General features: G+C 44.3%; 1 protein-coding gene across 1 annotated transcript; it reads right to left on the bottom strand.

Annotated features, from left to right (window-relative positions):
* Nucleotides 1-4,052: 4,052 nt before the first annotated feature.
* On the bottom strand, nt 4,053-60,554 carry Cep152 (centrosomal protein 152). Its single transcript, XM_051144537.1, has 27 exons — nt 60,384-60,554; nt 59,445-59,548; nt 59,164-59,236; nt 58,812-59,051; nt 57,481-57,646; nt 52,658-52,801; nt 51,332-51,471; nt 49,455-49,655; nt 44,169-44,316; nt 42,346-42,437; nt 41,034-41,197; nt 35,070-35,268; nt 29,613-29,735; nt 28,966-29,075; nt 28,137-28,265; nt 27,819-27,945; nt 25,817-25,960; nt 23,364-23,645; nt 21,110-21,241; nt 18,949-19,599; nt 16,152-16,287; nt 11,820-11,984; nt 10,469-10,565; nt 9,702-9,805; nt 7,577-7,733; nt 7,181-7,293; nt 4,053-5,376 (listed from the first exon to the last, which is right to left on the bottom strand). The coding sequence occupies exons 1-27, from the start codon at nt 60,468-60,470 to the stop codon at nt 4,367-4,369; spliced, it is 5,238 nt and encodes a 1,745-aa protein (XP_051000494.1). The 5' UTR covers nt 60,471-60,554; the 3' UTR covers nt 4,053-4,366.
* Between the last annotated feature and the right edge of the window lie 394 nt (nt 60,555-60,948).

The following is a 60,948-nucleotide window of genomic DNA, read 5'->3' on the forward strand; positions in this document are numbered from 1 at the left end:
TCTCTGTAGGAGCCAGTGCAGGTCCTGCCTGGGGCAGGCTGTCTTGGGGCAGGGGAAAAACAGGCCATCCGATCTTGACCTAAGCCAGGGGTGAGAAGCTAATGACTCCAAGTTTTTCAGCTTACAGATTTCTGGTTGTTTGGCCACAGATTTTTTTCCCCCAGCTACAGTAACGTTCTGTGGGACTAAGGACAAAAGCCTCTCCAGTTCTGGCAGTCTTCACTGCACATGGTGACCATATCCAAAGCACATCAAACTCCTGTGTTTGTTTCTGAAGTCTTTACAGACTTCTTTTAAAAGGACAAAGCTTTAGCGCTTCACTAAAGAGAGCCACAGGGTAGGCTTGGTATTTTCTGAGATGATTTTTTTTCTTCTTCCAGTACTAAGTGTGTACTCGGGAACAGATAAATAAATGTAAATAATCCCTGCAGGAAAGGTCGTGTGAAAGTCAACTTGGTCGATGCTTACTCAGGAGGTGGCTGGAAGGAGACTGGCTTGGAGCAGGTGACACTCTTATCTCTAGGTGGAGATGCTGCCACCTGTTCCTGGCAATGGGCCAAGTACATACCAATCCAAGGAAAGAATCCTCTTTTCTCAGAATTTGGCATTTGGCCAACCTCTGGACATTCTGGGAACACAAGTTTGCTTGGCCCGAAGTTGATACACTCACATGTCTTTTTTACCCAGTGCTAAGAACATGCATGAAAGTGGTCAATGGGGGAAGAATTCACATCTGGAATCTTGAGGAAACTAATGCCAGCTTTGCTTTATTCACTCAGAGCTAAGATGTATCTGAGTGTCATCAGGCCCTCAAGATCTGTTGAGCTTTCAACCCCACGAAACATGCTATCGTGGTAAGGTAGCCGCATGTCACAGGAAGGCTCCAGTTTTCCCACCAAGGAGGGTGTGTGTCATCTCATGTAGTCAGGGGACACTCAGCAGAATTTGCCCCTCCTCACTGGTTTCATCTTGAGGTGAAGTGTAGTGCAATAGACACAGAACGTACAGCTGGACACAGCAGCCTGCAGCGTGCACTGTTCACGAGGCATGCCTGTCATGTGCCAGGCCTTTTCAGTGTGGAAGGGGATGGGCTTTTAAGTTTTCTAGAGCTTTTCAGCTATTCCCAGGCTGCATGAGGGATGTGAACCATCCTAAACCAATTAGGCATGAGGAACTGAGACCACTGTGATTAGCTCACAGGAAGGGACAGACACACTCCTTCTTGCTCTAATAGACAATGCTTAGTTTGGCAGAGGACCAACGGCATTACCACACAGCTTCATTTCTCTTGTATGCAATCCACGTGCTCCAATAAGTGATGTGATACAGAGTTCAAATATGTTCCATCCCAAATTATATCCAGAGATTTTGAAATTATATTACCAGAAAGTATCTAAATTCCTTTTAATTCTTAAGATGAAACAAAACAAACTGAAGTTTAAAATCACAAAGATGTTTACTGTTTAACAGGCTTTCCTGCTGGCTGGTCAATTTCTAGTCACAACATAGACCACACATAATCTCCTAGTCCATAAATTTAAACACTATGACACATATAGCCATGTAACTTCTATCAAACTGAGGTCATCAAGCTTGGTGACATAGCACCTTTACTTGCTGAGCCACCTAATTGGCTCTTAGTCCATCAACCTTAAATACTGACTAACATCTCCCCACAACCCCAACACCCTACAAAGAATGGTTCAACTGATCTCATACAGGAAGCCGGCTGAACTCACTGTCTTTCTTGAGAACATGGGGAAGAAGAGGAAAAGATAAAGGGCCAATGAGACATGAAGCCAAACACAAACAACACAGCAAAACAACTGGGTAAAACACCAACTCCAAAGTTGCTGCGAAGCCATTAGTGTTCAACAACTTCATGAAATGTGACTAGGAAAAGGTGACCTAAGATAGTAGGAAAATCGGAAAACCGAACACAGCTTACTCACAATTAACAAATAGTGGTAAACAAGACAATAAAGATTAAAAAAAAAAAAAACAAAACCTCATGGCACAACATGGTATCATATAGACAAGGAAGAAAAAAGTATAAAACACACACACACAAAAAAAAAAAAAACTGCATATATTTCCCCAAATCGCCTTAAAAAATTTAAATATCAAATTTTATTATCTGGTAGGATACGTGCACTACTTTGATAGTGGCACAAATGCTATAGGAGCAACCAAGAGCTTCTGCGTTGGACAACCAGCTACTTTTGAGATGTGACAGTATGTACAAGTTCTGCACAAGCTCAAGCCAGCTAAAACAATCCCAGTATTGGGGTGAAGCAGGAAGTCCTACCCCTCATCAAGGAGCCACTGACATCTGCAACCGCTGGGCAAGGGAAGAGGTAGTCTGGGGTGTGACCCCTGGTGGGTTGACAATGCTCTAGGGGGGTGGGGCAACAGGAGATACACACTGACTCAAACAGAAAGGAAGAAAGGAGGGAAGGAGGGAAAGAGGCAGGGAGGAAGAGGAGGAGGGAGGAAGAAGGGTCTGGATAAAGCAGGCTCCAGGGATGTGCTTCCGGAGACTCCCATTACATTAAAAGGTAAAACAACAGGGTGAAGGGAATGAAGCAGAAGAGAGACACGTAGCCGGCAATAATCATGAAAGAGCCCAAGTGGCTACAGTCATTACAGTGAAAATCAAGATAAATATTAAATTCAAAGCGTATCTTATAAAGGTGGAGGATCAATACAGTAGAAAGATACAACAGATATAAACGGACTCCTAACAACGTATCTCCAAATACATGAAATGAACAAAAAAGACAGAACTGAAAGAAAAGCAATGTAATGATTATGGTCAGAAATTAACAGAGGCCACTCAGTAGGAAATTTTGTTGTTCTACACTGACACGTGTTTCTGCGTAGGCCAGAAGGGAGCTTTGAGTCCCTGGATGGAGTGAGCACTAGACAAACTTTACATGGGTGCTGGGAACTTAACTTGAGCACTCTGAAGCACTGAGGCCTCGCGGCAGCCCTCCATGTCCTGTGCTTAACAGAAAAGGCAAAATCATCAGCACAGTCATAGCAGGCTTGGCAGCGCCACTGACCAAAAGCCTAATGCATGTTGAAAACTATTGGTGAACAGGAGAAACACTCTTGTCAGCTAAAAAGGGCTCCTCCACAGACCATAAAACAAGTCTGCAAAATAGAACCAGACTCATTTGAAGTATATTCTCCCAAAACAATGGAAAATAGCGGAAAACTTGGCGTGTGTGTGTGTGCGTGTGTGTGTGTGTTTGTGTGTGTGTGTGTGCAGGAGTCTCAAATTCTCAAAAATAAAATATTTCCAAACTACTCATTGATCAAAAAACAAGTCACAAAGAAAAAGAGTGAAAACTAATATGTAATGTATTGATATTTATAAGTTGAGCTTAAATACTACATTTGGTTGGTCATATGCACAAATAATCAAAGTCTGTATTTTTTTTTCCGTTGGAGTGGATTTCAAACAAGATATCAATATATAATTTTTAGATTATAAACTACAAAATAAGTTGAAGGAGACAAAAACATGTTTTGTTTTTTTTAAATCACAAGTGGAAGATGAGAAAAAGACTTGTGAGAGAGCAGGTGATGTTTATCCCCTCAGAAGTCAAACCACCATGTGGGGGAGATTGGTTATTAACCAGCTGAAAAACATCCTTGAACAAATTCTGAGAGGAGGTATAAATGTGAGTCAAAAACAAGAGGTGGGGCCCTTGGAGACTTGGGATAGTTTTGGCTGTTCATCGCTCCACTTCGAGATGCTCCTAGAAAGAACCGCTCGAGGGAAGGCTTTGGGGCTCCAGGCTCTGGCTGAGGTTCTGGGTTCTGGGTTCTGGTTGCTCCAGGTTCCAGCAGAAGAAATCCTGCTGATTATGCCAGGACAAACGTTCCTCAAAACTGATATCCTTACAGTTTCATTATTGTATTCTTTAATCTTCTTTTCCTATTGTTTAGGTTTGTCGAGTTATAAGTAAGATATTCTCAGTTAATAAGTTCGTAATAAAATATATGTGTTAAGAAAATTGAGCCTACAATAAGTCATAACAAATTGGCAGATTACATATAATTTTATTAAATACTTTAACACTGCAAAATAAGTTGGCATATAAATATAAAAGTAGAGAGCTGAGCAACCAAAGAAAGCACCACACAGTAGCAGACCACACAGCACATCACTCAGGCCTCCAATGCTAAGGCAACACAAAGACCTCAAGTAACTTCATGCGAACACGTCCCTCAGGAACAAGGGCATCAAACCCATGAAAACTGGCAGGCAGATCTCATAATGGTTTTTTCAGCATAAAGTATACCTGTTCAGTTTCTTGTCCAAATAATAATGATTCTTCTGAAATATGGCACGTGATTAGTCTAGACTGGCAAAGGGGCTGTCAAAGCCACTATCTCGCTGGCTAGTCAGAGGAGCAGTTAACTTTATCAAGGGCTTCTGACACACTGAAGATGGTCCCGTGCCACTCAGTTTCCCGAAATCTGGCTTTAACACGTCAGTGTTCTGCGGAGACAAGTGTCCCAGAGTTGCACCCATCTTCCCTTGCTGGGTATGCAGGGTTTCCTTGGGCAGATGTGGAGTGTAAGTACCCCGACAGACCACATTACTCTTCAGGGCATCCGGAAGACAACTGGCTGCTGAGAACTGTTTCAACTGAACAGAGTCACCCAGCACGTCTAGAGTCCTTTGTGACCTATCACCAAGAAACTGCACAGCACGACTGCCACAGGGTAAAGTACTGCCGGAAGGCCAGCCCGGAGAGCTGCTAGGCCCACCTCCATCTTTCACTGGGGTGTCCTGAGCGCCCACAGCCTGATTCATCTCCAATGCAGCACTTTCTGTTTCTCTTAGAGAACCACACATAAATGCATTTAACCTTGGTGTTTCATTGGGACATCTGAGAGCTGGGTGTGTGGACTCTGAGATGTACTTAGGTAAAGATTTCTTTTCAGCAGTTCTGAGGAAGGGGTGGGCGGCTGGATAAAGAGGGGACTCAGAGCCAGCTCCACCAAGTGCGTCTTTCTTTTCGTGCAAATCAAAGCCTCCTTTGCCCTTGCATGAGGCAAACTCAGGAGCAACAGTCTTTGCCAAGGCGTCCGGAGGCCTGCAACTCCCATCCCCTGACTGACAGTCTGATGGCGAAGCTCTGGACGTCACAGGCTTTGTCTCTCTGTGTTCTGAATCCTCTAACCGCCTCTGTGAATTAGACGCAGCCCTCCTCCCAGGAGCTTGCTCACACACATTTCTGGAGATAGGTTTTCCACTGTTTGCTTTGCTTTCAATGCAGTGTGGAATGCTCTGACTCACACCGTTCCTTTCCGATCTTTCAATGCCCATCAGCATCTCTGCAGTCAAGGGAAAGGCTACTATGTGCAAAGGAACACAAAATTAGAGGCACAAGAATTAAGAGAGAATTTACACTTTAAAGAGAAAAATATGTTTATAATTGTGTGTATTGTCAAAGAAAATGCATCAGTGCTACACAAGTAAAAACATTGTTTTACTCATATACATGGAAAAGGTAGTTTTTGTGGCTGAAATGTTAGTTTGTGCCACCTTGACACAAGCTGGAGTCACGGGAGAGGAGGGAGCCTCATTTTCTGCTATTCCATCTCTTTTCTTGGTAGGTACTACATTTCAAGAGCTGACTGCACTGCAACGTTGCTGGGTCTGATGTCAAGCATGAAGGATCTGACACCTGTGTAGTGCTCAGGGCAAACATCCCTCTGTAAAGGCCAGGACGTGGCACCAGATCACAGGAAATCAGCCACAGCATGAAGTTCTAAGACTTGTATCCCTGAGTGGTGATCTTGTCAGCCTGAGTTGACAGACAGAAGCTGGTGCTAGCGGAGACATGATTTGGAGGGCCTTGCCCCAGACAAGAAGACTGCTTTCTTGTGGCATACCACCGCCCTTTTGTACCTCAAGTGCTCCCGTGACATATGTCTCAGGTGCCTGAGTAAGCTCTGCTTCCAGGTGACCAGAAGGTCAAAAGCTGAATTTCCACACATACATGTTAAATGTCCAGTTGAGAATTTGGCAATTTTCTTCTTGTATTTCTGCCAGTGTTTAATTTTTCAGTAGTCTCATGGGAGGCCATACCATTGTCGTCTGCGCCTTTAATGTGCGCTCTGCTCTTGCCCACTTCTGCATTTACGTTTATAATCTAATCGCCCCACTTCACCTGCTTATTGTCATTCTCTATCACCCTGAGCACTTGAGTTCTTGTAAAAATACCAAGTGTCATAGACCCCACTCACAGCCAGTGGCTGCTGGTGTTGCCCAGGCAGTGATGCTGCTGTCTACTTTTAGTGTCTATTTATGTATGCCTTCTAGCTTTTCCACTCTTTTGATTTTGTTAGACTAAACTTTTTCTTAAAAGGCTTCCCTCTAGTAGCTGGGCAGTTCTATATTCATCTCTACTTCCTTGTTGGTGTCCCTACAGTTTACATCTTTCTAAGACACTCGGTACACTTCTAAATGTCTTCACGCTCTTTTGTTTATGTAGTCCTTCGCCTTAGGTACATATTCTGTCAGCTCTGGTCTGTGTTTGTTTGGCCTCTCCTTCACAGTGATGATGTTCTTAGCGAGCAGCGTGACTGAGGAGCCGGGAGATGGGAATGTTGCAAGGAAGTGGAGAGACCTGACAGCTGACACCATGGGCACAGAGGCTAACAGCGCATCCTTGAACGTCCTGGTACCCAGAACACTACCTTGGTCCCACTAAGCCAAACACTAGGGTTGGGGAAGGAAAAAGAGAAATGGGAGGGGGAAGGGAAGGGAGGGAGCTGGAGAGGAGCAGAGGGGAGGAACTAAAACTGCCTCCACGTGGGCACTGTTCCACCACCAGCTCATCACCCACAGGCACACAGATGATCCTGCAAGTGAAATATTGCTGCTGCTCCTGCTTGTACAGTTATGGGGCAGTTTTGAGTTGAGGTTTCCCCTTTCCTTGAGTTCTACCTTCTTTGTTTCAGGGGCTCCCTAGTCTATCAACTGAAATTTCTCAAAAGCCAGTTAGTTATCTTTTTGCCATTTTTCATGCTGTCCTTTAAAGTCTTGTCCATCACTTTTTGGGATGGATGCAACAGTGGCAGTTGGCAAGGCTGTGCAGTCTACCTTTTCATGCGTAGACTTCAGAGAGGCAGATAAAGAGGAGAGAGAACCAACCTGAGTGGCCTGCCGGTGCACACCTGACTCCGCAGTCGGACTCTGCAATTGTTCCCAGCAGCTCTGCCATTGAGGCGAGTTTGCTAGCAGTATTCATAATCTTTTTCTCAGCTCTGTGGGGAATTCCAGGATATAAAATTAAAACAGTTTAAATGAAAATCATGAGACTCCTTAGCCCTGGGATTGTCTCCTACCAGCTCTACCAACGGTGAGGGAGACCCGGCCTAAGCTTCTCTTGTGATCACATGAACAGTTCTATGGCTAATGAAATGACAGCCTGTCCTGTCCTGGTGCATCGGGACGCACAGTGTCCACTGATCATAGAAATGGTTGGTTCTGTGGTGAAGGACACGACCGTGCTGGTGCATCGGCATGCGCAGTGTCCACTGAACTCACCCCTCTTCTTTTCCATTATCTTGCAGGATCTGCTGAAGGCAAGTCAGATAATACTTCCGCATCTTCCGGGCAGTTTCCTGCCGTTCCCGCAACACTTCGGATTTTACCATTTCCGCAGCTCTTTCCTTGCTCTCCTGGATGTATCGAAGCATGTCACCTGCAGTGGGTGAAAGAAACCCCACAATTTTCACCGTCTCTCCAAAGACAGGAGGGACAGATTTCAGACCAGTTTTCTGGCAGATGAGGTGAAAGAAGCATAGTTTAAGCATACTTTCCATGCTCTTTAGAACGGAACCCTTCACAATGCCAATTGGGTAGACTCAGGAAAAGCACTCTGTCAGCTAAGCTGGTGATGGCTGCACATGGAAGGCAAACAGGTATATCTTGTCTTATTCTAACTGACTCAGGTAAGAGAACAGGGAGCAGCAGCCAGGAGTGAACAGAAAGGCAGATCCTGAAAAGGAAGCAACCACTATATTCTCCCCCTGTACTTGAAAGTCTCCAGGCTGTTCTTAGCCAATGCTCCCAGTAGCAGTCACAGAACCGTAGTAAACTCACAATGGGGCCAGGAGTGGGAAGAGTCATGCCCCCTTCTGAAATTCACGTAAAATCAGAATACATACCTTTCTCTTGGTCAACATGGCTTTCATTTGTACTACTGCTGGTTAATGCTAACATACATTTATTTATTTATTTATTTATCTATTTATTTATTTATGTTTTTCAAGACAAGATCTCTCTGTGTAGCTTGACTGTTCTGGACTCACTTGGTAGACCAGGCTATCCTCAAACTCACAGCGATCCACCTGCCTCTGCCTCCCGAGTGCTGGGATTAAAGGTGTGCGCCACCACACCTGGCTTAAAGCTAACGTTTAAAAATTAAGTCTGTGACTACATTCTCTATCTAGAGTCGGCTACTCTTGCTATATTAGGAATGCCCACCCACACAGGCCCTGCCCTGTCAACGTCAGTGAGCATCTGAGAATCAGAAGCTCTGTGTACAAACGCTAACTGGGGTCCACTTTTCCTTCTTTGAGATAGGAAAAAATGAGATCGTGTGGCCACATGACCTGCAGCTACTCTTCTAAAAGGTAAAACATAACATGCACGTTGTGCTTCTCTCTGGAAGCTTGTAAAAGGTGTTTGCTGTAACTATGCCCTTTGCTGGCACGAAGAACAACTGAGAAACAAATCTCACTGCTGATACTGCCTGGCCTTTCACATCTACAAGCCACTCTGATACCCAACAGCTTGGAATCTGAGACCTTTACTGCCTTCTGTTAAAAAGTGAAAGCAATTTTAGGAGGAAAGTATGTGTCTCTACATAAACCATGACTACTGTACTGAGACACACCCATGCCATGCACTTCTGTTGTTAGAATGCAGGAGTCTTTACTCTGGAAACACTCTGGAGATGTTCTACAAGGCGGCTAGAACTGACAAAGCTGTTTGGAATAAGGAGAAATAGTACTAACTGGATTCATCCCCACAGTTCCTCATCTGACTTAGGTCTGGGCCCCACTCTGTCCTCCCCTCTGCACCGGATGCCCAGGCGCTCCCTCCTACTGAGCCATATTCCAGTATCCACAGGACATGTTCTTCCCTACAGGTTATCCATGTTGTAAGCATATTACATTTTAAGAGTTTGATTCCAATGTCTAAACAGAGACTAAAAACTAACAATCAACAATATAAAGTAACTACTCTTGAGAACTAGAGAGATGGCTCTGTGGTTAAGAGCACTGACTGCTACTGCAGAGGATCAGGCTTTACTTTCCAGGACCCGCACAGTGGTCCATAACCTCCCCTAACCCCAGGGCCAGTGCCAGGGCATCTGAAATCATCTTCTGGCCTCTACTGGCAATAGGCATGCACACACACACACACACACACACACACACACACACACACACACACACCAAACAAACAAACAAACAAAAACAACCCTACTCGTGTCAAGAATAATCTATTACTGTGTACTGAGATGGCATCAACAGTTTCTTCTAAGGCTGAAGAAAAAGGCAGTTTGGAAAAGTCACTAAAATAGCAAACCCTGAGTTCCCATTTCACAAGAGTGCGAAGGGCTTGTACCAGCAAGGATCTTGACAATCTCTTTGGGACTTACGTTTAATTTTTTTCACAGCTTTAATGTACTGCCCTCGGAGTTCTTCCAAGGCCTGTCCACTGCACGGCAGCCAAGCGCTCTCAATGGCTCCTGCAGACTGTGACCTAATAACAAAGCAAACCGTAGAACCAGAGGCTATGGGTGAGGAGCTGCATTCGGAAGGCTAACATGCATTCATTAACCAGTAAGACGACCTAAGCTGTGGCCAGGACTTCCCCTGAAAGAAGACCAGTGTTCAGATATTTCCAATCAGAGGAAGGTCAGGGAGGGGGCTCGGAGGGGGGCGGTGAGGTGGGGGGGGGGGGGGAGGTGAGTGCTTGCTTAGCACCCGGGAAGCCTGGGCTCCATGAGGCTCAAAGTCAAGGCGATCCTGAGCTACATTTGAGGCCAGCCTTGGGAGACATTACACCTTGTTTCAAAAAGAAAGAAAATCAACAAATGACCATTATGACTGCCTGAGTAAATATCGGCAAACCCACATGATGAACAAGTACCGAGCTAATAAAGAGCACATGGTAGGAGGTTCCTAGTAACACGGGAAAACGCCTGTGTAATCATATTAGCGAAGGGTTACAATAATCCCCAAATCCCAAGTTTCTGAACACTGTGCACATGACATGTATGTACAGACAGCCTAAGTGATATAAAACAAAATACTACACTGTCCTTCCTGAGAATATATTTTATGTGAAATAACACAATTCAGGGTGGCATTTCTAATATTAAAGTACTTAGAAAATGCAACGCTCTTTAAACTGTAAGTTTACCGTGGTGGTGTTCTGCAAAGGGCCTTCAGTGCTTCCAACTTATTCTTCATGTCATTGTTTTCTTCTATTAATTCCTCAACCACCCTGCTGTTCTCTTCTGTAACAGAAAGTCAGCATTAATCTCCTGCCCGTCCTCGAGTTCCTCGCATACAGGCGCCTTTGGGGGCGGGGTGCTATTTCCACCCTCTCGTGTCCTTGTTCCTTGGTCAGCCCTGTGCTGAACCTTCCCTTAAGCAGCTTTCTCAGCATTTAAAATCTGCTTCATTTTTCTCTCCGCTGCAGACATCCTGAGACTTGTGCCCAAACGTCTGTGTGTATGTGCTGAGCTCCAGCTAAACGGAAGCTCTCCAGAGAGAGTCTGCTTTGTCTGTTTTTCTGCAGTGCTATGGCTGGAACTCAGCAATACACATGGCATGCAAGAACTCCACTACCAAACTGCATTCCCCATCAAGATCTAGTGTGTCGTCTAGCGCTAAGTAAGCTTGGCTCCTAGCTTAGAGTTTATATTCATATCCTTGAGCAAGAACCTCAAAATAAAATAAAATAACTGTAAAGTAGGGACCATTCAAACATTTACTGTGTAGTATATGGTGGGTACTATGACCCTGAAGATGAATAAGATGAGACACACGCTTTATCCTCAAGAAACAGTCTGGATGGGTCCCTGGCAAGTAGAGTGCAAAACAGCAGCAGAGTGAATGAAGAAACCCATGCAGAAATACAGGACCACACGGCTGTGCCCACTTACCTCAGTTGGGAAAATCAAAGAGATTTTGGCAGAAATGGCATTTTGTGAGCTAATTCTAAAACATGAACGTTACACCAAAAATAAACAGCGTGGTCAAGGACACATGACAAAGTGATAACACACAGGCAAGGCCCAGGGGCAAAGAAAACAAGTGCGAACAACATTTCAAATGCGCAGTCAAGAGCACAGGGTAGAGGTTAGTGGTGAGGAAGCGGATAGCGGAGCGTAAAAAGCCAACAGCTCTGAGGAGCAAGAGAAATGACAGCAGATAACCTTGAGAGCATGCGTGAAGGGACCGGGGGGAAGCTGGCCCAGACCCACATGCTTTATTTGTGCTATTTCTGCCTCCCAGAGCAATGCCTGACTTGACAAACACTTCCATAGCCAGTGCAAAGAGCTCTGTCTGAAACTCAGGCCTTCGATGTCTGATCAATGAGGAAAGGAACGATAAGCTCCTTAATTCAAATAGTAAATATAGATCCAAACTGGTTTATATCGACCCCAAAAGAGAACTGGTGCCCATGTGAACAAAAGCCTTCCGTCTGAGTGTTTCAGCGGGCCCGGCCAGCCTCCTCCAGCAGCAGTGAAGCCTGAAGCGCTAACCTCCAAGTCTCTCCACTGCAGCTCTGTGCATCCTTTCTAAATGCTGAAGGCGCCTATGGCACTTCTCTAGTTTCTTTTTCAGATCTTGACACTCCTGCTTTTCCTTTTCAAGTTCTTGGAAGCACTGTCCACAGCATAAATCTTTAATTTCAAAGACCTTTTTATCTGTAAAAAAAATTAAATGATACAAGACCTTTTCATAAAACCGTTTGGGTTAAGGGCAAGCAAGGAAAAAGAAACCCAGATGGCAGACGCATGACCAAAAGCCACAGCAGGAAGAAGTGGGGTCTAGCTGCAGCCCCATTACCTGCCCAATGGTTACTATGAAACATAATGCCCAGATCTTGATATTTAATACCGTTGTCCATAAAGGGAACCAGAATTGTCTAAGAAATGACTAACTTCAAAAGTAGAAGATGGTATATACAAAAGGAAACAGAAATATCTTGCTAAGGCAGAAAGTAAGAAAAGAACAAAAATCATGAGCACAGAACAAAGACACGGGTGATAAGCTGAAGGTCTCCCTAGATGGACCTGGGCATTCTGAGTGCTGACTGAATTATAAAGTATTGGAAAATAAGAATATGTGATTCGTACGAATAATGACACAGATGGATAAATAGTTAAATGGATGGTCCAGCAAGCAAAGACTTTTTTAAATTATAAAAACATGCTGAATGCCAACTGGTAAATGTAGAGAGATGTTTAGAGTGGAAAAAATTATCATTTTACAACCAGTACAGTAAAGACAATCAGGCAAGAATCAGAAGTGACTACCACATCTAAGAGTAAGCTTTAATGAGAAGGCTGTTTGCACGGTCCTCAAAGTGCCTCTCTGCTGGCTGCTTATTGGTTGCAGATGAAGGGAGGGCAGTAATTATATAAAGAATAAACTGGACACAATTTTGACCAGGTGATCAGAATTAACCTCAACAATAAAAGGAAACTGGCCACTATGTGCTTCCAGATGTGACAACAGCACCAGTGTGGTCTCCAGCAAGAAGCCACAATCTGAATGGACTCACGAAGAACAGAAGATAAGGGAAGAAGTTCAGTTAAAAAAAAAAAATGAATGGGAATAAAAGAGAATATTAGTCCTCAACATTTCAAAGTGATACAAGACCAGAGAGGTGTGGGAAGGCTCTATGTCAAAGGATGCAAAGGCCGTTATCCTAAAGGGCACAGACAAAAGAGTGTAACGTACAGGGGGAGGGCTATACTAGACATCCTCTGGGTCAACTGACAAAGTCAGAACGAAACAGCAGGTGGATACTTTAATGTTAAATATACTGTGCTAAGAATATGCAAGGGGGAAATCCATATTCTTAGAGAACATAGGCTGAGGCACTTAGGCATAAAATACCACAGTGGTTATCCCACACCCTCAGATAGTTCTAGAATGAATACTTGATGTATACACACATAAGGAAACAGAAAAAAGGTCATCAAAAGCTAGCTAAATTGAGTGTTCTATGAAACTATACAGATAGTTTTGTAGGTTTGAAACTATCTCCAAATTTGAAATTTTATTTAAAAATTTGGGAGCCATAAACAAAAAAATCCTTTGGCAAGAGAAAGAAAAACAAATCTTTGTACAGTGCTGCTAGTCTTCAGCCCAGACCAATTTCTCTCACAGGAAGCCAAGTCATATGTAAATTTTATCTCTACCATTTATCAGATTACAATGCACATCTCAAACTACTACTTATGGGATACAAGAAACAAAATACAAATCGGGGTCCAGTAAGGTACTTCCAGCCACCTAGAGGCCAGAGGTAAAGGGAAAGGTTCTGTTGAGGACAAGGACAAAAACAACTGCCAACTCAAGGTCAATGTAACATTAAGTGCGTGCGGATGTGTGATGCAGGATTTGCCCCAGCAACTGCCAGTTCTTTCCAGGCTATAGCGAAAACAGCAGTTATGCAGCAGGAGGGTGTGTGCAGGACAGAAACGATACAAAGGCTCCACATACTGGAGAGGATCTTATAAGTTTGCCAGTTCCTACTTCAGAAATCTCAGTGACTAAGCAACAGCCTCATATTCCCAGGTGAACTCTTGCCTATAAAGAGCCGCAGCATAGCCTGAGAGGATCTGGGTTCGATTCCCAGCACCCACATGAAACTCACACTGTCTGTAACTCCAGTGCCAAGAGATCTGATGCCCTATTCTGGCTTCTGTGGCGCACAGACAATAAAAGCAGGCAAAATATTCATACATATACAATTAAAAATTTTAAATCTAAAAGATGCTATTTTAAAAAGTGAAAAGCTTACTGCATCAAATGCTTATGCATTACCACGTACTTTGCTATGTGTTAGAACCTAGTAGACTAGCACCACTCCTGCCCTATAATCTATGAAAAAAAAAAAAAAAAGTCAAAATGCATCAAAAAGATTTCCACTGATACAACAGCTGAAAAAGGGCTGGCAGGATGCTCAGTAGCAGTAACACTGGCCACACGCACCTGACTACTAGAGTTTCACCCCCAGATCCCACAGCAGAAGGAGAGAACAAACTATAAAGTTGTCCTTGACCTCTACATGTGCACACTGGAACATGTGTTCTTACCCTACCACTGCATGTACACATGACCCCCCACATCCCAAAAATAAAAATATAAAATGAAAAACAATGGGAAAAATCAGTGAATGGGGGAGGGACAGCTTTAATTGGGGAGGGAAGAGGGAGGACAATACAGAAGGGAGAATGGATATATAACACTAAAATTCTAAAGATGCTTGAAATAGCCATAGGGAATTGTATTTTATACTTACCTAACATTATACCCAATACATACAAATGTGTGCACGCACACACAGACACACACACATACACATACACACACATACATTCTGAAGTTATGAGATTTAGAAAGATAATACCCTCCCCCATGAATCAGAGATCTAATAAAAAACCCCAGAGATTCTCAAAACAATATAGTCTGTTTATGCTGCCTTTGGTTGTGTCCCCAAAGTTGAAGGTAAGTCCCTACTGCTGAAGACAACATCCACTTTGAGGCATTTAAGCTGGATCCAACTTCAAAGTGTCCTCCCTGAAGACTAGTTTCCTTAGTACCGGAAGCTAATACACAAGCTGTCAAGGGAGGAAAGCAATCAATACTCCTACCGAGCTGTCGTGCCTACAAACCACAATAATGAGCAGCATGGCAAGACGCGCCTGAAGGAGCAATAGTGGCACTCCTAACTCGGCAGTAACCAGCAGCCCTGTAATTGCACCAGCAGGGCCCACTCAACAAGAGGGAGACCACGCCTGGCACTGTAACCCTAGCAAAGCACAGCGGCTAGTGAGGCCACAGATCCTGGAGGAGAGCACACTGCTGTCACTGTCCTAACCAGTGTCCTCACTAGCAGTGTCCTCACTAGCAGTGTCCTCACTAGCAGTGTCCTCACTAGCAGTGTCCTCACTAACAGTGTACGCACTAACTGCACTCTAAGTCCTTATCCTTAGGCTCACAGGTAAATGAAGCTCTTGCCTCTCCTCAAAGAATATCTTTTTGCAGAAGCCACAACTGGTCAAAACGCAGAGAACAGCTGGCTGTGGGGCACCATTCCTAAATGCGACATCTACAACCCAACGCCTATACCCGTGACATCATGGAAACGGGGGAGGGGCTTGGGAAATCTGCTGGAAGATGGTTTTCTAGACCCGACAAGGAAGCCATACTATGGAAACCTTGACAATAGGGCTGCTTAAACAAGACCTGACCGGTGACAACACCAGGTGGCATGCCAACGTGGATGACAGAAGTCTCCCACGGTCCCGCCCCTAAGCAAGACTGCAGGCAACTAAGGAATGCAAAAGAGAGGGAGGGAAGGAGAGAGGAGGAAAAGAGGGAGAGAGGATGGGAGAATGAGAGGGAGAGAGAATGGTCTGTCCTGAAATCATATACACATAAACAACACTAAGCAGATTCGACAGGTGGCATCTATCTACACACACACACACGCAACGCACACACGCACACACACAGTAATAATAAAGACACCATATGTTTAGGGGATGGATGGTAGGAGTTGAAGGGGGAGAGGCTAACTGATGTGATTGTATTTTAATTATATAAAAGAGAGAAACAACTGAAGTGAGTCTCGGTGATTTGGATGTATTGTCTCCACTACTCACTCTTTGGCAATTCTCTAATGTGAAACCCTTGACTTCTCAACAGTCAGGACTAAGTGTGTGACCGGAGTCTCTGAGCCTCATTCTGTAAGAACCACTTGTAAGTGGAGGGAAGCACACCAGGCTGGAAGAGGCTCCAAGTGAACCCTGCCCCCGGATACAAAATGCAAACTAGACAGGAAACGAAATCAATACCAGCTTCCGCTTCTGGCAAGGCTGAGGACCGAGCACAGTGTCCGGGGGTGGAGACAGGAAGGGACGCTGGGACCCCAGGGTCTCCTTGGCCAGTGTTCCAGATGACCGCATCTGCAGAGGTCTTGACCACATTTCTCTGAAAGAAATTGTCTTCATACTTAATGCCTGGAAAAAATGTCTACAAACATTGTTTATGACCTTAACGTTCACCTGTAATCCCAGCACTCAGGAGGCAGAGGCAGGTGGATCTCTGTGAGTTCGAGGCCAGCCTGGTCTACATAGTGAGTCCAGGACAGCCAAGACTACACAGAAAAACCCTGTCTTGCAAAACCAAACCAAACAAACGAACCAAAATAAAATAAAAATAAAATCCAAATGTTAAAGAATAAAGAAATATAATTCTAGTATTAAAATTACCAAAAGAAAGCAGTGCCTGCCAACAACCTTGCTTGAACTAGAGCAATAAGTGACTTTTAGAATGGCATTTGAATGGCATCCAGTATGCTAATGGTCAGGCCTCCCTAGCTGGCTATAACACAAGACAGGAGACAGTGAAGAGTGTCAGAATTATTCCCGAAATCTAGCACACTTTCACTATAACAGGAGTCAAGTTCACTAGCAACTATGATACAAATATTTTACTTCCTAACATATTCAAAATAAGTATTTTAGCATAGTCTTCTACTAGGTAAGAAAGACCAATTGAGTGCCAACTAAAGACAGACTTGGTCTACAGAGACGAGCCTGCTGCACAGGGCCCTTTCTTCACTAGCACTGATGGAGGCTGTTAGCGCCCATCGCTCGCGCAGCAGGTGTACTTACTAGTTCACTGCTTCCTTTATCCTGATACTTTCAGATTTTATACATCTACTAACTACCAGAGAAACAAGGCATGTGGCGTTGCTATCTAGCTTTAACTCTGAAAGGGGACAGAATGCTATGGCTTAAGCTTGCTTGAAATTCTCCCAATAATATTTCCATTTTCTCCTATCCATTAAGAACCATTTTATTAACATCTTTTGATAAAACATTTTTCTTTAAAATTGTCTTGGTCTCTTCCTGCATCCTTCCCATCTTAGCAAGATTTTTGTCTACTTCAATTTCCATGAACAACTCTAAACCCTATGGGTTTAATAAACGATAAATCAGTCTTTCACATTTATGGGAAGTGTACTGCCAACTTGGAATCCCTGAGTGACCCCCAGTGTTCTGGGCTGTGTTGGCTACAAGGCGGCAGGTCAAGTGCTGCTTCTATGACAAACTGGAGATTAGGCGTTTCGAGTCATCTTCCTCAGGAATGGAATGCGACCCACCCAAAGACAGCTGTGAAAGTCTAAGCTCTTAGCTGCATTGTCTCATGTCCACAGGCAAGAGCCAGAGAGCTCCCAGAGAGGAGCGTACACTGCTTGAGCAACCACAAGAGCCCCAGACTGAGTCTGTACTAACATAATATGAGAATGCCTTGAACATTTGCATTTTCACTAAAGGAAAAGTCAAGCTCTTAAGCAACTAAACGTTAATAAGCATCTATAATAAACAGTCGGAGAAAAGCAGTGTCATTCTTTCATCTGTAAAGCATCTTTTCTAGACAGATTTGGAAGCATCAATGTGATTTCTTCATCATCTCTATTGCTAAAATCCGCTATTCTTCTTACTTTTCCCCAATATTGTCAATGAAGTATTAAGCAATGCTCATGGGAACTGATCTTGCCAGTCGTTTTATGGATGGCAACGACGTAATAGGAACAGTGTTGTAAAATCAGGGATAACGTATGAACTGGGATGAACTGGAGTGAAGTGGACCGACCAATCATCTTGGTCCATCTGGCTCTAAACGTCTGTCCTTTTTTGTATGTAGGATGCAGACAGGCCAACAGATATCACAGTTAGTAACTGGGCCAAGGAGTTGGATTCTCTTTTTCTGGGTAGCTAACCATAGCACAGGTTTGCCCAAAACAACTTGCTAGTTTGCCTCCTACACTGGAACACCCATCCCCAGCTTACAAGCATTTCCAGTGGTCATTAACACCAGACGCTCAAAAACTCTAGTGCCTACACCCTCTTCGGAGAATCTTATCAGGCACTTCCCCACTTCTGGTCCTAAACACTGAAACAGGCCGGCCCCACACTAGAACGCAATTCCAAAATTTTCATGAATGCTCATTCCTTCAATCCTAAATTAGTCAGACTGGTTTCATCTGGTTTCAGACAGTAGTATGACTAAAAGAACACAGGGAATGCATTCTACAAGCACACACAGGGGCAGCTGTGAAACCGGACTCCAGGAATTTCAGCAGAGAAATCAAACTTTTTGTTTGTTTTTTAACAATTTTGAGACCTCATTGGCACTTTTTGTATTAGACAGATATAAATTCATTGAGGGCAAGAAATCGACTTCTAACATCTTCAGAAAAACAAACAAATAAACAAACACACACACACACAAACCATAACAACCTTCTATCTTAATATGATGTATACTTCTTAGAGTGGTTGGGGACACAATTATTTAATTTCTAAAATGTTAAGCATTTACAAAAATTAACTCATATATATGTTTAAATAAAAGACGTCTAGAGGCTAAATGCCCTGCCTCATAGTAGAGGGGCTATGAAGCAATTAAAAAATCTAATAGCAAATGTAATCCATTAGATCTGCAATACAGCTTGTAAAATTATTGGTGAAAACACACATCGTAATCTATTAATTATGAGATGGAGACAAGAAAAGGCCACCGTACTCACCTTCTGCGATCACAATCACCCTAAGTAGCCTACAGCGCTCTGTAAGAACATACCTTTTCCAGCTCTGAGGCAAGGCTGTCCATAAACAAGGACAGGAAATCCTGAAGAGCCTTTTGTATACAGGCTTTTACTTTCTCAAAATACTGCACAGACATCCATTTTGAAGAACAAGCTGACATGATTTCTGAAAGCTGCCTGTCCTGTGAGTCACCAGCACAGTCCAGCTGGGTGTCCCGCAGGAGGAAGTCCAGCACAGTGAGGATGTCTTCCTCATACTGATGGAGTTCCAGTTGTGTCCGCTGGGCCTCTTGCAGGGTCCACTCCCTGCGACTCTGGTCCAGACAGGCCTGGAATTCTGTCTCCTTCTGAAGAAGCAGCTCAGCCTTCTGCTTCACAAAGTCCTCTTTAGCTGCCGCAAGCACCTCGCTTATCTTGTTTCGATGGTCATCTAAAAACTGCCGATAATCTTCCTCGTTTTGTTCCTGAATCCTGTGGATTTCTTCCTGTTTTTCTCTGTTCCACTCAGTTCGGGCCTTGGCCAACTCAGCCCTGACAATGGCGGGGGCTTCCTCGTCCCTCAACTCCAGCTCCTTCTGCAGAGAGTGAATTTTCTCTTCCAGCTCCTTGGCAGCTATTCCATTTGACTTCGTATTTTCAAGCTCACTCTTCCATTTCTCCTTAGCTTCAGAGAGTGCAAGAGACAGCTAAAAGGCACAGCAGCGCATATTTGAAAGTCTGACAGCTTTATTATCAACAAATCCTAAGCATCTGGGCTAACCTCCCAACTGAACAAGCAATTAAAAATAAAGGGGGAAATGGGAAAATAAATCTAGATGTGACATTTCTAAAATATGCTTACTCTGGAATTAAGGATCTTCTCTATTTTAGTGTTGGGGGGGGTAGTCTGTGTCGTGTGCTCATGTGCGCTGTGAAGGCACCAGAGGCTGCCACTGGGGCTCCCTCCTGTGTCTATCGTGCTCCACCTTATTCTTCAGAGGAAAGGCTCTTACTTAGCCTTGAACCTCAGCATTTCCACTAGACTGCTGGCCTGCAACCCCCTGCTCCTGCCACCTCCAGCCAAGCCCAGCACTGAGGCTACAGGTGCAGGGGTGTGGCCTCCAGCGCAGGGGCTACAGGTGCATGGGCGTGGCCTCCAGCGCTGGGGCTACAGGTCATGGGCGTGGCCTCCAGCGCAGGGGCTACAGGTGCATGGGCGTGGCCCCAGTGCTGGAGGCACTTATAATCCCAGCACTCAGGAGGCTGAGGCAGGAGATTCGCACATGCCTCAGTGGGGCGAGTGCTTGGTGTGGAAGCATGAAGATCTGAGTTGGAGTCTCAGAGCCCACATAGGCCACGCCCATACACCTGTAGCCCCAGTGCCTTCTGTATTGTTAAAGGCCTTTAGGCTATCTATCTGTGTTTTACGTTCTACCCAACTTTATTATTTCCCTAGACTACGGGTCTCATCACCATACACACACATACACACACACACACACACACACACACACACACACACACACACACACACACACACACACACACACACACACTCCTCAGTCGCCAGCTCTGAAAAACATTGATAAACATTTACTCCTGGCTGGGCCTACCCCTCTAGCGTGTATTGTATGGACTGTGCCATGATCAAGGCAAGTTTTGCTTCAAATACACTCTGTTGTGTGGACTACAATACCTCTTCCAGAACAGTGGGGGAAAAGTGTAGTCCTTTATTTTTCAAAATAAATAATAGAATTACTGAGTCAAACTTTAAAGTTATTTTCAGTTTGCTTGCCTTCTGATTGGCATTAGTTTAAGACCCATAAATTATGGGGGGGGGCATGTAGTTGCACATCTGGGGCTTCCTTTGAAGAGCATGAGATCTCTAGATAGCTGGGTATTTACACACTTAGCATGCTCTAAGACAGCAGGCAGCTCAGGGAGTCTTCACATGCATGAAAGGATGATGAGAAGCAAGGACCTGTTCTCGATCTCAACCAACAGTTGGTGATAAAATGGGGCTAATTTCTAAGTACAGCCATCTCTCTGATGATGAGAGACTTAAGGCGCTGAGATATACTGTCTTCCCCTCCAGTGAGATAAGAGCAGATTCCACCCGCTTCAGCTCAGTGGGCAGTGTGATGACTCAATGCCAGGAGCAGGTGCACATTCCAGTGTGGAGGTGAGAGGACAGTGATGGAGCTGAACGGCACTCACACGCTGGGCCACGGCCTGCTCCTGCTGCTCCGCCCACTCCTGCCGCTGGGCTCTCAGCAGGGCCTTGTACTCCGCAAGCGTGGGCAGCTCCTGTAGCCAGCGACTGCGGGCATTCTGCACAGCTGTTTCCACCTAAGGAAACGACAAGAGAGGCATAGCAAGGGTAACATTTCACAGGGCTCAAGCTCATAGCAACTACGACCTTGTACTATTTTGCATTATGTCTCCCTGTGTTACAACCACACTGACTTTATACCAAACAGTAAGGCGCAATGCTTCTTTCTAAATTTACATTTTGCCCCCTGCAAACAGCAAAACAGGAAGTGGGAATCTGTTTCTGACAAGCAATGCAGGCATCAAAAGCTTTATACAAAGTACTATCTGTCATTTCCAACCAAGTTCTATTTGTCTTGGGAGAAAAAAAGACCAGTACATACTGCTGCTGTCAAGAATGAATTTGGACATAAGAATGCACATGACCCTTGGGTTCAAACAAAAACTTTAAGTATGATGAACTTCTTTTTTTTGTTTTTGTTTTTTTGGGTGATCCTGCTGTAACCTGTCACCAATCACATGGGCATGGCTTATTAAACTTTTTGCTTTCTTTCTTTTAAAACACAGATATGCACATACCAGTGCAGAGCGGACACAAACACTTTCCAACGAAAGCCCAATTGCATGTCAAGTAACCTCCAGGTGGTTAAACCGCGGCAAGAAGGTAAGAGTTCCTAGAGAAGCTTCTGTCCTTCTGGAGACATTTTCTCCACACTGCTAGCTTTTCTTAGATTTCTTCAAATGATCTAAAATTTCATATGTACCAAAGAAGCACTCTTAAACACTTCTCTAAGCAACGTGTTCTTAACTGCAGTGAAGATTTCAGAAGACTGCTGGCTTGGGGACTCACTACGCAGTCCTGGCCAGCCTAGGACTCACTATGTAAACCAGGATAGCCTAGGACTCACTATGTAGACCAGGCTGGCCTGGACTCACTATGTAGACCAGGCTGGCCTAGGAGTCACTATGTAGACCAGGATGGGTTGGACTCACTATATAGACCAGGATGGCCTGGGACTCACTATGTAGACCAGGATGGCCTGGGACTCACTATGTAGACCAGGATGGCCTGGGACTCACTATGTAGACCAGGATGGCCTGGACTCACTATGTAGACCAGGCTCACCTGGAACTTGTGGTAATCCTCCTGTCTCTTCAAGTACAGCACCAGGACCAACTTCAAGAAACTTTAGCTGATGGAAGGTGTCCTTGATATGTCACATGTTTACTTGCCTATGTTCCTGACTGTAAGACAGCCTGCACTATGAGGAAGAACAATTCCTATGTACAACCTGCTGAGTATTTATCAACAGAAAGGATATTTACATGTTTTACTTCAGTTACTATTTTTGGCTTTTGCTTTTTTTTAGCTCTGGGACTGTAAGGAGGGTCTTGTTGTTCTAGGCAAGTCTCTAGCACTAGCCTGTACCACCAGCCCCAGGTGGCCTCGCCTCTTATTTAAAGTCGAATATCTGAAATAATATATAATAAATAATATATAAATAAATAAAATAAATAATAAAAACAGGTTTTTAGGACGTTACCTGCCTTTTGTATTCTGCTCTCTCATGCATAGACATTGCAGCTCTCCAGGAGAATCACTACATTAACTAACCTAGATACAAGAGGATAAGTCATCTTTATCCTGTTAGCTGGATTATGCTTTCCTAAGTATGGTCTTGCTTTGCAATGTTTCACCCCATTTAAATTGAGGCTGTGAGTGCTTCAAGGGAAAGGCAATGGCACCCCTTTTTGGCCACTGATGGGAATTACAAAGCTCCACCTCGGGGCACACCTACAGACCCGATTCTGCACAGAAGTTCAACACTAAGGCTGTTAAACATCTTAATCTAAAATTACTATTAAAAATTCACTAGTGGAGTATTTTCTATAAAACTAGATGTGAAAGGGTCTTAGTTTGGAATATTAAAAACTCCTTACCCAAGACAGAAACACAGAAAGACACACAACTACATCCTACACTTAGATCTGAGAAAGCAAGCACTTTAAAAACGCAAAGAATACAGAAAAAGAAAAAAAAGTTTTATAACAGAAATGAAAAAGGCTTGAGATAACTGCAGTAGCTTTTCTATTCTAGAAATGGTAAAATGTTTAAAACATATCAGGTTACAATCCAGTTCAAGGCAGCATTTCCCGGAGTTTCACTATTAAGCAACCCCAATTCGACAGTGTCTATCACCTGTCGTGCAATACTCTCACAGTGCTTGAGCTCCGACGCGACTTCAAGCCTCCTCAGAGCCTCCTTGACAGCATGCTCCTGCTCCCGCTCCTGCTGTGGCTGGTCTTGGCGAGCCTGCTGCTCTCCCAGGACTGCTGCCTCTGCCTTAGAAATGGCAGCAGGAAGGGCCGCCTGGTCAGTCTGGCTGCCGCGGTCTGACGTTGCCTTTCTCAAAGCCTTTACGCTGTGATCCAGTTTGGACAGCCACTCCTTTTCCAGCTGTTGAATGAGTTTTTGTTTGCTCTGTTTTTAGATGGAATGAAAAGAAAAACACTGAATAAAGTAAAAAAAAAAAAGAAAAAAGAAAAAAAGCAAGTACAGGTGTACTTAAAAACTGTGGAGGTGTGGAGAGCCTTCTGACACTGTGATGCAGGCTATCATTGATAAAGTTCATGGTCCAGAAGCTCACAAATTATCTTGTGGTTTAGGTAAGTTTAACGTTCTGCACACTGGGCAGATGTGTCCTGCGACAGCCACTGAACACGCATGATAATTACTGCGTAGTAATTATATGAGGGTTAAAATGCAGCCCAAAAATACATTCCCATGCAACACTTGAAAATTTCTCTTTGTCTTTAGCTACAGCAGTGCCATACGTGACCGAGAAGCTCTGAATCTGCCACTGGAGAGAAGCCATGACGAAAGCTAACAAAATTGTTTCCTATTGACTAGGAAGTTTCTCATTAATAATAACTATTTCCACAAAACAAGTGCTGAGTAAATCTAATCAACAAGTTTAAGTTGAGCAGTGTAAGAAATAGTCTCACTGGCCAGAACACCCTGGAATCTTATTTACTCCTATAAACTGAAGTTTACCAGGTAGTAGACTACACCCAAGAGGGAGGCATTACGGAGAGAACCTCTTCATGGTTCCTCGCTCTCAGCAACGCAGTGGAGTCTGAGACAAAACTCTAAAGTAGCCTATCCTTTTCACCTGTTCCCTGTTGGCTATATGGAGTTCTGAAAGGACTTCCTGGCCACCATATGAACAGACCAGGCAAGCTTGTGGCAGACTCCACTTTAGACAAGCTAGAACTCCGGTTTTGTTGTTTTGCTTTTTCTATTTTTTTTTTTCTCCGTGTTTAAGATCATACTTTGGTTCTTACATTTCTATGAAACTAGGCAGGCACGCTAGCGGTGCACATCTTTCACCCCAATACTTGAAGGTAGAGGCAGATGGATCTGAGCCCAAGGCCAGCCTGGTCTACATCGCACATTCCAGGCTACAAAGTGAGACCCAATCTCAAAAAGAAGGTGAGGAGCCAGAGAAGTTAAGTAACACATGCTGGCGAGGATGCAGACAAAAAGGAAGCCTTGTCCACCGCTGTGGGAAGGTTAAACCCAGTCCAGCCACTGTGGAAGCCAATATGGAGATTCCTCAAAAACTACAAATGAAGCTATGAAAAGGCCCAACCATGCCACTCCTGGGTGTTTACCTAAAAGACCCAAAACAGCACAGGGCAGAGACACTGACACAGCGATGTTCACTGCCTTACTGCACGTGACAGGTAGACGTAACCTAGACGTCAGCATCAGGGTGACAGACAGAAGGCAACCGACACACAACAGAGCTCCACTCAGCCATCAGGACCACCGAGTTCCAGTGTTGGCAAGGAAGCAGATGCAGGTGAAGATAATTGTACCCAGCAAAATCAAGTCTGTCTCAGAAAGATAAATACATTACCTGTCATTTGTGGGCCTCAGATTCCACAAGGACACATCACATAAAGCAACAGAGGAAACATGACAGTACAAGGCGAGCTGTCTAGAGAACACAGGGGAGAATGGGACGGGCCAGGTGAAAGGAGTCCCTTAGGGCCTGGCACTAGATGCTAAGTACATTCTTATACTTGCAGGAAAACGGCCTAAGTAACACACATTTTTAATTAATTGAATTAATTTCTTAGTTTTTGCTACTGAGTCTGCCCATATCTTTTCTTTCTAATCCAACACATGAATTATTTATGCCTATAACTACGTAACTAGAGACATTGGTGTAGAGTTATTAGAGTCATTTCATTACAGAAAACTAGGCCACAGTTTCATTTCTAGGAATCAAATAAATATCCAAAATCCCTATCTCCTGAATTTGGATAAAGATCATGGAATAATTTGGAAAAGTCAAAGTGCTATGATGGGTGCTAACAGCCAGAGTACGAGAGAGACCGACAGCTATCTACATATGTGCTAATTAAGTATTAATACACAGAGTGACCAGAAGCCAGGTGCAGTGTCTCCTTCCTTTAACCCCAGCACTCAGGAGGCAGAGGCAGGCAGAGCTCTGTGAGGTTAAGGCCAGCCTGGTCTACACGGCAAGTTCCAGGCCAGCCAGGGATGGGAAAAATAAGAGTGAAAAGAAACTTTGACGCAGCCCCTTTCCTCCAGCCGTGCCACTGTGCTCCAGCTGACGTCACCTCTTTCTCAGCCTGCTGTTTAACGCCTGCCTCTTGTTCCTTCAGCCAATTCTGCTTTTCCATCTTAAGCGTTTCTTGGTATTTCTCCTCGAGTTCTGACTTCAGTTTGCTCACATGCTCTTCTCTGTCTTCCAAAAGCTGTCTCTGTAAACAAAGCGCAAGTAAGGGGCTCTGGAGTCCTAACAGCCGCCAAGTTAAAATGTTTCCGTGTCGGGGGTGGTGGCCGGATGAGGCGTTCAAGGTCACTCCTGGCTTTTAGCAGGTTCAAAATCAACCTGGGCTACAGTAGAAGACTGTCTTGATAAAATACAAAACAGCATGCATGGCACGGATCTTGGTCCTGCACGTTTCGTAGTTCTGTATCTAGGCTGAGTTTCCGACCTAACACTCAAATCAGCGACTGTCTCCCTCTCTTAATTTTTATACAATCACTAAAAGCTTGAGACAATGCCTAAATAACTGTAACTCCGCCATGGCCAACACTGATTAAAACTGCTCCCTTTAAGACTTCATTTTCCATTGAGTGACATGTACACACACGGCATGCTTTCCATCAGGTTTATCTGCTGAAATATAGCTAAAATATTACATGAGTCAAACACCCCACCTGGTCACTACTGCCCTTTGCACATGTGTAATGGAAAACCTGCTTTAAGATAGCATATTCAGAGCGTCAGGACAGAATCTTCAGGCAAGGTTCTGCACCTGGTCTCTACCTATGAAGCTTTCAAACTGGGGTCTGCAGGCTCCTCCAAGCAAGGAGCCAGGCCTCCATCTGGAGGACAGAGCTAGCCACTGCTTACCATGACATACACTCCTGGACACGCAGCAAGGGCAGCAGGGAGGACCATTCAGACAGAGAACACACTGCTCTTTCTCCAGCCCCCTGAAGGAGCTGGAGAACCACACACAGCCTCTACAGAGCCTCCCCTTCCTTGGCCTGAGAACACATTCAAACCCATCCTTCCCCATGAAACAAAATGACACTTGTCTACTCGGGGTGCTACAGGTGTAAAAGGGAAAGCCACTGAAGGCACACTCTGTGCAGCTCACAGGAGCTGAAGGCACACTCTGTGCAGCTCACAGCTGCTGAAGGCACACTCTGTGCGGCTCACAGCCGCTGAAGGCACACTCTGTGAGGCTCACAACTGCTGAAGGCACACTCTGTGAGGCTCACAACTGCTGAAGGCACACTCTGTGAGGCTCACAACTGCTGAAGGCACACTCTGTGAGGCTCACAGGCATTGAAGGCACACTCTGTGCAGCTCACAGGAGCTGAAGGCATACTCTGTGTAACTCACAGCCACTGAAGGCATACTCTGTGCAGCACTACTGGGCTATGCAGGCTCTCCTTGGTAGGCAAAGGCAGCAAACACATGAAAATGGAGACACCGTGGGGATGAGAGGAGTAAGTTGGTCCACACTGTTCTGTGTTCCAGAATAAGTGTATAAGGATGTGGCTAGAGGGATAGCTCAGTTATTAAGAGTGAGTACTGTTCTAGCAAAGGACCAGGTTTGGGTCCTAGCACCCATGTGAGCAGCTTACAATGGTAAGTCTAGCCCCAGAGAATCCAGTGCCCCATTCTGGCCTGTGACAACTACACTCACGTGCACATACCCACAGAGACACACACATACATATAATCAGAAATAATAAAATAAATCATAAATTAAAATTTTTTTTCGAGACAGGGTTTCTCTGTGTAGCCTTGGCTGTCCTAGATTCACTTTGTAAACCAGGCTGGCCTCAAACTTATAGAAATTCACCTGCCTCTGCCTCCCTGAGTGCTTTGATTACAGCCTGGTTAATTTTTTTTTTTTTTAATATGATTTTTTTCCTCCAGCTAGTCACCTTACTACAAAGGTTTTAATAATAATTTCAATACTTTTTTAATTTTGTGAGCTGTGTCAGTTTGATATAACCAAAGGAGCAGGCCTCTGTGAGCAGGTGTCTTCCTGTGAAGGATGGAGGCCTGAGAAGGAAATGGTGGGAGCGTGTTACCTTCTGCTCCTGAGCCTTGTCCAAGGTCTTCCTGAGAGTGGATTCTAGCTCCTCCTTCTCCTTGCACACTTCCAGGTAACACTCCTGCACAGCAGCCATCTCCTTGTTCATCTTATCAAGGTCACACCTTTGAGACACAGAAGTAGAAAGTAAGGGAGTGTGTGCTTGAGTACACACACATGCACATGTGCATAAACACACACACACATACACACACACACAAATACACACACACACACACACACACACACACAACTTCTGCATAACAAGCCATTTCCTCAAGTTACTGAGCAAACAGGTGACAGAGGCCTCTCCTACCTGAGCTGTGACTGGGTGGCCTCGTAAATCTCAAAGAGATGCTGCTTCTCCACAGCATGCTTTGCTAGAAGGCTATCTCGGATCTGGGCTTTCATGGCTTCGTGGTGCTGTTGGTAGGTCCTCTCACACCTGACAAAAAAGGGACGCTAAAGCCATGAGCATAAGGGGCAGGACGGCTGTCCAGCGGGTCTGCCTGGCCACTGCCTTCCTCTCATTTTTCATCAGTACAAATTATAGTTGGGTCAGACTGCTTTCCCCCAACCAAAACCAAGAGCAGTTCATTTAAAACCAAGGGTCTTAATGAATTTTTAAACTTTTCTTTCTTCATGTTTTTAGAGAAAAGTGGACTCTTGAATGTGAGAATGTCCTAAGCAGAATGTCTTCAAACAGAAGAGTCAGCCTATTTTGAGGACTGCTGCTTAGAGAGAAATAATTGTTTAATTGAAATAACTGAGAAATGGTCCCTAAATTCAAATCTTAATGTCTAATATATGAATACCAACAGTCTCCAACTTACAACTCGTTTTCCAAAACGTTGCCTACAAATGTATAATTCCATGTTTGGAGGACAAAACCCTTACCCCATTTCCCAGACGAGCCTTTGGGAACGGCTCAAGTATTTCAGTGAATTGCAGTGGTGCTGAGCTAGAGTTGGGCTACTACCTCACACTGTCTCAGCATCCCACGTTATAACCCTGGAAGTAGGGGCTGACCTCTGCCAACCTAAAACCTACACAAGAACAGTTCACTCTATTTCAGGGGAGGAGGCTACAAGGGTAGAAGACTGGGCTATCCAGGGAGTCAGCCCAGGAGACAAACACAGACTCACCGATTCACAGCCTCCTGTTTGTCGTGGTCAAAGTCCTGCACCATCTGTCGCATCTGATTGCATAAGTCTTGGTTTGTACTTCTCAGTTTTTCTTCAGCTTCTTTAAGTTCCTAGATACAAAAGGAAGGCTTTCAGAAAACAACCACCACCTGCATTGATCAATCTGACATCATAAGACCCTTGGCCTTCTAGCATTATCTGATACAATCTCTCACTCATAATTCTACAAAAGAAAAAGTGTTTCCATACTTAATAAGATAGATGTATTTCTGTGGTAAGCAGCGTTCTAATAGGAGTAAACAAAATCTTGTATTTGTTTTGAAATGCATTAAGTGGAAATATTTAACCAGAGTCTTAGAATTCAATAATCGACATCTAAACAAATGAGGTTTTACATTTTGGGCAAGAGCTGGCTAAGAAGAGAGGAGCAAATCTACTGGTCAGGCTACACACGAAATAGGCCTCGCTTAACCTTCTAATAAAGCTACCACCCAAAGTAACAGTAAGGGAAACAGCTGGAAGCCACAAGCACTTCCCGATCATGTCCACCCACTAACACTGCCAGCGTCTGTTACGTAAGTCTGCGCTACCCCTGTAGTCAATAAAGGCCATGAAAAGTCTCACTGAAAGTCAGGACGTTTATTCACCTGATTCTGTTGTTGCAGAGCCTGAACTTCATTTTTCAGTTGCTCAATGTCTTTCCTGACAGCAGCCTCAGAGGAATCAAGCCATAGCTGATCAGATGTTTTTTCAGAGGTATCTGTTTTAGCCTAAAAGTTTAAAGTGATTTTAAGTTTAAAATCAAACAAAGAACTATATACTTTGAAATAATTTCATTTATTAAAAAAAAGTCTAAATAGCACAAATAATTTCTACGTCTTTTTCATCTTCTTTCTTAAATGCAATCAATATAGTCCTCCGAGCAGGAAGTTAACACTGGTGTGGGTATCACCCATTCTACAGACTTTATATAAACGCCTCCACTTTCCCCTAAGATCCCTTTCTGCACCAGGATCACACCTACAGCACATCACAGTCAATTGCCATGTCTCCTCCCGGCTGTGGTAGGTCTTCAGTCTGTCTTCCATTTTCTAGGAGTGCTAGTCAGTCACTTTGTAGGGTGTTTCCCTTAGTTTGTTTTTTTCCAAGACTGTTTGTTAAATTCAGGTTAGGCGTCTTTAGCACGAATGCTAAGAAATGATATGTTCCTTGTAAAAGCCTTGGGATGAAAACGTGTCTCATCATTGGTGGCGGCCTGCTGACCGCTGAGCCTCTAGGCCCCGCCCCCAGCGCTTGCTGGCATCCCACAGAGTAGTAAGGCATATCTCAGGAGGAGATTATTTTGAGAATATGCAAGATCCCACTTTTGGTTACACTTCTACTCAGTAGGATTAGCACATCTTCTATTTATGTATGTGCTTCTTTGTACTAGCATTGCCTCACGTACGCACCTGATTGAGTAGACACTATTTTTAAGATGCATGATAGACTTTGGTACTTTACTTTCTAGACAAGCCATGAAAAGGAACACACGGCTAGGTGGTGCAGGATCAGACCCAATTCTAGGCCTCTAATGACAGCAACTGTTTTCAGTTATTGAACTAGATGGAAAGGCGATGCCGACAGCTCTTTCACCTGCATTGTGCTGCCACCAGAGTGGGTCCCTTCCATCTGAATGTCTCTAAAGGACAATCAACACAGCTACTCAGCTTATGACAGTACCTGAAGTCGATCCCATGATGCTATCTGGCCACAGTCGTGAGAAGACTAACATAGAGTGTTACAAGGGACACTGTAGCCTGGATACATGACCATGTGGCTAATAGACTTTTTAGACTGATTTGCCAGAGAAATTTCAGAGGTTTTTTAAGCTGTGAGCTAGAGAACTGCTGTAGGCAGAGCTCACTGAGCTACTCTGGTAGAATCATGGGCAGGCCCAGAGGCGAACAGAAACTTAGACAGGGGAGTCTGGCTCTCCGGGTTTCAGCTGGCAACTGGACTATAAGGGCACTCGTGTAACATTCTAGAAAAGAACCCGTTTGCATTCTGTTGCGGCCTGAGAATTTGAGTGAGGCTCAACTTGAAAGTAATGGCTAATCGATTCTGGGGGAGAATTTTTAAGAGATCACAGCATCTGGGCTGAGGCACAGTTCCTACTCACGGACTTGCTCTGTTCTCATTCAAGTGCCCAGTGAAGAGCAGGCGAGGCAGAAAGAGACAAAAATGTAGTTTGGGAGGAAAGGGAGTGTGAACAAATTTAAAGCTTGGCAGGTGCGGGAAAAACCACTGTACCTGTTAGAGGTTATTAGGGGGACCTCACACACTCCTCGCCAAATGTATCTGAGTGAGAGTTTAACTGAGATCAAAGGTAGAGCTTATGGTTAAAACTGGTATGTTTGGGTATCAAGTTGAGAAAGGATGGAACCATGATTGTTCACCTAAACCATCAAGCTCAAAGTATCAAGAATCATCTAGGAGACATGCCTCTGGGTGTGCCTGTGAGTTTAACTGAGGAGGACAGGAAGCTCCACCATGAACACAGGTGGCAACATTGGTGGACTACAGACTGGGCATGAACTGAAAGGAAGCCAGATGAGAGCCAGCATCCATCTCTCTCTGCCTCCTGTGATGGCGTGCCATGGCCAGCCGCATCACTTCTCCCACCTCTGCCTGCTGTGATGGCATGCATGGCCAGCCACATCACCTCTCCCACCTCTGCCTGCTGTGATGGCGTGCATGGCCAGTCGCATCACCTCTCCCACCTCTGCCTCCTGTGATGGCGTGCATGGCCAGCCGCATCACCTCTCCCACCTCTGCCTCCTGTGATGGCGTGCATGGCCAGCCGCATCACCTCTCCCACCTCTGCCTGCTGTGATGGCATGCCATGGCCAGCCGCATCACCTCTCCCACCTCTGCCTGCTGTGATGGCATGCCATGGCCAGCCACATCACCTCTCCCACCTCTGCCTGCTGTGATGGCGTGCCATGGCCAGCCGCATCACCTCTCCCACCTCTGCCTCCTGTGATGGCATGCCATGGCCAGCCGCATCACCTCTCCCACCTCTGCCTGCTGTGATGGCATGCCATGGCCAGTCATATCACCTCTCCCACCACTTCCATCCCTTCCCCATCATGATGAGCCACACCCTTTACCATGAGCTAAAACACATTTTTCCTAAGTTGCTTCTTGCGAAGGATGGTACAGATACCCTGCATATTATGGCTGATCCCTCAGTAGTCACTTTCAGTACACTGACACATGTGCACATCCACATGAACACAATTTACTGGGGATCAGATACAAGGAGCTTTCTGTGTTTTATGTTCACAAAGAACTCAATATATGGACTCTGTTGGTAGGTTTTCCTAAGATCTTTACACATTCTATCTTTATATATATATATATGCAATGCCAAAGGAGTCCACAGGAGGGCACTATATTCCATGAAGCTGGCCAACAGGAGTGCTGGGAACCAAACTCTGATCCTCTGCAAAAGCAACTGCACAGCCTTGACCACTGAGCCATCTCTCTAACCCACTACATTCTATCTTAATCACCCAGTTGGTCAACTGGAACGAATGGCATATCATGTGATCTATACTCAACCACTGGCCGATGCTGTATATGAGCTGTCTCCTAATCTCTACCATACATTAGCCTGGAAGTGCCGTAAAACAGTACGCTCTGATTGTTTGTTTTGTTTGAGACAGGATCTCACTGTGCAGCTCTGGCTGGCCTTGAACTCTCTAGGTAGACCAAGCTGGCCTGAAACTCATAGAGTTCATCTGCCTGTCTCTGCCTCCCAAGGACTGGGATTAAAGATGTGCACATCCAGCTGAATGTTTTAATAGAAACGGTTTTTAAAATGTAGATGTGTAGTGACAATTATGTAATTTTGGATTATTTAAAATATTATACACATTATAACTGTAATTATATATTACATACACAAATTGTAATTATACATTACATATACAAAATGTTACAAAAACACAACATATTATAAGAATACGTTTTTGTTTTAATACCAGGTTTGGAATATGGAACTGCTTTGAAGCAGCTGGCTATGATTTGCGTCATGTTCTAGCAAAGGCATGGTTTTGCCAGCTGCAGATAGTTTCTGCAATTGTGTGACATTTGAAATTCTGGGGACTTTTCAGAGACTATTTAAATGCTACAGGCCCAATAGGTGAGATGCTGGTTGCTGTTGGTCATGGTTTGTTAAGTCGTCATGTGCAAAGATAAAACAGCAAGAAGAAATTAGATACCCTGACAGCCAAGATGGGACTTCCCCCAAGGAGCTCGATGCCCCTAATCAGCAGGAAGTGGCCTCATGATAACGCTGCCCCCTTTCTGACCCCTAACTTTCTTCAGGGATCTCTAACCTTTCCTCTCTCTCCTTCTTTCTCTCCTGCCTGGTGACGGGGATGGGGGGGAGGGGGAGCCAGGGGGATAAGGAGCAGAAGAACAAGGGTGGAGAAGGCTGCAAGAAAGACGAACCCACAAAGCGGGTTCCACAGTGTTCCGCAGGGTTCCACAGTGTTCCACAGTGCTACAATCACACAGGGCTCTGCATACCCAAACTACCTTTTACATGCTAGTGCGCACCTTCTACTTCTACTATCAGTGAACCCCACAAAATCTTACACATATATATCTTTTCAAAAACAAAAACAAGTAACAATTGTTTTCTCTCTCTCCATAGTTCTGTTATAAAGGTTTGGGAGAGAAGGAGTCCATGCAATGTTCGAAGGTGAACCACTTGTCATATAATACAGTCCGAATTTGAATGTTTAACAAAAACAAACCAACTGTATGATGTTTATAGCAGCAGAAGACACTATGCAGGGTGGAGGAGGGGGAGTCAATCAACAGTCCCATCAGCTGCAAACACTGTGAACTACAATATTGATTAGAATGTCAAGAGATGTCCACCTGTGCAATCGTGGCACAAATGTCGTGGAGGTAACTAACTTTTTTAATGTCACAATAATTGGCACCTTTGAACATTTCACATCCTTTGACAGGATTTGTTAATGAACAGGGCTCCCAGCCTAAGAACCAGGAGATAAAAAAGCAATAGTCACATTAAAACTCACTTCCTGTCAGGAGAAAAGGAATATACTCCCTACATTCCTTTTAACCTTCCATTTCCTTGTCTTAATTATACATTCATTTCTGCGTTATTTTTCTTGGCAGTACAGATGATAAGTTTGTGAAGATGAGGGAAAAAAAGTTGCTCACAAGATCTGGTCAGCCAAGCGTGATGGTTCACACCTTTAATCCCAGCACTTGGCAGAGGCAGAGGCAGGTGGATCTCTGTGAGTTGGAGGTCTACAAAGCAAGTCCATGACAAACAAGGCTAAACAGAGAAACCCTGTCTCTAAAAACAAAACAAAACAAATGTGGTGATGGGAGCTCCAGCAGTGCCCCGACCCCTGTGAGTCACCTAGTGTAACTTCTATTTCCTAGGATTGACCATGAAGCCTTAGATGGGTCACAGACTCCCTACCTTCATCTTCCTCATCTATACACCCACTAAAGAACACGGAGGCGGATGGCAGAAGCTAGGCATGGTAGCACACGCCTACAGTTTCACTACTCAGGGACAGAGACAGAAGACTACAAGCTGAAGCCTAGCCAGGCCTGCAAAGTGAAACCCTGTCTCAAAATTTAAATGACACAACTCAGAAGTAGGTATCAACTAGTGCTGTGTACCCCAAAATTCCTCACAGAGACCAACTCTTGTACAAACAGAACAGGGAGAGCTGGGGAGCCGAGCCTCCAAGGGGTCTCACTGGAGATGACTAGCAGCAGGGTTTGAAAGGGTGGGTTCGAGCAATCCTGACAAATGCCCATACCCTCTTAAAAAGTACTCCTTTCATTTGAAGACAAAGAATTTCCCTAACTGGCATCTCATTTACTAGGTGCCAAGAACAAGCAAAAAACCTCCTATCAAGTGGCCTTTTTCCTGTAAGTTTTACTTCTAAGAGTTGAATCAACGCAAGGAAACCAAGACCTTAAGTAACATCTACAAAGAGTAAATGCTCCCTTTACTGCATGTTTCAAAGGGGCTTCTGAACTGCACATTCCACCGACCTCACCTCCGTGCCTTTGTCACCACCCATTGATTGCGGAAGAGCTTCCGTTGTCCCCTGGCGGTCTTTGAGATCTCTCTGTAGCTGAGACACCAGATGACGCTTCACAGAGTTGCTATTCAGCAAGCGCTGAACTTGTGTCTTCAGCCTCAGGATGACCTCATCCTTTGAAAGCTCTTCATCTGGGACTTCTTGCTGTGCAGTGCTGATGGGGAGACTGTCGGTTTAGCATTGAATCAAGTAACAAATCAAACAAAGTTACTCCTTAAAGCCCTAACCTCATGATCGTGTTTTTATGCCTTTACAGTCAAGGTACTTTGAAACAACTTCATTTTTAACATTTTCCTTCTTTGGTTTCTGGTACCTCATACATGCTAGGTGAGGATTCTAACACTGAGCTACACACAAACTCTGCTAAAGGAGCTGGGGGCTGGAGAGGTAGATGGCTCCGTGATTAAGAGCACCTGCTGCTATTTCAGAAGACCCGGATTCAATTCTCAGCACCTACACGGTGGCTCGCAACCACCTCTAACTGCAGCTTTGGGGACCTTATGCCTGCTTCTAGCCTCCAAAGTTGCCAGGCACTGATGTGAGCTGTATGCCAGCCTTTAAACTCAACTCTATTTTCAGTAAGCGTATGGCTTAGAATGAGAGTCTAATTTTTTTTAAGTAATTTTATTATTTCTGTGCGTGAGTGCATGGGTGTGGGGGGAGGTGAACCTCTGCCCTCATGAGCTCTCAGCAGCTTTGGCTGCCTATAAAGGCCCGCACAACCCAGCCACAAAACCTACAGTTTGTCCTGCCTACAGAGTGTTCTGGAACTGGAGCCTAGCACAGTCATCATCAGAGACATCAAACAGACTCCATCCCGCAACTGATGGGGCAGATTCAGAGTCCCACAACCAAACATTGGGCAGAGTTCACAGAGCCCTGTGAAAGAGGGGGAGGAAAGGTCAGAGGAACCTGAGGGGTCAGGGACACCATAAGCACACGGCCCACAGAAATCAACTGATTGGCACCCATGGGGGCTCACAGAGATCAGGGAGCCTGGAGAGGTCTGACCTAGGTCCTCTGCATATATGTTACAGCTGAGTAGCTTGGTGTTCCTTTGGGAATGCTAACAGTGGGAGTCGGGGCTATCTCAGCGTCTTTTGTCTGTGTGTGGGCCCCTTCTTCTCATCCTGGGTTGCCTCATCCAGACTTGATGTGATGGTTATGTGCCTAGTCTTATCGTAGCTTGTTATGCCATCGTTGGCTGAAATCTGTTGGGGTCTGTGGGAGGCCTGCTCTTTTCTGAGGGGAAGTGGGAAGAAGTGTGGGGGAGGGTGGGGGAGAGAGAGGTGATGGGGAGAGGAGGGCGGGGGGGGGGGAAGGAGGAGAGGAAACTGCAGACAGGATATACTACATGAGGCAAGAATGAAAAAAGACGCAGTTAGGAAGAGGTGGGGTGAGGGGAGTTAGGGAAGGAGCGAGGATGAGTATGACCAAAATATATTGTACGACACATGAAACTCTCAAAACACTAATAAATACAGTATGTTTTCAAGGGAAAAAAGACCTGCACAAGATCAAGGCAGTCACCATTGCAACAGGAAGAAGAGGGGGTGCTTCTGAGGTCCCCACTCAGCTGATGGCTTTTGGGGACAGAGGGTCAGTTTTCTTTAAGGATATTGACCCATCCTGGTAGTCCATGCTTCAGTGGACAGTCCTACATCCTTGAGTATATGGCCAGCACAAACTGGACTCAGCAGGTTATTTCAAACAAAAACAAAAACACAGGGCAACAAATTGGAGTGGATGCAGGCAGCACTATGGGAAGGAGAAGGGAAGACAAATGTGATTAAAATACCCCGAATGTACCAGGAGAGTCTCAACTAATACAAGTGTCTCTATTTCCTAATTGGAAAGTCATATAAGTTTCTATACAACAGTTTCATAGTGGCTGGTATGTACTCTAAAATCACTGACGCTGGGTTCAAGCTAAAGATAGCCACGTAAACCTCAGCCTTAGTGACAATGCAAATATATCAGTTCACTAACTTTAACAAGCAATGTAAGATGTTAATAAGGAGCATGGGCGCTGCGTATACACAACTGTGTAAAATCTAAATCTCTATTTCCAAAATCTCCTAAAAGAGAAACCTACCTTAAAAAGACATAATAGTATCTGAATTAAGGTTTTCACTCTTGGAATTGAAAGATTTCAGATTATTTTAAACGGAATGTTAGAATATAGCTCATTTGTGAAGAAAGAATGAATAATTTATTTGTTTTATTTTTAAATTTATTTTTATTTTTTTAATTTTTAACAATTTATTTTTAACAATATAAATGAAACTCTTTAGGATGGATGTGTGTGTGTGTGTGTGTGTGTGTGTGTGTGTGTGTGGTATAACACTATAGATAAATATATTCTGTGTATGTTTGCACAAAGAAAACCTTACCTATTTAAATCATTTCCTTTTCAACAGAAATAGAATCACGGAATCATAACTATAACAGATGCAGTTGTGTACGAGACAAAATAGGTAACAAAGCATCTGTTCCCTGAGGAGGTGACTGTGAGCACTCAGTTTACTCAGCTAACAGATGAGACCCCTAGTTCCTCTTCTAGCTGAAGGCGGGCCGCTGGAGTAGCACACTCTGTACTCCTCGAGGAAGCCAACCCAGAGAGCAGAGAGAGTGCGTATGAAATAATCTCTCCCCTTCCTCTAAAAGAAAAAGTCCGTGCTGACCACTCTGCCCGCGGGCCACAGCACCCCATGGAGACTGGTTCCCTGGAACCCGAATAAAACTGCAGTCTCTTAGGAAGCCTGCTGAGAAGAGCAAAGGAAAGGGCGTTCCACTTGTTAAATGCTTATTATTTGAGCTTAGCAGCCAACTATAATAACGGAGAGAGGAAGCCGTCTGCAAGCTGTGTACAGATTTAGCCTCTCAAATTCCATTAATGCAAAATAGAACATTAAGGCTAAACCCTTCTACTAGGCAGTAGCTGGAGAGGGTGGTGGTTGCTGGTAAAGGCTGAGAGCCACTGACACCTGGGCCAAGGGATTCAGCTCTCCATGCTCCAGTAAAGCCAACGTTTTTTCACAAGATTAAGGACCAAGATACTTTATATAGTATATGCTGAATTCAAAGTAGATTAATGTAAAATCTGATCAGTGGTGTATTTTAAACAATTATCTATAAGATAACAGAAATAGCTATCCTTTTTTTAGTGCTTCATAAGTGCTGGACATATCTCTGGAGATTCACATTCATTGAAAATTCACCTATTTTAATTATCACTTTAAGTTCCATGAGAGAACAAGCCTGATAAAAGCAGAAACAAAAAAGAAGCTCAGAGAAAGTTTAAAAGTTGGCACAAGGCCATTTATCTAGCACTAAAAGGCAAAGCCATTGTTCAGACCAGCCTGGATCCCTCACTAGCCCTGAAAATTCACTTGGCAGTGACAAAAAGTAAAGCATTCCCAGCAAAGTGTCTTCAAGATGATCACATGCAAGTTCAAATTCTAGGTTTCCAGGCATAGAAATAATAATAAAAGACTTCTTTTGCATCCACCAACCATAGTGAAGCCTTTGTTCAACATCATGTGATTGGGTCAAAATACTCATACTGAGAGCCACTTTGCCACTGCTCGGCTTGCCACACTTCTCGCCCAGCTAAGGCTGGGTTGACTGCAGTTCTCTCCACTTGGCTCAGCCATAGTGGCCTCCATTTGTAAACCAGGTAATTAATGGGATGAAATGAAAAGGAACCTGGGTCAACATGCCCTAGATAAGAGCCTGAGGAGCGTTCCCACCAAAAACGGCCACTGTTCCACTGCTTCTTCTTTGCTTTCTTCCCAGCACAGCTGCTGTCTGTAGTGACGAGAGTCCCAGAAGACAGACCCTCAGGTAAACGGAGCCTTGCTGAGCTAGAGAACAGCATCTTCCTCTGTAGCATCACTTCATTCCTTCAGATTTCAAATGACTAAATCTCACCTTACGGCTCCAAAACTGTAATGGCATCTGGGTGCGGTGGCACGCACCTGTAATCCCAGCACTCAGAGAGGCAGAGGCAGGTGGATCTCTGGGAGTTCGAGGCCAGTCTGGTCTAAAAAAGTGAATTCTAGGACAGCCAAAGCTACACAGAGAAACCCTATCTTGAAAAACCAAAAAAAGCAAAAAACAAAAAACAAAACTGTAGTGGCAGTGTTAAAATATAGTCTTCCCACAGGCCATTGGAGAGTGAACTTGTCAGGAGATGTAGGCTTGTGCTTGGTTCCTTAATATTTTACAAATATGCATGAAACAATAATGCAATAAAGATAGTGAACACAGTCAGTGCTGGTAAAGGCCAAATGCCTTCAAGAAGCACATTCTTCAGAGGTGAAAATACAGGCCCCTGACACAGCACCTTCTCAGAGTGAGAGAAGTCCTAGGCTCTGTTCCTCAGCAAAAGAAGCTCTTGCTTCAGCTAAACCTAATCTCCTGACAGTGGCCCATCTCTCATCCCTAATGCAAACCAGCATGAAGAGTGGATAAATCCTCCTGGGTCATGGGTCAAGCCCAGCACTGACCACACAGAACTTTGTTGTTTATTGGGTATGACTTGTTTCATCTAGCCAGGGAATTGTGAACTCCTTGGGGAAGTACAGTTTCTACTGGATTTTTTTTTTTTTTTTTTTTTTTAAATCCTATTTCAGGACCTCACAAAGCACCTTCCATGTAGCAAGGATGCAAAGTTCACCAAGTGTCTAGAACAATGGCTGAGTGCCCAACTCAAGTATATAACTAGCTCTTCAACAAGTTCACCAAGAGTCTAGAACACCCACTGAGTGCCCAACTCAATTATATAACTACCTCTTCACCAAGTTCATCAAGTGTCTATAACAATGGCTGACTGCCCAACTCAATGATATAACTAGCTCTTCAACCCTTTCCACTCTCTCCCCCTCACTCTCACCCATATGACTGAAAAAACTATCTAAATAGCAGTAGCATAAAAGGACCTCTGTTTTAAAAGTGAGATCTCAGGGCTAGAGAAAACAGCTCAGTGGGTAAGAGCACTGGCTGCTCTTGCAGAGGACCCAGGTTCAGTTCCCAGTTTCCCACATGGCAGCTTACAACCATCCGTAACTCCAGTTCCAAGGGATCTGACACCACCTTCTAACTTCCATGGGCACCAGCATGTATATGCATATGCATACATGCAGGCAAAACATGCACAACAGAAATAAATAAATCTAAAAAAGAATGATTTAAGATCTCAGTACGGTTCCAAAGAAAGTGTAATGATACCGATATGCTTATTTTCTCACAGATGACTGATTAATGCAAGATATTTATTTTTTAATACACAAGGCTAACATATTAAAAATAGCCATTCACCTCAATAGTTCAAACACATACACTGTCTGTATATTTGTGTGTGTGTGTGCGTGTGGTGTCTACCATGTATGTATACAGGTGTGTGTGCCCACACTTGTGCACCAGGTGTCCTGTTCTGTCACTATCCACTTTAGTCTCTTACTGCCCCTGAAGCTAAGCTGGTGGCCAGCAATCCTCAACTGTCCTCCTGTCTCAGCTTCCTACAATGCTGAGATTATAGGTACATGTAGCCAAGTATACCTTTTAATGTAGGCGCTGGGGATTTGAACTCAGGTCCTTATGCCTACACAGCAAACTCTCTTACAAGCTAAGCCATCTCCCCAGCCACATAATCTATATATTTAACTATATAAATAAACCCCTTCTCAGCTTTCTGTAACTGGTACCTATCTGCATGCTGAGGACTACAAGCACAGTGTTAATGCTTCAGATTTCTGTTCATTTGGAGTTTCAGGCATTTATAACTCATTAAGAATTTCTAAAACCCGCCGTCCCCTAATCAAGCCTTTATTTTGTGCATGGTTCCACTGTGTCCCATGCCTCCATCACCAGCTTCATTAACATAAATTCTTCTATAGTAAACTATTCACACAGTACCTGTTAGCTTTGGTTTGTTTGCAACTGGCTTTTTTAATGCCCAAGTGCACACATGATTCAGTGAGCTCTATACTCGAGTCCCCTTCTGAGTCTCCCGGTAGGACTCCGAGTTCTGCAGCAGATTCATAGAGAGAAATCTCATCCTTTAGCTCTGTTAATTCCTCCTAGAACAAAATATAAAAGCGAACTATTATTTTCTTGGGTAACAAAATCAACCATTCTATGTTTCAAACCTTATTTTAATGATCAGTAGAATGCAGAAAAGCTCTTTGAAACTTTCTTAACATTCATTCTAAATAACTTCATAAAGGCCACTTCCTGCTGTATGTTCAAATGAATATATGTTCGAATGAATGAAGAAGCAAGGGCAGACGGTTCTTCCCACAACGCTATAGTTTACAAAAACCCCTTAGCTGAGATGCCTCTGGTGTCTGGCCTCACTATAGCAGAGGACGAAACAGATAGCTCAGCCAGGAACGTGCTATGCTCTGCCTGCCAAAACCGCATTATACTTTGTCTGCAGGAGTGTGCTATGCTCTGTCTGCAGGAGTGTGCTATGCTCTGTCTGCAGGAGCGTGCTATGCTCTGTCTGCAGGAGCGTGCTCTGCTCTCCCTGCAGGAGTGTACTATGCTCTCCCTGCAGGAATGTGCTATGCTCTGCCTGCAGGAGCGTGCTATGCTCTCCCTGCAGGAGCGTGCTATGCTCTGTCTGCAGCAGCGTGCTATGCTCTGTCTGCAGGAGCGTGCTATGCTCTCCCTGCAGGAATGTGCTATGCTCTGCCTGCAGGAGCGTGCTATGCTCTGTCTGCAGGAGCGTGCTATGCTCTCCCTGCAGGAGCGTGCTATGCTCTGCCTGCAGGAACATGCTATGCTCTATCTGCACTAGTGTGCTATGCTCTGCCTGCAGGAACGTGCTAATGCTTTCCCTGCAGGACCAACAAGCAGAGCATCTCCTTCAGTGGAGCTCCTCTCCTGCATCTTCCTTGCCCTTCCGGGAAACTAATGTGGTAGAGGATGTGAGAGAATCAGAGGCCAGTTAAATATTCCCCACACCTGTAGCTACCCTGCTCCCCAGTATACACCTGCAAAGGCAGGAGAGACAGTAGATAGAGGAGGCAGAGGTCTGGCTCCGCAGCTCATCAGAACTGAGCTGGAACACCTAGGTCTAACTTACGGTGCTGTGGGGAGACATCCTGAAAAAGTTCCCTGGCTGGTCTGAAGACGGTCTAGCCATTTTTATTACACAGAGAAACCGGGGTTCAAATGAGGGGCTGTAGCACTGCCTACGTCTCTTCCAGGAGACAGTACTCACTTGCAGGGCTTTATTCATGCTCTCACTTAGAACGTGGGCCTTCTGGGCTTGCTGCAACTGTAGCTGTAGCTGAGCCACCTCCTGCATGGAGCCTGCAAGAGAGAGTCAGAGGCTATGTAACTGAAAGGAGGCCCAGGGTCCCTGTCTACAGGACTGGGACCCACCGAGGCTTGAGACGGAGTCTGCTTTATTATGATTTTAGGGCCACACTGATAGGTAGCATGGGAGACCGCCAAGACCTAAGTCTGATCTGCATGTGGCGCTATCACCACTGCTCCATCTACAGACCACAGCAGTCATCTAGTGAGGACACAGGTGCCAGCTGACAGGGCCGAGAAAACCTACCCTTTCAGAGTTTTCTAGTAAACTGTTTAAACTGTGTCTTGCTATCTCGTAAAATGCTTTTATCTCCAACGTCCCCGTCTCCATATGGAACAGGTGTACATGACAGCTGTGTTTCCATATGGAACAGGTGTACATTACAGCTATACTTCTGAGGTTTTAGCAAACGACTACTAGTTTAAAGGTGTGTGTGTATGTGTGTGTGTGTGTGTTCCTCTGGAGCTAGACATAAGAGGCACTTGTGAGCCCCATGGCTGCTGTGAACTGGACTCTAGTCCTCTGCAGGAGCAGGAAGTACTCTTCACCTCTGAGCCACCTCTCCATCCCCAACAGACTCATAGGTGAAATGTACTGAGAGACTCTAGTTCAAAGGGCCCTTTGAGGGTGTCTCTAAGTGAGAACAGCCCTCTCAGAACAGCAGAGGGAAGTGATCATGGTTCAAAGCCTCACAGCCAAGGAAAAGACTCACCAAGTCATGGCAAGGGGGGAAGGGGATCTGTAGCTAAGCAGGGCTGGAGGAGCGAGAACAGGGTCCAAACCTGGCCCTTCGGCAGAACACACACGGCCACAGGCAGCCCTTAACTTTAGCACTTTCACTATGTAATTAAACTACAGCCCCATGCCCTGGACCAGCCATCCCACTACCTCATACGCCAAAATGTGACTTGCATGTATATTAGCTAACAAAAAACACCACTGAGTTTGTCAACCAGAAATGAGGTTGGCATTTTACTGTCTTTAACAGTAATTTATAAAATTAATTAAAAGTACCACGAAAGTACAGGAAGCATGTCTCAAATACCACAGAGACCACACTAAAAATATTAACAGTGGCACAAATGTAAGTCAGTGTCCAGGTTAAGAAGCTGATCATTGTGGGGGGATTAAAAGAAAAAAAAAAAAAAAAAAAAAAAAAAAAACAGACAGAACTACTGAATCAAATACTGGGTCTAAAACAGGCAAATGAGATCTCATAGTCAAAGGTGGCTGAGGACAGAACTGTGTCTTCAGAGCAGAGCACCACCTGGCACGTGTGTTCCCTCCTTTCCCTTGTGGGAAGGAGCATCAGGCACCACAGCACTGATTTCGAGAAGGAGGATGATGTTTACTTGGAACGTTAAACCTGCCTGGAGTTTCCAGATTACATAGCGGAAGCGAACTGCACCTTTAATATGAACTGCACATATAATCTACTCTAAAAGAAAGTGACCACAGGTGAACTCTTCTGTGGGATTCAGGCTGCTGAGGTAGTTTGGTGGGTAAAAGTACTTGCAGTATAATTTGTGTTGGGAACGGGTGGCAAGACGGCCTGAGTTTGAGCTCCAGACCTCAGGTTAAAAGAGAGGACCGGCTGTGAAGTGTCCTCTAGTCTCCACACGGGAACCATGACGTGCACATGCAATAATAATAAGTTCACGGATCCAGCTACATGCTGCGCCTGTGCTACGGTGGCCTCCGGGGGACACCCACAAAGCACACACCTGACTGCAGCAGGTGGGCACACTGCTTCTGACTGTCCTCGAGGCTTCGCGTCAGCCTGTTAATGAGCTCCGTCTTCTCTACTTTGACTGCTTCTTGGTTCCTCTCCAGCTGCAGCACGTGATCCTTCAGACGCACACAAACATTTTCCTGAACGGGAGAAAAGTCGGCACATCACTTTCCTGATCAAGGTTAGTAGAAATTGAACTGTCAGATGTGAACTCATCACCGGGTAGGATGCTCTCTTTCCCAGGGTTAATCTGTGCACCGGAGGAGAACAAGAGAGCACGTGAGCCGATAGGGAGGCCCGGCTAACAGAGGACACCCGTAAGACACTGTTACTAAAGGAGAAAACACTACAGTCCCATTTGCATTTTGTGCTGTGTTAATATACATATATGCAAACGTAGGCAAGCCACTCTGGAGTCACAGAATCCGCACCCTCAGACAAGGAAACAGGCGAACACATGAACTCCATTCTGAGCAGCCAAGGGTAGCCAAGAATAACCCTTCCCTTCTCTGACTTTCTCTTAAATTTGATTTATTTCTCTCGTTTTCCTTTCTGCTTTTTACACATCCTACTTCTCCTGCCTCCTGAAGGCGTCTCTGCATCATGCTATGCATGGCAAGCATTATGATGAACACGTGAAACATAAGGACAAAAAAGACATGCTCATTGTTGAGTGTGACTGCACAAGGACGTATACAAATATACACTATGGGATAAGGGTCAGTCTTGCCTACATACAGCCATGGAGAGAGAAAGACATGGGTACACATATTTGGACATAAAAAACCATGGGAGTTTGGAGCCATCACGGTAACAGTCATTACTTCTCACCTAAACGCTGCTCAGGCTGAATGTCAATCGGAATCAGGAGAGGCAGGAGCAGCAGTGTGGCAATGGTCTTAAACTCCCTGAGAAGCCCTAAGAAAAACATTGGCAGGAGCTCTGAAGTGAGAATGCGTGGGCCTGTGGTCCCAGGTTTCCTAACACAGCCGGAACCTCAATAATGGCCTCAATACAAACACAGGGACGTCCAAAATGCCAGAAACACAGTGTCCCTGTGCAAAATGAAGAGGGTCTGAGGGCTCTCACTTTGCCTTAAAATTCCTGTGAGCGGTGTACTCTCTGTCATAATGCAGCTGTGTTTGCTTAAATTTTTCCTACCAGAGTTTTAGCAAAATGAAGCTTCTGGAAAGCAGTCCATGTTTATTTAGTGCTGCAAAGCTCTTGGCGTGCTGCTGCTATTTCCCAGGCCAGCTTGGGAAGCCCAGCTCCAAGGAGCCAGCACAGCATGGCTGACGTACAATGAGCTGGCAAGAATGCAGCACAGATGCTTGTCCTGATGGGGTGGCAAGACACTCAAATACATGTCCTAGAGGTCACAATCGTTCCGAAATTGTTATAATATGTTGTATAGGCAGTCTTTTCTACATAGAAAAATGTGATGTTCAGGAAAGCACTAAGTTAATAACATATTAAAACCATGTATTTCTCAAACAGCACTAGGTTCGCAGACACTCAAGAAACTTGGCTGTGTCAGACTGCTGTGCCACCCGTCACATGCGATTAGCAGGCAATCCCTGTGCTGAACCCTGCTGCCCTTCAAATACAACGAGCAACCATTCATGATTGAAAAGAAAAATAAGCCTTAAGAACATTCTAAATCTATCATACTTAACAGAATAACCTGAAACGTTCCTACAAAGACCAGGACCAGGGAAGGGATGACCCTTCTTGTTGGAAGTTCTCGCCAATGCACTATGACAAGAAAATGAAATAAAAGGAATACAAATGACAAAGAAGATAGGAAAACTCTTTATCCATGAATGACATGATCTCCTACACAGAGTAAGCAATTACAGAATGCCGCTAATGGGGGAAAATCACTTTCCTGTACATCCCATGGAGCAAGGAGAATTTAAAATTTGAAAATGTCCTTTATAATACTACTCCAAAAATAAAGAAACTACAAAAATCTGACTAAATCAATAAAGAACCAAATAACTGGACAGATACTCTATGTTCACAATAGAAACACTTGGTGTCATCAAGATGTCAGTTGTTCCCAATGAGACCTACAGAGTCCGTGCACTCCCAGCATCCCAGCAAGTTATTCTGTGGATGTCAACAAAGTACCATAAATATGCATGAATGGTTCCACACATCACCATCACACTTGGGCAGATGGAAATCGTACTGTGAGAATGCAGGAAGTAAGCACAGAGGGCAGGAGGTGAAATCATGGGAAACTGGGAAATTCTTTACCTTTCTCTCACTTTTGGTGAGAACCTGACTTTTGTGGCACTATTCCAATTAGTAATACCAATTGGATTATAAAATTATACAGTTTGGGTATAAGTATTTGACTCCTTATTATAAATACTGCTGAGCCAATTGATAACAAGTTTACAAAGGGGATATCATAAAAACCACCTGGGGGTGGGGTTAAGTCAGAGTAAATACAACTTGTGGTTTGCAGTCTAAAGCCCACTCTGGACAGAACCAAAATTCTGTTCGATCCTCTAGGCTAAGGACCCTCTCCTGAAGTGGTGATGGCAACATGGGACACATAAAGAAGCCAGCGGCACAGGCTTTGAATCACTGCCACAGCCTGGAGGAACTGGCTATCCTAGAGCGGGCTGAACCAGGGAGGTTGTCCTGAGAGACATTTGGGCTCTGGAAGAATGTATGCCAACGATTCTTCCAAGAAAGGATTCCAAACACATGGGGAATCCCTCCCACTGATCCCAGTAAGATGGTGTCAGGCTATCTCTTCATACACTCCACAGGAGCCGACAGATCCCACTGTGTTTACCAAAGGCAATATGAATGAATGCTTTAAAATAAAATAACAACTGACTTCAAACTGTATAGAAGTTCACTGAAATGTATAGTATTTAAATCTGTTTAAATCCAGTGTATGATATCTTTTTATAATAAAGTTTATTTTAAAGTTAAATAAGTAAAAATTCCTTAGATGATTGGCAAAAAAAAAAAAAAAAAGTAAAATAACAAAAAAACTGCATCTCAAATTCTAGCTAAATTTCTATGAAGCAGACTCTTTGATTATGCATATTTTATTTTTCTCCACTCCTAGAAGCCTTCCTTTATAAAATTCATGAGTTTCTATATAAATGGAAAAAATAATAAACTGAATAAAACACATGAATACACATAAAAATAAAATGGACTAGGGATGAGTTGGAAGAATGCTGGCTGAGCATGCACCAAACCCAGGCATAAAGCCAGCATCGCATAAGATCATGGTAGTACATGCCCATAGCCCCAGCACTCAGAAAGCAAAGGCAAGATCAGAGGTTCAAAATCACCCCTGGCCTCATAGCAAATTCAAGGACAGTTCAGGCTACATGAGATGAGGTCATAAGTAAAATATAGCATATAACATAAAATAAAAATAATAACAGAGTAAGATGTTACACAAACAATTACTCTGTCATAATCGATCTACCAAACATGCAAAAAATAGAATGGGCCCTCAGAGTCAGAGTTGGCAACCCGAATCAGAGGAAACTTTGGGTGTGAGAGGTTTGTCACACCCTCACTTCTTAGTGTCTTCCCTTTTTCTCTCGGGCTAAATTAGTTCTTAAATTATATCAGGAAAAATTCATCCTGAAACTGTATTCATTCAACCTGGGGTTTTGGACACAAGGCAGGTAACCAGTCACTCAACACACCCGAGCCTTCAATACTCACTCCTTCCTGGACTCGATCTTAGAATCACAAGCTGTTTATTTGGATCAGACTTTCTTTCTTGTTTTATACATTGTACAGACTACTGAGTGCTTTCAGCATGGGACACATTTCAATTTGGGAAAATTTGAAAATACATACAGTTATGTTAGGGATGAGACTCAAGATCAAACATGGAATTTACTTAAGTCATTATTTTCTTCGTCAGGGTTACTATTGCTGTGATGAAACACCATGACCAAAAGCAAGCTGGAGAGGAAAGGGTTATTTTGCTGTAACTTCCACATTACTGTTCCTCATCAAAGTAAGTCAGGGTGGGAACTCAAGCCAGGCAGGAACCTGGAGGCAGGAGCTGAGAGGAAGCCATGGAGGGGTGCTACTTACTGGCTTGCTCCTCATGGCTTGCTCAGTGTGCTTTCTTATAGAACCCAGGACCACCAGCTCAGCGGTGACCCCACTCACAATGGGCTGGGCCCTTCCTTATCAATCACTAATTTTAAAATGCCCTACAAACCTGCCTACAGCCAGTCTTTGGATGCACTTTCTCAACTGAGGCTCCCTCATCTCAAGTTGACATAAACTTGACAGGTTGGAAGGATATACATACATACACACATACACACATACACACATACATACATACATACATACATACACATACATACATACACACACATACATACATATACATACATACATACATCATACATACACATACATACATACATATACATACATACATATACATACATATACATACATACATATACATACATATACATGCACATACATATACATGCACATACATACATACATATACATACATCATACATACATACATACACATACATACATGTACATACATACATATACATGCATACATATACATGCACATACATACATACATATACATACATATACATACATACATACATCATACATACATACATACATACATGCGCACGCACGCACGCACACACAAACACACACACACATATGTAATACACTTAGTCCAAAGATTTTTTTTTCTTATACAATACTAACTATGACATGTCTATAAGAGGTTTGGCGTGTGATTTTCTATCTGAAGTATCTGTCAGCCATTAGAATACTGGATTCCAGATATCCAACTTCTGTTCTCAAAAGAACCATTTCTCAACACTCCTTGTTGAGAGGTGAAAGCTCAGAGACCTACCAAAGGCTCCCAGGTCAACCTCAGGTTCTGGCCAGTGCCAGTACACTCATCCTTTCAGTTGGCATTTACTCTATGACAATATCAACAATATGAAGAAATGTTATTTTAAAAATACAGTTTGTCTAGCACTGTGAGGTCTGAAAAGGTACCAACTGATCCTACAAGAAAAGTATCCAAAGACAAACTTTCAGATATACTCATGATATTTTAAAAATCAGGATTTGTTTTTTTTTTTGGGGGGGGAGGGGTGGTGGGGTGAGGGGGTAGTGTTCAGTTACAGTTTTATACCTATTAATACAAACAAAATTTCTAACTGGGGGACCACAAAATATCCAACTTTACTCAACTGCTAGTTGCTCATTAGGAATCACTGACCTGTTCCTGAAGGGCTGCTGTGGTAGCATCCAAGTTCCTCTGCAAGGCTAACACCTGCTCTTCATACTTCTGTGTGAGGCCCGCGACGATGCTCTCATGCTGCTCTCTGGCTCGCTGAAGGGACTCAGAATGATGGAGCTCTACCAGCTGCTGTTTCAGGTTTTCCAGGGTGATCTCAGTTGTTCTGGCCTTCTTGGTCAGCTAGCACAAACACACACAGAGTATCCATGTTGACAGCATCTTAACTCTGCTCCCTAAGACTGTCCCGGATGCTGTCCACAAGCCCGCACTGCTGGGCACAATCACTCCCTGACAAGCTAGACTGCACAACTACATGCAGAGGGCGAATGAAGACTCTGAAGGGCAAGGCGACTCTGCTGCAGTACTAGCCCCGGCATTGTTTGCATTGTTCTATAAGTAAAGCAAGAACAAGCCAACTGTAGGGTCACAGAAAAATGTGTTGCTCTCTTAAAGGCTGCAAGCCTACGATGGTCATTTACTAAATAAGAAGCTGTTTGGTTTTCTTTTTTGTGACAGGATCCCACTGTCTGCCCAGGCTGGCTTCACATTCCCAGGCTCAAGTGATCATCCTGCCTCAGCTCCCTAAGTAGGCTAGGAGAACAAGCATAGAGCTCTGAAAGCGTAGCTGCGACTGTGGGTATAATAACGCCCCACAGATGGGTTCCCAAGGCCCCAAATCTGTGGTTATGTAGGCTTTACAGTCAGAGAAAAGTAAACTTGCAGCTGAGAGGAAAGTTGCTATCATATAACCTTAAAATAAGGAAACTCTGGAGGGAACCATTTGGTTCAAGATTTTTACGCTTCTGAGAATTTGTCAATAAATGAACTTATACCCTTGGGCAAGTAATCTGTCCTTCTAAGAACCTGCATGACACATGTATAAAATGGTAAGGCATAAAAATCTAAAGAAGAAAAAAAAATCTAAAGAAGAAAATTATTATTTTATTGAATAGATACAATCCTTGCTTGTCAATTTTAAAATACACTATAAAGCTACAGTCATGACAGCATTCAAACAGGAACAGAAAAACACGTAAAAAGAAAGCATATATGCAACGTAATTTTAAGCAAGACTCACTCAGCATGTACTAACCACCAACTATAAGCCAAATACTGACCTACGTGGCAGAGCTACAAACATGAGGCTAGCCCAATGATGCCTTCAAGAAACTCTTTGTCTGGCATAAGAGAGTAATCACCCTGAGGAAAGAGATTTGGCAGTAAGAGGCTGGAAGAAGGACCTGGTCAGTCAAATGGCAGTGGCATGGAATAAGCATGAGGAGAGAAAAAGACCCATGGACAGAAGGTCACCTTGTCCCACGGGTAAAGTAGGTCATAGAAAGCCTTTACGTAAGAGAATAATACAGTCAGAACTGTATTCTGGAAAGATTATCCAGATGGCCGTAAGATAATTTGCAGAAAAGGCAAAACTAGAGTAGTTGAAACTTTTGGAGAAAGCATAAAACCCATAAAAGGACAGACATGCCGGTGTCCACGGAGAAGAACTGTCCCCTCCCCCTGGCACACGCAGATGGCCCAGGTGAGTGGCAGGACATCTATGAAACAATGTGCTTCTGAATTTAGTCTCATACAAACTAAAGGGTTTTGTTCTTTTAATATTTATTTATTATTTAATCTGTGAATGTTGTACCTGCATGAATGTCTGTACACCACATGTGCCTGGTATCTTCAGAGGCCAGAAAAGGGCATGGGATCCTCTGGGACTGAAGTTACAGCTTGCTGCAAGCTGCCATATGGGTGCTGAGAACTGAACCCTGGTGTTCTCAGCACCCTTACCTGCTGAGCCACCGCTCCAGCCCCAAACTAAAGTTCTGACGAATGAAGATAAAGTTTACCTTCTCTTCGCTGACTTTGAACGCTTGGATCTGGGTTTCCAGAGTTTTTATCTGTGCTTCAAGCTGGATCTCCCTCTCCTTTCCATTCTGAAAGAGTTTCTGGGATTCCCGAAGGCTGAGGGTCAAGCCATCCTTTTCATCTGGAGTATGAAAGACATTTACATAAACACTGTCACTGCTGAGGGACCGTAATTGTCACAACCTCTATGAGATCTATATCTGAATGAAATTCAATTCAGACAAATGAGTTTTAGTTGCTTTAGAAAAAACAAAAAAAATTATTTAATGGCAAAAATAAAGAGCCAGAACCACGGCCTGTAATCCTTATGGCCTCCCTCCCTGGGCAAGGATTCCCAATACTTCTTAATACACTTATGAAGCTCCACAGACAGACGCTTGTGTCAATCAAAAGGAGTCATAGAGTAAATCATAGCTGTACACACCAGTGATCCCAGGACTCAGAGGGCTGAGACAAGATCACTGGGCCACACAGGGAGACCCTCACCCCTTCAATACTTGTAAGGAACTCTTGAATTCCCCAGGCTTTGGTCCTTCCCAAATACTTCACTACATTTCACAAGTTCATCTCTCCAAAAAGGTCTTGTGAACGAACATTACAGAGAGCAACTCTGCTTCACTCTGAATTACATGTGAAGTGTCCAATCCAGCCGTGAAACTACTCTACAGACGGACACTGAAATACTGACTAATGCTGGAGCGCAGAAGAACAAGCAGTCAGGACCTCCATATGGCCACACCAGAGATGACAGCTAGGGCCCCTAACTGCTACTGCATTACAAACTAACCCTGTGACCTATAGTAAGGTGTGTGTGTGTGTATGTGTGTGTGTGTGTGTGTTTTCTCCATATGGCCACACCAGAGATGACAGCTAGGGTCCCTAACTTCTACTGCATTACAAACTAACCCTGTGACTTATATCAAGGTGTGTGTGTGTGTGTGTGTGTGTGTGTGTGTGTGTTTCATTACCGAGGTAATGATATAAACGTGAAGAGCTGTTAGGGCAGAGCACCATCAGCACAGTTAAACCCACACGCTCACTGACTCTAACACCTGGGAAGAGGAGGGAAACAAAATCAAAGGAAAGGAGGAAAGAAAAAAAAACCATGCCTGCAAACGCTAGTCACAGAAGTCCTGGGCTTGGGCTCTGCTCCGACTATGTGAGCCCTCTGCCCAGGTCAAAGGACAGTACTGGGAACGAAAAGCACAACAAGCTAAGCAAAAATAAAATGAACACACTCGATACCAACCGCCCGGCTCCTGCACAGGCAGTGGGGGCGGGGAGCTCCAAGCCAGTGGCTACCTCACCTTGGATTATTAGCAGCTGGTGGTTCAGATAACGAATCTGGCGTTCACTTTCGTTCAGCTTTTCCACTAAGCTGTCCAGTTGTCTCTCCTTTGCTTTGTTAAGAACCTGGAGTTGAATAATATGTATATTTTCTGCAGAGTCTGCTTTGGAATTAGAGACAATTTATTAGAGAAAAACATACTAAACTCTGTGCTTAGCTAGGGTAGTGTATTTCAAGCTTTTTAAACAACTTGGTAGAACATCATGAAGCCGCCTCAGCGGACAGCGATTTGCATCCTTTCGATTATGAAGACAGATTGTCCAGAATGTGTAAAGAGCATCGTGTAGGGAGGATGCACACTTTTGTGAAGCTCTGGCTCCATGTGTGTGGACATACTACTGAAGGACACACTACTGAAGGACATACTACACATTTCACTACAGGTCACCTCTTGGAGGAAAGTCTCAGCATCTGAATGTGGACCACTAACACCAGCTACGTGCTATCAAAATACAGGGCCAGACAGGCACAGAAGCTACTGTCACACTGGCTGAAAGAACACTGCTTGATAGCCTTGTCAATATGTTCTCTTTAGCGAACAGGTGAATGCACTGTTTTATGTTTACATTGGCACACAATGGCTGTGGAATGCTGCCACCTTCTTCAGAGGTAAAGTCATTATAGAGACCACTCAGATGAGAGGACAAGGGAAAATGACAGGTGTAAGTAGTGTAACACTTCAACTCCATGATATTCTTTATTTGGTTAAGATTGTCTTAAGTATTTATTAACAAAGTAATCTGTACTCTTTTCTAAATTAAAAAACAAAACATAAGGCCAGACATGGTGGTCCATGCCTTTAGTCCCAGCACTCAGGCAAAAGCAGGCAGGTGTCTGTGAGTTCAAGGCCATCCTGGTCTACACAACAAGTTCCAAACCAGGGCTTTATACTGAGACCCTGTCTTTAAAAAAAAAAATTTTTTTTAATAAAAAATAAAATAAAAAATCTGAATATTGAAAGCATCTCTCTGGCCTTATAGAGGAAGGGAACAGAAATAAACTGTCTCAAACTTCCATCTCTCCAAATTCACTTTATTTTTAAATTTTAGACTTTATTATTTAAAAACTTGCAAAAAAAAAACAAAAACAAAAACAAACAAACAAAAAAAAACTACACACCCAAATTAACCAGATCTACAGTCATCAGATTTCAGTGAGCTTCTAAACAGTTAAGAGTAGTCACTCAAAACAGAAGTTGCAATTGCCAGGTGTAGTAGCACACACCTTTAATCCCAGCACTCAGGAGGCAGAGGCAGGCAGATCTCTGTGAGTTCTAGGCCAGCCTGGAGTCCAGGACAGCCAAGGATACACAGAGAAACTCTGTCTCAAACAAACAAACAAACAAAAAAAAGCTACAGAACTGCACACTGGATTTTACATTTCACTATCAAAGCTATTTTATGCACTTACCCACCATTAAAAACAAAACGTCCCAGACAGAATTAGGAATAGATGAGCGATTAGCTCATGCCCTCTTTCAGATTTCATATTCATTACCTGCATTCAGTCTTTCCCTTCCCCTAACAGTTAGCCTTTCTTGTTCTCTTTCCTCATGTTTTACTGTGCCCACATGTGCACTTGTTTACATATATGCCATTTATTACATACATGTCTAGGTTCCCGTAAGAAGAACACACTGATTTTTCTTCCTGAGGTTGTGTGGCCTCAATTGAATTTATTCTTTAACTGTTGTTGCTGAGAAATTTGGTGATACTATCAAGTTACTCAAGTAGCTTCTAAATGCCAACTTTAAAAAGATGAAGAATCAATCGCCTTAGAAATAAATTAACTTGATAACATGCAGATTCATAGGAACAGTAACAGAAGGCAAAGCATGTCACGACCAGGGAACTGCAGGAGCAGACATAGGAGCGACCGTGATGACTGTCACTCCACCCCAAACCAACTCAGCCACGTGCATCTTTTACTTTTTCATTGCACTTCAAGTAAGGAGAAGCCTCTCCCACACTTGCTGTTGACACCTACGAGGCAAATGAGCTCTGGGACCCGTACAGCAACCCTGCAGCCGGAACAAGCCTAAAGCAACACTGTGTCAGACAAAGGAGCCCGGTGTCCTATCTGGCCCAGATCTCCCATCACTCTAGAGTCACACTGGCTCTTCAATATGCACAATAATTCAAAGTTAATTTAATTCGCCAGGAGCAGGCCGATAAGAGCTTCAATCTATGAAAACACTAAGGATAGTCCCTGTATGTCTTTTTTGTTTGGGTTTTTAATTTTTTTTTAACTACCATTTCATCTCCAAATCCTCTAGTGGCTTTAAGTGTTTTCCCTATAGTCATATTTGTACACACGCTGCATTTAAAAAAAAAAAAAAAGGCTGGGGGTGTGATGGCTTGAATAAGAACAGCCCCATAGAGTCCTATATTTGAATGCTTACTCTCCAGGGAATGGCACTAATTGAAAGGATTAAAAGGAGTAGGAGGTGTGGTCTTATTGGAGGAGGTGTGCCACTGGGGATAGGCTTGGAGGGGGGAGGGGTTTCAAAAGCCAATGCTAAGCCTTGAGTCAGTCTCTGCCTCTGTCTGTCTGTCTGTCTGTCTCTGTACGTGTGTCTTTCTCTCTCTCTCTCTCTCTCTTTCTCTCTCTCTCTGTCTCTCTCTCTCTCTCTCTCAGCCTACAGACCATGATGTAGCTCTCAGCTATTGCTCCAGTGCCAGCATGGATGCTGCATGCTTCTGCCATATAATGGACTAAACCTCTGAAACTCTAGGCAAGCCCCAATTAAATGCTTTCTTTATAAAGAACTGCCTTGGTCATGATGTCTCTTCGCAGCACCAGAACAGTGACTAAGACAGGGGCCAAGTAACACATAACTAAACCCGAGATCAGCATCAGTTCTGAATACAATAGCAGGTTTGCACAATCATCACACTAAAAAATATAAAAAGTAAAAGAAAAAATAAGGACTTCATAGCTGATATATTAATTACATGTCTTCAGAGCAAGAAATCTAAGACTGGGGAGATAAGTGTATTCGTGTTCCAAAGCAGACAAGAACAACACTAAGCTGGGGGGTGGGGCGGGCGCGAGGCCTGAAATACACAGTGCGAATTTCCCTGCCTTTCAGTGTCATGTACTGCTACATGAGGGAGCCCAGCATGCTGAGTCCCAAAGAAGCAGTTATTTTTAGCCCACTAACAGCTCCCTACCAACATTTTCTCTTGTGAGGTGCCAGGAATGAAAACAAGGATCTCACACATGCCCCCTACCATGGAGCTGCAGTCACAGCGGCAGTCCTTGGACACAGAGTCCAGGGTCTCACCAGGCCATCCCAGCTGGCCTTGAGTGCTGCCCGTGTGTACTCAGGCTGACCTGTTGTGCTGTCCCTGTGTACTCAGGCTGACCTGGAGTGCTGTCCCTGTGTACTCAGGCTGACCTGGAGTGCTGTCACCGTGTACTCAGGTTGGCCTGGAGTGCTGTCCCTGTGTACTCAGGCTGACCTGGAGTGCTGTCACCATGTACTCAGGTTGGCCTGGAGTGCTGTCCCTGTGTACTCGGGCTGACCTGTTGTGCTGTCCCTGTGTACTCAGGCTGACCTGGAGTGCTGTCCCTGTGTACTCAGGTTGGCCTGGAGTGCTGTCACCGTGTACTCAGGCTGACCTGGAGTGCTGTCACCGTGTACTCAGGCTGACCTGGAGTGCTGTCCCTGTGTACTCAGGCTGACCTGGAGTGCTGTCCCTGTGTACTCAGGTTGGCCTGGAGTGCTGTCCCTGTGTACTCAGGCTGACCTGGAGTGCTGTCCCTGTGTACTCAGGCTGACCTGTTGTGCTGTCCCTGTGTACTCAGGCTGACCTGGAGTGCTGTCCCTGTGTACTCAGGCTGACCTGTTGTGCTGTCCCTGTGTACTCAGGCTGACCTGGAGTGCTGTCCCTGTGTACTCAGGCTGACCTGGAGTGCTGTCACCGTGTACTCAGGTTGGCCTGGAGTGCTGTCCCTGTGTACTCGGGCTGACCTGGAGTGCTGTCACCATGTACTCAGGTTGGCCTGGAGTGCTGTCCCTGTGTACTCGGGCTGACCTGTTGTGCTGTCCCTGTGTACTCAGGCTGACCTGGAGTGCTGTCACCGTGTACTCAGGCTGACCTGGAGTGCTGTCCCTGTGTACTCAGGCTGACCTGTGGTGCTGTCCCTGTGTACTAAGGCTGATCTGGAGTGCTGTCCCTGTGTACTCAGGTTGGCCTGGAGTGCTGTCACTGTGTACTCAGGCTGACCTGGAGTGCTGTCACTGTGTACAGGGGCTGGCCTGGAGTGCTGTCACCGTGTACTCAGGCTGACCTGGAGTGTTGTCACCGTGTACAGGGGCTGGCCTGGAGTGCTGTCACTGTGTACTCAGGCTGACCCTAATTGGTGACAGATCTTCCTGCCTCTCCTCCTAAGAGATGGGATTACAAGTGAACCACCACTCCCTGGCTCAATATACTATTTTGAAATTAACATTCAATTGCTTATTAGTTTGTTTATAAATATCTCAGTATATTCCTTTAAAATAAGGAAGCTGGGGCTCTTTGGAAGTTACTTCAAAAAGTATTAATTCTTGAATGTGCATACAAATATTCATTAAGTGTTCAAAATTTCCCAATTATGTTAACAAAATATAACATAGCTGCGGGTAGTAACATATGCCTGTAGTTCTTGTAATTGGGAGGTTGGAGCAGGAGGACTGCCATGAATGTGAGGCTGGACAGAGCAATACAGCAAGGCCCTAGCTCAAAACAAAATAACAAAAGCAGTCAAATAAAGGAACACAAGCAGAACACCTACTTTCATTAGCTCCTAAAAACTGCTGCTGCAGGCCTTCAAACATGTCACTTCCTGCCATCTCCTGGGCTGGTGAACTATTGCTCTGCACAGAAGCGTGGTAAGGTTTATAGATTGCTTTATATGGAGCCAAAGCTTGGCAGTTGGGTCCTTGAGATGAACCAAATTGCTATTAAGAGATGACAAATAAAATTAACAATTAAGATTCGGTCTTTTCTTCCAAAATTATCTTACTGGACCCCTCCCTTTACTTTCTAAGTGCTGGAACTACAGGTGTGCACCACCGTGGTGCCTGGTTCATGCAATGCTAGGGATTAAACCCAGAGCGCCATGTGTGCTAGGTGAGCATTCCACCAACTGACCTACAATCCCCGGCTCATGTCCCACTTTCCATAGATATTTTTCTCAAAAACAGTACTCACTATACTGAACACTAAGAATTTTCGAGCACACAATGGCGTCAATTTCAAAAATAAAACTTAGGAATTACAATGAGATTGTATCGCAAATTATTAAGATGGTATCATAATCTTGGGAACATAAAACATGCACAGGATCAAGAAATGAGAGCAGGTGATACCAACTCACGGATAATAAAGTCTCAATTAGTGTTTAGTAAATAACATTCTCCAGAGATAAAAAATAACTACCTTTTAATAAACAAAAGAATAGTAGTAATTATAGTAGCAGCAGCAGCAATAACAACAACAATAACAATAATAATAATAATAATAATAATAATAATAATAATAATAATAATAATGCCACTGAGTGATACAGAATAGCAATTGGGAAAATGAGAGATTTCTTGTCATTGAGAAACTCTACGACATACTATCTCCTGATGCCTTTTTAGAGCCCTCCACAGTCAGTACACAGCATGCTCCCTTAACAGTCACTCCATCTACAGCTGTGACAGCACACAATACAGGAACTGAATTTGAAGCATTAGACCTAAATTCATTATGAAGATGGCGACATCAACATGAAGGAAATTGAAAGCCCCGATCTACTTGGAATTGCTACTTTAAAATTGCATGAAAGCCAGAAGCAACAGGAAGTGAGAAAGGAGCCTTCGCAGACTTAACCTCTAATGTTTAAATAACTATTTCCAAGAAGCTTCCATTTTAAACATCAGGCTTGGCATCACAATTCCATTAAATTTTAAACAGAAAACAGCCTAACTAATTTATCATGAACCCGGGAGAGTAGATTCGGAGAAACTGTTGTTAAATCATGTTACCGTTGTATTCATGTGTGTCCTTAGACACACAAACACTGCGCACATACATGTACACACACACAAATGCCTCAACATCAGAGTCTTACAATACCTGAAAATTGTCCCTCTGAGGATCTGAAAACGTAATGACACCAGCTGCCTGCTTGTGAAATTCCTGCTTCTGACCGCCGGTGTATGGCCTAAAGTCTTCCGGCAGGTGATATAAGTCGGCCTGCTCACGTTTACTTGGAGGGCTATAGCCACTTCCGCCTTCATCCCCACCTTCTCCAGGATGGTACCCAAGATGCTGGTCTTCAGTGGTACTTCCATTTTCTCTCCAGCCATTGCCACGCTGCTCTCCAAAATATAAGCCCAGTGCAGTCCTGTTAGTCCTCCAAGAGTAAAACCAAAGCACAAAGATCTACCCAACATGCACTAGTGCTGTGGCCACCAAAGGCACTTACGTTCACACTGTGAGGTTTGGGCAGTATGTCACGCTCAATCCACTGCTTCTCCAGTTGCTCAGAAGGATGCAGTCTTGAGAAAAACCAATACTTTAGATCTACACTCTATCATACTTAGCCAGAAATAACACAAAGAAACCCAAGATTTGTTTTTCCCTCAACCTTAAGGCAAACGTTTTTAGAAATCCATTTAAAGTTTCGGTTTACATGATTATCAGCGGAGACTCAGGGGAAGGTTTATGCAGTACAATGGACAAGAGGAAGTGACCCCAGGGCCTTACTCTCCCGCTATGCCATCCACACTGCAGTCAGAATCATGGCGCTCCGAAGAGGAGAGGTCGTCGTCCAGCATGTCGTGAGGGAGGTCTGTGAGCAGCTGCTGCAACTGAGTCAGGGGAGTCACATCGGTATCACACTGACGCACACACGAGGCACCACCCAAGCTGCCCTGGCACCAGTGAGTGACAGTGTGGACAGCCGCCCTACACCTCCCAATGCAGACAGCTGCCCTACGCCTCCCAATGAGTTTCTTTAATTGCACATGGCTCGTGTTCACCGTTTCCCTAGCATAACAGCAGGGCTAATGATTAACGGCAAGCCTTCCTTTTTCTATAAGGGTGTCGGGTTTAGGTGTGCACACACCACAACTGAAAAGCTTCTTTACGGAAGCACAGCCGACTGTAAATCATGGTGCTCGTTCATGGGCTCGGGTTCCACAGAGCAGACCCGCCTTTCAGAATCCCACTTCACCAGGAATCAGACCCTGGACACGTGAAAATTGAACTTCCCATAGGACATCTGAGTTGCCAGACGCACTCTGCCCAGGTGGTGGGAACAGCAGCAACAGCATATGTCCTGGGACCCTTACGCTCTGGTAATTCGATAGATACCCTCTAGGGAGTGACTGATTAGAGGTAATCACCTAACCCCAAAACGAAGAGATACGTGATACTCTCTGCTCTGAGAAGATGCAAAAGCACACACTAAAACTAACAAAGTACGGCTAAGTTCAATATCTGTATGCAACTGCAGAATGACAGGAGTGATGGGGGCTGGGACAATGTGGATGCCCAGAACCCACGGACCCATCTTTCCAGCCCCCACTCCTCCATCATTGAAAAGTCCAGCATCATCAACCAGGCTCTAAGTTCTGCTTTGTTGAAATTTAATGAATTATAAATCCCTTCAAAGTGATACGAGATGCTTCCCAAGTAACTCACCTCTTTTTCCCTTTCATAATCTTCTTTGTCATATTCTTCATCTTCATTTTGTGTCTGCAGTGCTACACTGCCAAACTCCAATGACATGGTCCTCCTGGGGAGAATTGGGACTCATAAAAAAAAAGCTATACGACAGCAATTCATAGCAAAGAAAAAAATGCAAATAGTCAACAAAACAGTGACCAGGTTTCCCAAGTGGCTATTTACAGCAGTAAAATGTCTGTAAACAAAAGCTTAAAACCCTAACAAACTAGAAAGACCAATGTGAAAGCCTTAAGCGTAAGCTCAAGTGAAGCCTCAAGTCCATGCACCGGCTCGAGTAAGGAGCCTACCGAGTCTGCTCTGTGCCCTAATTCCACAAATACAAATTTCACGCTTTCCAAAACAGAACTCCCCAATCCTGAGCTAGTGACTGTCACCCAGAATCTTTTTACACACCAAAAAGCTTAGGGTTCCATGACTCCCTCTTCAGCAAGCGGGCTGGCAGTTACTACAGGGGAGAAGAGAAGGCTCGGGATGGTGCCACCCTGAGGCTAAAAAGCTCTTATGGAAGCAACTAACACTG

This window comes from Acomys russatus, chromosome 4 (assembly GCF_903995435.1).
Source record: "Acomys russatus chromosome 4, mAcoRus1.1, whole genome shotgun sequence".
NCBI classification, from domain to species: Eukaryota; Metazoa; Chordata; class Mammalia; order Rodentia; family Muridae; genus Acomys; species Acomys russatus.

Bases quoted from the DNA above. Each gene is read 5' to 3' on its own strand.
- Cep152 (XM_051144537.1), bottom strand. From the start codon at position 60,470: ATGTCATTGGAGTTTGGCAGTGTAGCACTGCAGACACAAAATGAAGAT. The intron at 59,549-60,383 runs GTGAGTTACTTG...CCCCTGACTCAG, and splicing joins ATTATGAAAGGGAAAAAGAG to TTGCAGCAGCTGCTCACAGA. The intron at 29,076-29,612 runs GTGAATAAACGT...TTTTGTATCTAG, and splicing joins CTCTGCAACAACAGAATCAG to GAACTTAAAGAAGCTGAAGA.